Source organism: Quercus suber, unplaced genomic scaffold (genome assembly GCF_002906115.3).
Source record: "Quercus suber isolate HL8 unplaced genomic scaffold, Cork oak 2.0 scaffold_121, whole genome shotgun sequence".
NCBI classification, from domain to species: Eukaryota; Viridiplantae; Streptophyta; class Magnoliopsida; order Fagales; family Fagaceae; genus Quercus; species Quercus suber.
Genome location: NW_027069586.1, coordinates 797,059 through 866,924, shown reverse-complemented (window position 1 = coordinate 866,924; position 69,866 = coordinate 797,059). Strand labels below are relative to the sequence as shown.

At 37.4% G+C, this 69,866-nt stretch overlaps 10 protein-coding genes and 1 pseudogene across 10 annotated transcripts; 4 read left to right on the top strand and 7 right to left on the bottom strand.

Annotated features, from left to right (window-relative positions):
• Positions 1-6,911: 6,911 nt before the first annotated feature.
• LOC112014338 (embryogenesis-like protein) lies at positions 6,912-7,430 on the bottom strand. Its single transcript, XM_024046746.2, has one exon. The coding sequence runs from the start codon at positions 7,428-7,430 to the stop codon at positions 6,912-6,914; it is 519 nt and encodes a 172-aa protein (XP_023902514.1).
• Positions 7,431-14,478: 7,048 nt separating this feature from the next.
• On the bottom strand, positions 14,479-25,529 carry LOC112014682 (DEAD-box ATP-dependent RNA helicase 39). Its single transcript, XM_024047077.2, has 9 exons — positions 24,895-25,529; positions 24,087-24,182; positions 23,813-24,001; positions 23,486-23,626; positions 22,490-22,630; positions 20,553-20,695; positions 16,531-16,660; positions 16,380-16,428; positions 14,479-15,112 (listed from the first exon to the last, which is right to left on the bottom strand). Exons 1-9 carry the CDS (start codon positions 25,435-25,437, stop codon positions 14,622-14,624), a joined length of 1,923 nt encoding a protein of 640 aa, XP_023902845.2. The 5' UTR covers positions 25,438-25,529; the 3' UTR covers positions 14,479-14,621.
• An 861-nt stretch (positions 25,530-26,390) lies between these two features.
• Positions 26,391-29,066, bottom strand: LOC136068552 (uncharacterized). The gene is made up of 4 exons (XM_065775873.1): positions 28,924-29,066; positions 28,411-28,758; positions 27,641-28,263; positions 26,391-26,794 (listed from the first exon to the last, which is right to left on the bottom strand). The coding sequence occupies exons 1-4, from the start codon at positions 29,064-29,066 to the stop codon at positions 26,391-26,393; spliced, it is 1,518 nt and encodes a 505-aa protein (XP_065631945.1).
• Positions 29,067-33,502: 4,436 nt separating this feature from the next.
• On the bottom strand, positions 33,503-36,308 carry LOC112014668 (DEAD-box ATP-dependent RNA helicase 39). The gene is made up of 5 exons (XM_024047063.2): positions 35,746-36,308; positions 35,005-35,079; positions 34,693-34,878; positions 34,400-34,540; positions 33,503-34,245 (listed from the first exon to the last, which is right to left on the bottom strand). The coding sequence occupies exons 1-5, from the start codon at positions 36,223-36,225 to the stop codon at positions 34,060-34,062; spliced, it is 1,068 nt and encodes a 355-aa protein (XP_023902831.1). The 5' UTR covers positions 36,226-36,308; the 3' UTR covers positions 33,503-34,059.
• A 7,675-nt stretch (positions 36,309-43,983) lies between these two features.
• On the bottom strand, positions 43,984-46,507 carry LOC112014734 (uncharacterized). Its single transcript, XM_024047128.2, has 3 exons — positions 46,071-46,507; positions 45,176-45,340; positions 43,984-44,180 (listed from the first exon to the last, which is right to left on the bottom strand). The coding sequence occupies exons 1-3, from the start codon at positions 46,392-46,394 to the stop codon at positions 44,082-44,084; spliced, it is 588 nt and encodes a 195-aa protein (XP_023902896.1). The 5' UTR covers positions 46,395-46,507; the 3' UTR covers positions 43,984-44,081.
• A 5,145-nt stretch (positions 46,508-51,652) lies between these two features.
• On the top strand, positions 51,653-53,191 carry LOC112014376 (uncharacterized). Its single transcript, XM_065775890.1, has 2 exons — positions 51,653-52,396; positions 52,748-53,191. Exons 1-2 carry the CDS (start codon positions 52,006-52,008, stop codon positions 53,056-53,058), a joined length of 702 nt encoding a protein of 233 aa, XP_065631962.1. The 5' UTR covers positions 51,653-52,005; the 3' UTR covers positions 53,059-53,191.
• A 767-nt stretch (positions 53,192-53,958) lies between these two features.
• LOC136068561 (uncharacterized) lies at positions 53,959-55,262 on the top strand. Its single transcript, XM_065775889.1, has 2 exons — positions 53,959-54,466; positions 54,819-55,262. The coding sequence occupies exons 1-2, from the start codon at positions 54,076-54,078 to the stop codon at positions 55,127-55,129; spliced, it is 702 nt and encodes a 233-aa protein (XP_065631961.1). The 5' UTR covers positions 53,959-54,075; the 3' UTR covers positions 55,130-55,262.
• Positions 55,263-55,814: 552 nt separating this feature from the next.
• LOC136068551 (polyadenylate-binding protein 3-like) lies at positions 55,815-58,083 on the bottom strand (annotated as a pseudogene).
• Positions 58,084-58,175: 92 nt separating this feature from the next.
• Positions 58,176-63,443, bottom strand: LOC112014519 (polyadenylate-binding protein 3). Its single transcript, XM_024046906.2, is given in 10 exon segments — positions 58,176-58,469; positions 58,614-58,700; positions 58,703-58,837; positions 59,394-59,560; positions 59,563-59,686; positions 60,578-60,612; positions 60,615-60,666; positions 60,769-60,846; positions 60,991-61,769; positions 62,945-63,443. Coding segments are annotated over 10 exon segments (1,947 nt in total). The 5' UTR covers positions 63,204-63,443; the 3' UTR covers positions 58,176-58,238.
• A 2,480-nt stretch (positions 63,444-65,923) lies between these two features.
• Positions 65,924-67,003, top strand: LOC112014398 (uncharacterized). The gene has a single exon (XM_024046787.2). The coding sequence runs from the start codon at positions 65,924-65,926 to the stop codon at positions 67,001-67,003; it is 1,080 nt and encodes a 359-aa protein (XP_023902555.2).
• A 162-nt stretch (positions 67,004-67,165) lies between these two features.
• On the top strand, positions 67,166-68,179 carry LOC136068550 (uncharacterized). The gene is made up of 2 exons (XM_065775871.1): positions 67,166-67,636; positions 67,772-68,179. The coding sequence occupies exons 1-2, from the start codon at positions 67,166-67,168 to the stop codon at positions 68,177-68,179; spliced, it is 879 nt and encodes a 292-aa protein (XP_065631943.1).
• Positions 68,180-69,866: the final 1,687 nt, after the last annotated feature.

The window sequence follows — 69,866 nt, the reverse complement described above, 5'->3', positions numbered from 1 at the left end:
AAATTTCTGCGCTCTCTGTGAGATTCTGACTACCAACGAAAGGCTATAATAAATAGACAAAACTTAGGATCAAATATCTGCATATACTATTGTCACCACTACTTACAACATTTTTTTCTGGTTTAAATCTTTTGTTTCATTGTGTCTCTAATATGTAATTCACAGTAGGTGCTTCCAAACTGGGATTAAGTGGAAGAGTGAAGACCGTACAGAAGAGAATCATAACACTGAGAATTTAGTCAAAGTATACTGAGATATTTATGAAAACAATATTAAATTGCAAAAGCTTAAAAAAATTCATTTAATGAATCTAAAGATTTCACTTCACAGTTTTCGAGTGAATAAATTTCAGTCATGAGTCTCCTTGCTAATTGTTAGCATAGTTAAATTTTAAATTTCTCTAATAGTTTAAACTTTTACTATAAGTGGGGAATTTATCATAATATTGTGTTCAAACCCTGCTCATCGCAATTCCCAACTTTAAAAGTACTCAGTTCCCACTAACATGAATTGAAATTTCAATAGTCATGATATGATTTAGGGTCTTGGACAAGTGTGACAAGAAAAGGAAGAGACGCAAAACAACCACAAGAAACCCTATCACGGTATAAGCTGGTGAAAAAATGCGACCAAATAATGCATCAGGAAACCCTTTCAATATCATGTATTTGGTTTGAAGACTCACACCTGAAGTGATTGTCTGGTTGCACTCAAGCAACCAGGTGATTAGCAAGATAGATTAGGTCCTTTTAAACAGGAAAGGGGAACATATGTTTTTCCAAATGATGTTGTATTCTTAAAGTAGATAGAATGTATTGTAACTTGCAAGAGAGATGTGGTCCTATTATAGGTAAAATCATAATCTGCCTTTTGCCATCATTATGAGTTCTGTTGTCTTAATTTTCTAATTGTGGCACTAATTTATCCTATCAAAATAAAATAAAAAACCTTATTTCTTCTTCAATGTGTTAGAATCAACAAGTACCTCATTGGATCATTAGGGGGGTTTTATTTTGTTTGGTTGGTTCTGGAGTTTATTCCTTCCATAGGAATGTCTGTAAACTGATGCAAGGGTTAGGTACTAATACCCTATGTTGAATTGTTAGTGGTTCAGCTTGGACCCTATGTTCTGAGATGTGCAAGTGTTTCAATCAATGAATCTAAAAACAAAAAGGAAACCCATAGAGATGTAAGGTACTTTTGTATTGTATTGATATCACTCTAACAATTGCAACACTTATAACATGATTGAGATACTAGATCTTCAACCTCAAGAAACAAGAAACTCCAACCATTACATTAGTTTCAAGTAGTTAAAGTTAATGTGAAAATCACAACAAACTTAAATAGTTCAAATAAAAATGCAAGAATTATGAAATAATAAACAAAAGTATTAGTAAATTCCATAAGCCATTGAATGCACTACCAATTAAAAGTACATCAATTTCACCATTAGCAACATCCATCTATTTTGGATAACACAATGACATTTCCTTAATTCAAAATTGTCGCCACAATCATGAACTCTATCACCTTCAAAAATTTTCTCCACACACACAAAGCCAAAAAGAAAAATAGAACAATAAAATGGAGTAAAACCCAAATTGATCCACCTTATTACTCATCCAACTGGTGAAGCTCAGCCCTCAACAGCTCAATCTTTAGCCCCATTGATCTCTGCCACTCCGCCCTTTGGCTCTCTGGCAACTTGACCAATAGCCCTTCAAACATGTCAGTATGTCACACTTCCTTCACAGCAGCCTGAGTGCACTCCGCTTTCTCATCAAAATACAGTCTCTTGGGACTCCATAGCTTCTCTATCTCCTCTCTGGCTTCAGCGAACTTGTGAATGATCATGACCACCTCTTTGTGGCAGTCCAACTCCTCCACCGACTCCTTAGACTCAAAACTATATTTCCTCAGGAGTTTAGGGTGAGCTCCTATGAAGTGAGTGGGTGGTTTTGAGCGAGTTAGATGAGGTAAAAGATGGAGATTTGAGGTGGGTGTAGGTGTAATGGGGAACTTATAATTGGGTTTGGGAAAAGGAATCCAGTCTAGAATGAGTGGAAACGGAAGCATTGCGAGTGAGTCAAGAGAAGACGTAGAATTCGGTCATAGAGATGGTTGAAAAGGGTGTCTGAGTCTGAGAAACAATTTGGATCCAAAGAAGTGCACACATTGTAGGCATAACAACCAAACTTTTGATTACTAGTGGGATCTCCATGGCAAACCCCCTAGGTCTGCCAATCAGGCATTCACCCAGGACAAGCCCACTCCAGCATCAAAGCCCTCCTCTACTGTCTCAGACACAGTTGGTCTCCATTACCAAAGACAAGTATGCTCAATTAGTTGTTCATCAAAAGCATGTGGCATCTTCCTCCACAACCACCCTAGCTCACTCAGGTACTGCATCCCATTGTCTTTCCTCATCTACTTCCAATACTTGGATCCTTGATTTGGGTGCCACTAAGCATATGACTAATGCATCCACTCATCTTACTAATTATCATCTTGCTATATCATCACACAGTATCGCCTTAGCCAATGGTTGGCAAAATCCATGGCTATGGCTCTACACAACTTAGTCCTGAGCAGATACATATTACTTGTTGTTTATGCAGATGACATAGTCATTATTAGAGATGATTTTGATGGAATTATCAAATTGAAACCATTCTTGAAACAACACTTTCACACTAAAGATCTTGGAAAACTTTGCTACTTCATGGGCATTGAGGTGGTGAGATCTAAGCAAGGCATCAGTTTATCTCAGAGGAAATATGTAGCTCCCGCCCTGTTGACACTCCTATGGATCCAAATCAGAATCTCTTAAGAGAAAATAGAGAAATATTTTCAGATCATAGCAGATATTGTCACCTTGTTGGGAAACTCAATCATCTTATCATCACAAGGCTGAACATTTCATTTGCAGTTAGCGTCATAGGCCAGTTCCTAGAAGCCCCAAGAGTCCTCACATTGGGATGCTGCTATTCGGATAGTTCAGTATCTGAAGGAAGTCTCCTATCAGGGCATGCAGATTGGGCAGGATTACCTTTAGATAGAAGATCTACCATTGCACCTTTTTAGGAGGAAATCTTATGACATGGAAAAGTAAGAAGCAAATATTAAGTTGTTTGATCAAGTGCAGAAGCAGAATACAGAGCGATGACACATACCACTTGTGAGCTGACATGGTTAAAACATTTCCTTCAAAAGTTATTCTTCACAATACCTACTTCTATTCCACTATCTTGTGATAATTAAGCCACTATACACATTGCTTCCAATCATGTGTTCCACGAGAGGACCAAGCACATTGAAGTAGATTGCCACTTTGTCCAAGACAAGATTCTAAGTGGAAATGTTACTACACTGCTTATGAAGTTTGAAGACCAACTTGCTGATATTTTTATCAAACCTTATACAGGGGTTATTTAGAGTCTATATGTTCCAAGTTGGGCTTATACGACATATAGAACTTTAAGGGGAGAATTAGAGAAATAGAAAGAGGATATTATGGGTTGTACACTTGTGTTGTATGGGTGGTGCCCTTCTAGAAAGGGTGAGGAGGGTTCTAGGAAGTTTCTAAGAGTTGTCCCCACCAGCTGTCCCATTCAAGAATTTCCTCATCCTGTTGTAATCATGCCTTCCCTATATAAGAAATGAATAGTAATAGGGCAGGAATCAAAATCAAGAAATTCCAGCACCTCCTTTCAGCAGATATCACTTAGAGCTGCCTTCTTTTCTTTTCTTTCTTTCTTTTTTTTTCCTTTTTTATTTATATAAGGAACTAGTGTCCCAGCTTTTGGCCAAACTATTCTACTTCCTACCCATGAGGCACCTCGGAAACCCCATGGACCGATAGTGTGGTGGATGGAACTTGGGAACTTCGGATTTACAGCACACCCTTCAAGTCCATTGAGCCCACCACCCGAGTGTCCCCAAAGGGACTTCGCACTTCTTTCTTTGTCAACAAGCTATAAGTGATAATTTATAATAATATCGTGTCCAAACCCAGCTCATCAGAATTCCAAACTTCAAAAGTTCACATGTTGGCCCTCACTCTTTTTTTTTCCCCCCTGGAAGGGGGTGGGGTGTGTGTGGCCTTGGACCCATATGTTGCACCATCCAAAAGTTAAACTTTTGGGAGGAGTAGTAATTTATTACAAGTTTTATTCAATTTATTTTGCGTTTCAACAGCAGGAAGAAATTCATTTTAAGGTGAGCTCTGAAACATTATTTAATTTATCCAAAAAGTGATTCAGATTCTGAGAAATAACGGTTTAGTTTCATTTTTTTTTTTCTGTAGCTATCTTGTCATTGAACGTTCAGGGAGTACTTGTACCATATAAACAATGGCAGGCAGCCTGCCCCATTATATTTTCTATCATATCAGTTGATCATTTAAGTTGCAAATTACTCTTCTTTTCTTATTAGAAATAAAATTTTATTAAGAGAAGATTACTTCATGTTCACGAAGATGAACACAAAGTATCTTAAAAAAAATTACAACAAATCGAACAGAAAAACAAAGTGAGTTTTGGAACTCAAAAATAGAATTACAAAGTGTAAAACCCCACGCACAAGACCAATCAAACAACGTGTGAATTAACAAGGATTTCAACTGATCCAGAGGTCTCTCCCCATCCTCAAAAGTGCAGCTATTACGTTGCAAATTACTCTTCAAACAACAGTGAATCTGTTGAGGGAACTTTCATGAGCCTAGTAGCAAGAATTAAACCTGGTCCTGATAAGGTCCAACAACAATTGATGAGATGTAAATTATGAAGTATTTTATGAAGTGAACAGTATTTTTCTTTTAGGATTCTACCCTTAGTGGCTTTTAAGATACTAGCTTAAAAACCAGCGAAAGGGAGATGTAATTAGCCTTTTGGAAGCATGTGTGGTGTGGGGATTGTGCCCTCCGCATGGCTTTTCCAAAACTTTATTGTATTAGTAGGGAAAGGGATTCTTCAATGGCAGAGGTTATGTGTTGGTCTGCTAGGAGGATTCATTGGAATGTTCAATTTCATCGTCCACCGCAAGAATGGGAACAAGAATCTTTTGATCTGTTTACGGATATGGTCTACTCTTCGACAGTGCAGGGGTTTAGTCCTGATAAGGTTTGTTGGAAGTTAGCAAGGAGTAGAGATTTTGAGATTAGAGGATTCTATCTTTCTTTCTACCCTCCTACTCTTTTATCCTTCCCTTGAAGAATGATATGGCAATCGAAGGTTCTTCCAAGGGTAGCTTTCTTTTCATGGTCTGCTTCCTTAGGTAAGATTTTAACAATAGACAACCTTCGCAAAAGACGTGTGCTAGTTCTTGATTGGTGTTATACGTTCAATAGTTGTGGGAAGTCAGTGGGCTTCATTGCCCCATAGCTTGTGAGTTGTGGTCGTTGGTGTTCTATTTGTTTGGAATTCACTGGGTTATGCCTCATAAGGTTATTGAGTTATTTGAGTCTTGGCAAGGTAAGTTTGAGCGAAATCACAATATAGATTTTTGGAGACTAGTGCCTCATTGCTTGATATGGTGTATTTGGCATGAAAGGAATGCTAGAAGTTTTGAGGGATGTGAACATTCTACGCTAGAGATTAAGTCCTTTTTCTTGCAAACTCTCCTTGAATGGAGTGTGACTTTGTCTCATTCTTCTTGTTTTTCCCTTCTTGTTTTACTTGATCGTTGAAATTTTGGTTCCTGATTGTGTCCCCATAATACATCCTCAATGTACTCAGGTTGGCTTTTTTATTAATAATATTTTACATTACCTATCAAAAAAATAAAGATGTAATTAGACTTTTAAGCTGAAAGGAATTTGTGGATAGTGGTATTCCCCAGATAGCTGTTTCCTACTTTTTCTATAGCAATCATGGTTTAATACAAGTCACAGGTTAGCAGCAGAGAAAACTATTTTCCTTTATTTGTGAAAAAAGTAATCTGTTCCCACTAACAGGATTTGGAATTTCAATAGTCGTGATATGATTTAGGGTCTTGGACAAGTGTAACAAGGACTAGAAGAGAAGTGAAAAATTGAGAACATAATTTGAGACAACCGCTGCACCACATGAAACCCTCTCAGGGTATAAGCTGGTGAACAAATGCCACCAAAGAATGCATCAGGAAACCCTATCAATATATTATAGTTGATTTAAAGAGTCAGAGCTGAAGTGATGGTCTGGTTGCAATCAAGCAACCAACTTGGGTTTTTCAATTGATAGTGACATTGGTTAGATCCTTTGCACAGGAAAGGGGAACATATGGTTTTTAAATCATCTTGTAGTCCAAAAAGTAGAATGTATCATAACTTTCAAGATAGACAAGTGATGTGGCCCTATTATGGGTTAAAATCATAATCTGCCTTTTGCCATCATTATGGGTTTTCTTTATTTTCTATTAGTGGCATTAATTCCTTCTCAAAAAACTTATTTCTTCTAGACGTTTTCAGAATCAATAAGTACCTCATTAGATCATTAGGGAGGTTTTGTTTTGGTTGGTTAGTTCTGGTTTTTATTCCTTTCTGTTGGAATGTCTGTTAACTGTTGTAAGGGTTAGGTAATACCCTGTCTTGATCATTTATCCTTTAAAAATCCCATAGAGCTGTAAGGTACTCTTGTATTAATATCACTCTAAACTTAACTAGTTGAAATGAAAATGCAAGAACTATGGAACAATAAACAAAAGTAAAAACATAAATTTCCATAAGCCATTGAATGCAGCACCAATTCGTAAGTACGTAAATTTCACATTAGCAACGTTCATCTATTATGAATAAACTAATGCCAATTCATTATTCAAAATTCATCTCTATTCTTAGCCACCGCAAATGCAATAACCAACTCTATCATCTTCCAAATTGTTTTCCACAAAATGAAACAAAATTGAGAAAAAACCCAAATAGACCCACCTCATTACTCATCCAACTGTTGAAGCTCAGCCTTCAACTGCTCAATTTTAAGCCCCATAGACCTCTGCAACGCAGATCTCTGACTCTCTGGCAACTTGGCCAATAGCCCTTCAAACCTGTCTAGGACTTCCTTGACAGCAGCCCGAGCACACTCTGCTTCCTCATTGAAATACACAGTCTCTTTGGACTCCATAGCCATCTCTATCTCCTCCCTGGCTTCAGCGAACTTGAGGTTGATAGTGTCCACCTCTTTGTTGTGGTCCACCGACTCAGAACAGTACTTCCTGAAGAGGTTCAGGTGAGTTCCAGTGAAGTGGGTTTGTGAGATTGAGCGAGTTCGATGAAGCAAAAGATTGGAATTTGAGGTGGGTGAGTCTGAAACGAGTGAGTGGAAGGAAGAGGAAGATGAAGATGAAGATGAAGATGAAGAAGTGGGTATTAGAGATCGATGAAAAGGGTGTCTGAGTCTAAAAAACGATTTCAATTTAGACAGCGAAAGATGTGATGAAGATGGTCGATACATTTTTGTTTGTTTTGGTCTTTTGATTTCCCAAATAATCTCTGCACTTTGCACAACAACTGAAATACGACAGCAGATTGCAGAGGCTGTGGCTTGTGCTCAGTTTTAGACCTCGGTAGCGGTCGGGTCGGAGTTAAGTGGTTCGGGTATTGGGTTCGGATCCAATTTTGCTAGGTTCTTTCACCTGTGAGTTGTGACAAAGCGGGCTTCATGTCACTTTAAACTGATAAAATTGGATCTATAGAAGGAGAAAAAGAAGGAGAGCAGAGTAGAGTAAAATAGAATCGGTTAAAAATAAGCTAATTTTGTGCTAATTTAACTCTCAATGTATTTTTCTTACAGGAATGCTACATACATAAAAACAAATTGACAACATTTTGACATCAATTGAGTTGGCAAGCTTGTACTCTAGGCCCACTTAAAGCATCAACTCCAGAGGTTGTAAAACTTTAGATAAGCTAAACTTCAACATCAAACTACTAAAATGATGCATTACTTGGTGTTGTAATTGTAAAAAAATTTACAATTGTGCTACAATACCATCCTAAATTTATGATAGTACTATAACTCAATTGCAAAAATAAAATATTCTTTTTTATTCATTCTCCTCAAAACATCATCTCATTTTTTTCTCTCTCCCTGACTCACTTCTCTCTCTCTCTCTCTCTCTCTCTCTCTCTGCGTGGATCAATTGACCAAAGTGGGTTTTGGGTTGGTGGGTGGCAGCGGCGTAGTGGGTTGTGGGTCTGGGGCTGAGTTTCAGTGGTGGCTCTGGTGTTTGGTGTGGTGGGTCATGGGTCGTGGTGGGTCATGTTTGGTCGAGGTGGGTCATCGTGAGGTTATCTGTTCTTGGTCATGTTTGATTGTGGTGCATGCTCTCTGTGCTTGACAATGGTGGGTGGTGTGACTAGGAAAGTCGGTGATGGTGGTGGTGGTGGGTGGGTGGGTGAGAAAGAGTAAGAGAAAAAGAGATTAGAGAGAGAAGTGAGATATATTTTTATATAATTTTTTAGGGTAATTGCAGTAAACCTACATATGGTTTAGCTAGTTTTAACAAAACCTATCCATGGTTTAAAAGTTATCACTTAACCTACATGAGGTGCCCTCCGTTAGATAGTCGTAACCCATCTCACCCTTTTCACCATTAAAAAGAGAGGTAAATGTGTCTTTTTTTATTATATTTTATGTCTCTCACCTCTTTTCTCTTCTTAACTCCTATTTTTCCTCTTTTTTCTCTAATACAATCTCCCTCGTCTTACTCTAATCTTTATATATCTACTTAGTTGTATTTACAATTGTAAAAAAGAAAAAAAAAATTCTCTATCTAATTTCTCTCTCTTTTATTTTGCTAAATTTTCCATCTACTCTCTAAATCTCGCACTTTCTCCCTTTTCTTCGTTGATGACTCCAAGCATCATTTCTCCACTTTCTACTGCCATGGCCAGTGGTGACCCTAGGCTTCCAACACCGCGTCCTTTGCTTTTGGCGGAAGTGAGAAGAGAGTTATGGTTGGCTCATCCAACAAAATTTCTAGTGAAGTTTGCATTTGGGGGGTGGGGGGGGGGGTGGGGGTTGTAAGGTCTTGACAGAGAACTTGAAGTTTGCATTTGGGGGGTGGGGGGGGGGGTGGGGGTTGTAAGGTCTTGACAGAGAACAACCTAACCCATTTGTTGTGAAATTGAAACTAGGGTTAAGAGGTTTGAATCTAAATGTGTAAGAAGGATTAATTGTGGTTGGGAGGGCATTTGAGCATGTGGGTTTTTGGTTTTGAACGGAATACTTGGGAGATCAAGGTGGTTTTGGTTTTGGATGAAGGAAAAAGAGAAGAAGATGAGCATGTTTTTTCTCAAGCCTTGACAGACCTAGGTGTTTAGTATTTTGTGAAATTTTTTGTTTAAAGCATTGATCTTTAACAGAGGTTTTGGCCTTAACCTTGAGTCTTAGAAAATTTTTGTTTTAACTTGGGTTCTAGATCCAGTTTTGGGTTGATTTGGGTTTTACTTTTAGTGTTCTTGAGTGAAAGTATAAAAACTCTTACAATTCTTAAAAATATCACTTTTAGATCTTGATTTTTTTTTTTTTTTTTGGGTTATATTTTTTTTTGTTTTTAACGATGAAATGAGAGAGATGGGTTACAGCTGTCTAACGGAGGGAACCTCAAGTAGGTTAAGTGATAACTTTTAAACCACGGGTAGACTTTGTTAAAACCGGCTAAACCACAGGTGAGTTTAATACAATTACCCCTAAACAGAAATATTACATATTGTCAAATACATGGAATACACTTCCCAACAATCTTCAGGGATTTCAATACAACACATTGCCAAAAGTGATAGTACCCACTATTATACAAGAATTACAACAACTTGCCTTCAAGGTAGACACAATAGCTTTGTTCCAAATTCTCCCATCCTACAAGAAAACACAAAAAAAAAAAAAAGAGCAAAAAAAACCCATGACACAACAAGTGCAATCTTGTAGTTGTGTAACTTTTCTTAAGCTATCATTTCTCTCACCCTAGCTTTTTCTTCCCTTCGCTTGGCTACTTTTTCCCTCCCCTTGATTCTTCTTCCATTGCATGAGCCACAATTTTCCTCTCAATAGCTACTTTTTCCCTCTTAGTAGCTTCATTTCCCTTCTCCTTTGCAACTCTTGCCTCATTCTTGAACTTACAAATTCTTGCAAAGACAATGGTTGCAAGTTCAGATCCACGCTTACATGTTTTGTTGTCTAACCACCTAAAGTATTTACAAGTAGATTCATCACCCTACAAACAAAATCCAATTAGGGTTTATTCATAAAGCCAACAAACTAGAAAACGAAAAAACCATAAAACCCAAAAACCAGAAAACCAACATACCAAAAAACCAACAAACTAGAAAACCAATTGTTACTCACCACATCATAATAGCAACACCCATAAAACCTTCTCCTAAAATTGTTCGAGGTCAAAGCCGTTTGTAGCTGACAACACTTAGTAGAACATGAATGGTTATTAGAACTCGAGTAATAACTTAATGAAGACATGTTGAGATTTCAAACACCTTGAAACCCTAAGTACGAACATCAATTGTTACACATTAAAAAAGAACAAAAACAGCAAGAACAAAAACTACTCAAGTAAACCCTAGAAAATCTTTTCATACTTGATAGAGAGGAAAACCCCAACTTCAGTACACCTCCTTGCTCACAATTAGTAAAGGACATCAAAATTCTTTGGCAATCGAAGAAAAGAAAGAAAGGGATAACGGGTTTGGGGATTTTAGGGATTTTGAGTTTGTAACGAAGACGAAGAGGGTAGAGTGAGAGAGATTGCTTGTTCTTCTTTCTTGGGGTTCTAATTTTGGCTTATATAGTAAAGGGGATTTTGTAACAGAAATGGAAGAGGTAGGTAACGAATGTCTAACGGAAGGCACCTTAGGTGGGTTAAGTGATAAGTTTTAAACTACGGGTAGGCTTTGTTAAAACCAGTCAAACCACAGGGTGCAATCTCCCCTCGTTTTTATTTTATTGTTTATATTATTTTAATGTGTTGTATGGTAAAATAAAAGTTAGAATATTAGGTGTATTATAAAATGATATGGTATAATAGATAAAGTAACTTTTGATAGTAAAATAAGATATATTTTAAAAACCAGATATTAATGCTCTAACATCACTTTTTCCTTACCATTAACGATCTACCAATTAAGTGTAAAATTTTTTGTGTATAATTTTTTTCTTTTTTTAATAATACAGCAAGTACTTGAGTAGACTTTTTTCTTTTTGACTTGAGTAGACTAGGTGGTCAGGTCTAGGAAATACACCTTGTTACGGGTGTATGTTTCTCTCCTCTCACAACTAGTGGGTCCCACTAGCTTGTGAGAGGGAGGAAACATACACCTGTAACAAGGTATACTTCCTCCAGGTCTAGGACTAATGCATCTTGTGGGCCTACATCATGGTAGGCCCAAATCTGTAGACTCATAAATGTCACCTAATCCACAAGCCATGAAGGAATTGGAATGAGGCTTCCAAATTAAAATGTCAAATTGGTCCCGTTAATGTATGCGTTTAGAGCACATATTAATCATCCATTTTAAGAAATTTTTTATGGTAAATTAAAAAATTTGTTTAAACATTTTTTCACTTTTCCATTAAAAATTTCCTAATATAGTTTACTAACATGTGCCCTAAGATTATACGTTAGTAAAATCCATTTCAAATTTGCCTAACTAAAGCAAACTAAGTTTTAAGAACGTGGATTCTAATTTGCATAACTTGTGAAGTTTCTTATTATTTAATAAGAAATCTGAGCTTAATTTCTGTTTATACCAAAAACTAATTAATGTTTTGATATGATGATAAAAAAAAAAAATCACCATTCATCAAGAGCAAATGTCTTAGCTATTAAAACTCTCTCAAGAAAAAACATTTAAGGAATCTGATTCTCAAAAAAAATAAAAAAAATAAGTTTTGAGGAATCTAATAATTTAAAATGAATGTTACACCATGTACTTTCAATTTGGTTTTGATATAACATTGATATTACACACAATTTACTTTGAACTTGTTCTTTTATTTTTACTAATTATTTTAGTGTTCAATTTTAAATTATATTATTAAAATATTTACTTTAATTTACATATATTTTTTTTTTATGGGAACATATATGTTCTAGTAAAAATTGCATTATCTAGAGAGATTCAAAATGAAAATCAAGGAAAAGTGTGAACCAAAAAAATAATAATAATAATAAAGATAATATATATATATATATATATATCAGTAATGTTCTAGTAAAAATTGCATTATCTAGAGAGATTCAAAATGAAAATCAAGGAAAAGTGTGAACCAAAAAAATAATAATAATAATAAAGATAATATATATATATATATATATATCAGTAAAAGTTACGTGAAAGTCAAAGTCAAAGATCACCAAGACCACATTGTTAACAAGAATCACCTAAACCACACTACTACACTAGCTAGCAAGTCAAAAGTTTCAAGCTAAACTACTCTTTAACGAACCTTTCCTAATCCAACAACCCCATTTGGTCAACATGAAAGGTTACATAAACCCTCTCAATGTCTCAGGCATAAGCATAACCCACCATATCAGATAATTTTCCCATGGCTCGCCAGCTTCATCAATTGATGCAAACTCTCCCAATCACATCTCAACTCAGCCTAGTAGTGATAACTCTCCTTTTGTGTGCCATTGCATTGCTCATGTGTGCTTCTCATCCCCGTAAATGGCATCATCGTTGGATTGCATGCTATGGTTTTGCCAATGAAGATCCTGTAATAAATCTCGACATTAATGAACCAACAATCCTAACTACTACTGGGAATGGTGGTCATGAAAGCATGATGATTAGCGGTGAGCTCTCAGTGTGGAAGAAGAACATAATCATGGGAGGCAAATGTCAGCTACCTGATTTTTCTGGTGTCATAATTTACGATGCAAATGGGAATATAGTTACCCCTGCCACTGCCAGAACTCCACGCCCTTTACTCACTTGAAAGTAATTTGAGCTGCATCTTATGCTCAATGTTGTCACAAATCTTCACTGCAAACTAGGTTTGTAACATGTTTCCGGATTGACATCTTTCAAAACAAGTTTGTATTTTCGAATATGGCCTTTCATGGCTCAGATAGAATCTGTTATACATGCTCGTTTGGGAGGAATAATTTTCCAACTTATTCCGCTTATTATATAAATTTATGTACAAGATTTTGAAGTTTTACTTTAATTGGTGTAAAATGCGTACTAATATTTAAATTTTGTTAAATAGAGGTTTAGTTATTAATTGAGTAAATTACGTAATTGTCCTTAACTTTTACATTGTATGTCAATTTAATCTCTAACGTTTCAAATGGATGGAAAATATTGACATGACTAACCTTTTAAATAAAATATTAATGTTTTTCCCTGGTTTTGTTGCCAAGAAAATGCAAGGAAAATGAAGTTCAATTTTTCAATTAGGGGTTTATAATCCTGTTTGTTTCCCAAGAAAGAAAAGCAAAAGAAAATGAAAGGGAAAAAAAAGGGACAAGTGCCACTAGCTTTTTTTTTTCTTTTTTTTTTTTAACCGTTTATACTGACATGGCAATATATATGGCAGTCTATGTGGTAAAAAAATAATAAGTTTATTTTGACCGTTAGCCATGTCAATATTTTCCGTCCATCACTTAACGGTCGTGACCATTTTGACATCATACTAAAATGTTAGAAATCATATTGACACATTTAAAAAGTTAGGAATTAAATTGAGATACAGTATAAAGGTTAAGAACCAATTATTTAGTTTACCTGTTATGTTCATTCTCAAAAAAAAAAAAATTATGTAGTTTTACCTTATTTAATTTTAAGCTAACACAACTTGAACCAATCCATTTGACCCAATTGATAAATGGATGTGTTTGGTATGGATTATGGTTTTTCAAATGAGTAAGTCTACTACTACAATAACTTTCAAAACTTTGGTCACAACTCGCTTACATGTCGAGTTGTAAATAGTGGAAAAAAAAATTTATGGATCCATGCAAATCCACAATTTCACCTCTCACAAGTTACCAAGTGAACAAATTCTGACAAAATTATGAAAATAGTTGTAATACCGAACTTACTTTTTTCGAATATATGTGGTAGATTTGGATAGAATTCCTAAAATTTAATAAGGTTTGGTGAAGGTTGTATACGTAAGAAAGACAGTCAGAATCGTAGCATTCTTTTTAAGAGAAATGCAACAAATACAATTGTCGGGTTAATTGTTTGTTTGTTTATTTTATTTTATTCTTTGAGTGGGTTATAATATAGTATATCTGAAAAAAAAAAAAAAAAAAAGGAGAGAATTAAAAAAATTATTATACATAATTAAAATAAATTAAAAGCTAACGAAAAAGACCTAGGACAAACGAACTCATCTGTAAAAATAAAAAGTATCCATGTATCCCTCTTTGTATTGATATTAAACACCGTAAATAATCGATATGTCTTTATTTTATTTATAAAGAGAACTAGATATTAAATCCCCTGAATTGTAAGACTTTTAAGAATAAAAATAATAAACAGCGAGAGATATGCACATAGATAGAAGTTGGAACCAGGAAAGGCAAAAACTTATAGAATTAGCCATTCCAAAAATTAGACGAATGTGCAAAAACTCAAACATTACAATGTTAATACAAAATTGAAGTAGATTCATTCAACTGGACCTCAATGATTCTTTCTTATTTGACCAAGAAGCACGCCCCCTAAACCCAACAACGCTAAGTTTGGAAGCTGCAGACTTGACAGACCTAGACTTTTTGATGGCTGTTTGCTTCTTCCCACTTGAAGTTGAAGGTGCTTTTCTTGAGGTATTTGCACTGGATGATGACTTTACTGACTTTGATACCTGAACTGCTCGCTTGGAAGATTTTGCCGGAGTAGATGCCTCTTTACCTTTCCTTGTAACCTTATTTTTCAAATTTGGAGCAGATTCCTCTTTAGCTTTCCTTGTAATCTTATTTTTCTGATTTGAAATCTTAACCGATTTAACAATAGTCCGCTTCTGCTCAGTTATTCGGGACCTTGCAATGTCCCTCCGAACATTATCTACAGTAAGCGACTCCAAGCTCTCATTCTTCCTCAAGGCCTCCTCTATTCGGGTGGCCAATACGAGGTCCCTTTTAGCAACCAAACTTGTCACTTTCCCTGTAAAACAAAGATAAGTCGTCATTTGAAAACCTGATCAGGCACTTTTGGCCTCCACCATCAAAACTGATTAATCATCACGTTTTAAGAATTTCTTTACTTAAAACAGCGGTTTTAATGTACATCTGAAGAGAGATTACAACACAGATATTCGGATTATAAAAAAAAACAGAACTTTACAAGCTGAAAATTGAGCAAAATTCATTTTGCTGAACAGACTATAAGTTAAGATGCATCCCTATTTGTCTCTTTTCTTTATTTATTTTCTCCCCTCTTCTTAGATTTGGAGAGAGCTCTACAACTCAATGCAATATCAATTAAACCTTCTACCATCAAAGCTATATCTAGCCTCATTTAAAATACAGAGCAAATTACACAAACTCTCTTGAAGTTTTACAAAATAACATTATCCCTCTTTAAGGTTTGTATAAAGGCAAAAAATAAATCCATGTTCTCTCACACTGACTTCTTCTGCTCAAATTAATTTCCTCTTTTGTAATTATGGTTACCTCTACCCTTTAACCAACTTTAAAAAAAATTTCCTCCACCTTAGCCTACTGAACAGAATCTCTCTCTCTCCCCTTTTCTGTTAGCTAAGAATGAAAAAGGTAGCGTAGTTCGTATAAGGGTTAGTGTTAACCATAGTTAAGAAATCTTTCAATAGGCTAAGGAAAAAGATAGTAAAGTTAGTATAAGGGTTGCACTTGGGACAAAAAGAGAATTTACCTACGTGTGCTTGTCATGGGTTTAGGGTGAGGAGAATATGTGAATCTATACTTTATAATTTTTTTTTTTTTTTAATAACATAGGAAAAACTTAGATTAGTTGCACATCGCAAAACATACTGTACAAAAATTCTCACTGTTAATCAAACTCCTACGGGCTAAGCACTACTGAAGTAAGGAATACAAGATTCTGTTGAGAATTAAAAAATGGTTTGATGAGTTATTTGATAGCTATTTGGTAGAAGAAAGTCCATAGGGTTTTGATAGGACTTGATTTGGGGTTGTAAGGAAGAAGGAAAAGAGAAGAGAAAGGAGTAAAAGACCACACAAAGGGCAATATGCCAATGCTTAAAACAATCAATATTTTTATTAATCAACTCTCTTTTCTTTGAGTTTATTGAGTATATATATATATATAAATGACTCTTGTTCAGCACATTCCACCATTGTTCTTTTTGCTGTAAGTTTATAAGAATGTGTGAAGTTTTTTACTTTAAATAGCAGAGAAACAAACATATTATGTGGAGAAAATTGTTGCACACCTTTAGCACCCATACGGGCAGTTCTTCCTGTGCGATGAAGGTAATCAATCTAAAAGACAATAAAAGTAGGGTTAAAGCACCAAATGCAGGATTGAAAAGAAACAATTAAAAGAGAAGAACACCTGAATGAGGCCATAGATATGATGCTTACAGAGTTTGAAGGAAAATCAAACATAATAACATGATCCACATCCAAGTCCAGTCCCCTGGCAGCCAAATCTGTGCACACCAGTGAGGGGCAATCTCCATCATCACTCTTAAACCTTTTAAGGTTTTCAACCCTGGGTTTTGGAGGAAAAACAATATATAGGGATATCTGTATCAGTACCATATTTTGATATGAATACACAAAGAAAATTAATTCAGGCTCAAAAATGCAACTGTAACATAAAATACATAAATATTAGCAATAAATGTCTAGAGTAAATTCAGTTAGTATTCAAACTTGCACATGTATAAGTGCTTTGTGCATACACATTGTGGCTTTTACCAGCAAGTGTTCAAAGTCTTCATACCCATAAATAGATAGATAGATATATTGTCATGGTGTCCTTGGCGGGAAAGGAATTCTAGAAGTTTTAAAGGACGTGAACAGTCTATTCTCGAGCTTAAATAGTTTTTCTTTCATTCTTTGTTTGATTGGACTCTAGCTTTGAAATCTTTTTCTTGTTCAAGTCTTTTAGATATGTTTTACCATTGTAACTTGATAGGTCAATTGTCTTGTAACCTTAGTATAACTCCTGCATACTTTGGTTTCTTTAATCTTTGAAAAAGTTCCATTATTTATCAATAGAAAAGTTAGCTCCTCATATTGAACCAAAAAAAAAAAAATTCTACAATAACCAGGGTGGCTGAATTGGAAATGGCAGTATGTGTGCTGTTCTTACCTGTACACATACTATTACTTTCGTTATCATACACAGCATGAGCTATTCAGCCTACAGTCAGTATTAACCACTCAGCTAAGCATAAATCCCAACTAAATTGGCATGGACCACGAATGCTCATCAACTAATCAGGATTAGACAATCGAAATTTTTTTTCCATCAGTCTATCCTATATCTATAATCATACATTTTGTTGCCTCAATATCAATGAATACCTTTTTTCACTCAATAATCTTGAATAAATCACTATTTTTTCACATTAATGTATTAATTAATCCCCAAAGCATCTTAATGGCATGTTTGGATGTTTAAAAAAGGAGGGGGAGTAGAGTAGAGGGAGGGAGAGTAATGCAATTACCTTGTTTGGAAGTTTTTTAAAGAATGAGGGGGAGAGGTTTTGAGGAGTTTTGAGGGGTTTGGACTCCCTCTAGCCCCCTAATTTTAATTCCCCCAAATTGGAGAGATTTGGAGGGGGAGTAGAGTACATAAACTATTAACCAAGTAAATTACCTAATTTACCCTTATTATATTAACAAAATTATACAAGGAGAAGGGCTAATTACTCCCTTCCCCCTTACTAATTTTAAAAACATCCAAATAAGGTGGAGGTGAATCATTCTCCTCTACTCTCCTCCCCACTACTCCCCTTCCCTCTACTCCTCTCTACTCTCCTCCCTCTCTAAACTTCCAAACAAGCCATAAATGACTCTCTGTCTGTCCCTCATCTTTTGCTCAATGGGAGCCACCTACCTTTGAATAGATGACCTCATTTCCAATTAGTATTCATAGTTATCCATCTTAATTTTCTCATTTCCACTACACTCACTTTATGAAAATGTTGCTTATTAAGAACTCAACATTCTATACTAGTCCTATATAGCATAGTTATCATATCGCAGTTTCCCCTTCAGGCATAGTGAGTATGAGACAATATTCTCAAAACATTTCACCACTTCATCAACTTATATACATGAGCCAAATCCTCCTTAATATCCTAAGACTGTTCAGCAACCCCAAGGACTCAACAAAATAGACCAGCCCAACATGGCCTGAACATGTGGCTGGTTCCAAAAATACTATCAGTCAATGGTTGGTCTTTCAGGCAAAAAAATCTACCCTTTTTTCTAAAATTTTTTTATCAGAGGCTAAAAATCTCCAATAGTTGGTTGGATATCAGGTTTCCTAAAAGTTAACCCGAAGAACCTGACTGCATCTTCCACTTCTCTTCATTCTCCATCAATTTTTTCCCTTAATGCAGTCACTTGTCTATCTCATTGCTGAAACCCAGATCTGACACTGGTCAGCAATCCCCATGTCCAACATTCAATCTCTCTTCTTCCTACTCTGCATCCACCTGTCAGTCAGCCTCAGCCAACATCTCTCTCCCCCTTGTGTAAATCTGACACTCGAAAGAATCATCCAGATCTGCTGTTCACTCCGGCCAACTCTTCATTCTTATCAGCATCAACTCAACATTCGATGAAACCAGCCAGCTCAACCACCAATCCAAAATCAGTGTTTAGTCAATAACGCCATGAATAACCTTGTACTCTTATGAAAATCTTAAAAAACAAATAATTGAAACATTTGAATCTTAAATAGCCAACCAAAATAAATATAAAAGAATAGCCTATTAAAGGGGGTGGGTGGGGGGGGTGTTGGGAGGGAGGGGTGGGGAAAGTTTCTTTTCAAAACTAGATAAATGTTGTGTTACTCGCACAATCCTAGACATAAAGCACCATCAAGATCCCCAAATCCTCATGATACAGCCAGCTACAAAAAACCAGACATGACAAGTCATTTCCATACATAAAAATCATTTACGCTTACTCAACTACACATACAAATTACCATTCAAATGTAACATGAATGAACAGTCTTTTTTTTTTCCCCTTTTTTTTTATTTACGAAAAAGAGAACCCAAGTACACAGGAAGTATTAATGGCAACGCAACCTCATTTTGTTGAATGAAAAGTTCCTCCTTACACATGATAACTTATGTTTTCAATATACACCATCTAGAATATTGAATATGTTCAGAGAGGGCTCTAAACCACATTGGAGGCTCAACAAGTTGGAAAGAGTTCAATCCTTGAATCTTGACAAATAAAATAAAAGAAGACTGAAGACTTTGTGTGGCAGAGCTTCTTCCATACATTTTCACCCAAATAAGATTGCTCACCAAATTATCCTATCTGAATTTAACAGGCATTTTGTATGCTTTGTGGCCAAAACTACTAGCTTGATTCATGGAAATTTAAGTACTAACCAAATTCACACAGTTTGTCCTGAATATCAAGCTCAAATAATATCATATAGTTCTATGCAAAAACACTACAATACCTTGACAATACTTGGTGAAAAATAAAACTTCCAATCAAATGAAACTTCAACTCAGAAAAAATTTAAAATTGTGATATGAGAATTTACAACATATAACAGAAAGAAACGGAGGCCCAAAAATAAGAGGAAAAGAAAACCCTAATTCTCACAATCTAAGCTAGTAGTTGGTGCAGACACAAGATAAGGACCCCCAATTACATAGACTACCTTTTTTTTTTTTGATAAGTAAACAGCCCAATTACATAGACTAATGATTGATAGTCATGCCATTTTTGGAAATTTTAGACGCCAAAAGAAGCCAACCAGTGGCCTTATGGATGGAGAGCTGCTATTAGTTGGGCCTAACTCCTAATGCCTCATCAATCAATGTCTAGGATTTGCTTTGATTTATCAAGGATAATTGTAGCTTGGTGTTCTCTGATATGATAATCATCAAGCTAAGTAGTGTCAATGATTTGTTTAATTTTATTTACTTTATGTATTTGGTTAAAGCTTTTCTTTTCCTAATTGTTTCCTTCAATAGATTAGTGCTGAAGACTCTGGCAAACCTAGGTGCAGGTTCCTAGGTTTTACTTCCTTGCTTGGTGCTGATTTCTAGACTATTTTTATTTTTCCTGTTCTTCAATTTTAGAGTTACATCAATTTTGGTTTTTTCCTGTGTCAAGAATACTCCTTAAACAGTCGTAAAATAGTATACATATTTTAACTAAAATCAGACTACAAAAATGTAATGACATATATTTTGAACATGACATGATTTCTGTCACTTGAACATCTAACATCAAGGTTCAGCAGCCTCCTAAATGAGAGCCATGTTTGCGGCAGTTGAAAATACAACTACTTGCCACAGAAATGTAGTCAGTAAATTGCAAATATAAAGAAATTTTGGGAGCCTACTGGAAGAGATAGGAGGATTATGAATAAATATGTTGTATCATATCACCTTTGTTCAGCAGGCACCTCGCCATGGTAATTCACCGTAGAAATCTGATTTTCACCCAGAAAGTGATCCACAGCACGGCTAGAATTTAATGTGTTACAGAATACCATCACCCTGTTTCCCTTCGATAAACTTGGCCCCAGAACCTGGCTTTTCATCACCACATAACCAACAAAAATTTTGCTTGGTGACTTAACTTTGCCAAGTAATTCAAGCATAGCTGTTCTACACCAAAAATTTGATTGTTGTATATAAAATGGTTAATGAGACCATGATTGGAAGAACCAGAGCTATAAGCTACATAGACTATTAAATTCATAGTGAAAAGGTTAAGGCTGTCACAAGCACCCAAGCCAGCAAACATGGACCAGAACAATAAAATCAAATGCAACAGAGGCAGGGAGCTTATGAACCCAACTTCAAGGAAGAATAAGTTTCTGACATGTTAGCCCAAGATTGTTTATACTGGTGCTTTGGGTAGCACTCTATGTTTACTTCAATTCTTGCAACCAAGCATGCAGTGTCAAGTTGGATAGGTGACATTACTTCGGCCATTGATGTTATATTTTGCATTTGCATGTGATTATTTCCCATCTTCATAGCCCTTTTCTTTTTTATGCGTAATTTTATTGATCATTTTCATGGCTTTTCATGTAAGCTAAAATGTCCAAAGGTGAAAATGTTGTGTGACATAGCCATAATTATTTTTGATAAATAGGTAATACTTCATTGATTAAAAAGGAAAGTAACACAAAAAAACCAAAGCACACAGGCAGTGTGCTAAGGACACAAAAAAAAATCTAAAGTTCTTGAAAATTACAAAAATCAATCAACTCAGCCAAAGAATCAAAAATAAAAAGACCCGAAGAATTGTCCACTCGAGAGTCTGGAGAAACAGCCACTTCAAGTCATGAATTGATCTCTCATCTCCATCAAAAGTACAAGCATTCCTTTCTCTCCAAATACCCCACATGAGGCAAAGAGGGATCATGGCCCAAATTGCTGCAGCTCCGTGCCTATTGAATTTATGTGACCAGCTAGCTAAAAGATCGGCAACCCCACTTGGCATCACCCACTGCACCCCGAATAAAGAAAACACCAAGTTCCACAACTCTCTAGCTATAAGGCAGTACATAAGTAAAAGATCAATGGTCTCCCCATATTTAATTATTATTATTCATTTTTTTGATAAGTGTTGAGTTATTTTCTGGTTACTAGTTCTATTAGCATATTAATAAGGGTATCTGTGTAATTATGTTATAAACCCTAATATAAATATAGCTGACAGATTAAAGCCTAAACCTTATTTTCTTCACTGTAGCTCTCTCCCTTTATTTTCCCCTTCTTAATTCTCTAACCTAAATTTCTATAGTTTACAATTTAACTATAAGTATGCCACAGCCATAATTATTAGGAGGGAAATGTTTCTACACAACAAGAGAACTTAGGTCTTCTATTTAGAGGCTAACAACGTTCTTCAAATAAGATAGAAAAATATAAAAGTAAAGAATCCAAATTCACAAATACCATCATTAAGCAACATATATAAGTAGCACATTGAAATATAACCAAAACATGCTTTTGATAAGATAATTTCACACAGCAGTACAAAGTTAATGCTACTATTACTAAATTTTTTGCTAAAAATACTAGTACTACGAATAAGTAGACCTGAAATAACATTAGAAGTACTAGTAAAGGACATGTTAATTAATAATATAAAGGGGAAGAATGATGGGGCTAAGCTTTCTTAATTAATTGTTCAGATAGGATAGAATGAAGGGGAAGAATACATGTTGCCAACCCTAATTAATCTATTGAGGATCCAGAGCTGACCTTAAGGTTTTGGGACTAAACTTTGTTAATTAATTGTTCATACATATAACCAGTACTGATTGTTGATAAACAGAAAAATAGGGCAAACTACTACAGAAGTCTACCTGTAATAATGCTTCCAGCTTGTTTTCAGAACCTGAGAGTTTGATGAAATCATGTCGAGCAGATGCAACTTTCTTATGCAATGTTGATGTACGCAAATGTACAATGCCTTGAAACTCCTCATCGACCAGCTTTTGCACTGCCTGCAATTGTCAAAAATCAAGGTTTTTTAAAGACAGAATCTGTGTAGAAGAAGGACCATTAGGACCATCTGCTAACCTCAACTATGATACAACAGTGTTATCCTTTAAAGCCAGGAATTGTACTGTAAGTCTCAAAGTTTTGTGCATTTCTAAAGATCTTCACATGAACAAAGCAATGGCAACGAGGCCTTCCAACATTAATTCAGACCTCTACATCCTCCAATTTTCAAATATCAGGTAGTGGATAGAGTAGCCAAATATTTTATATTAGAAACAATTGTCGAATTCCAGGAAAAAAAATCATATCTCCCAAAGAAAGCCTAAACAAGGAATGATCTCGTAATATCCCAAAACACCTCCCCCACCTCCACTCCTACTCCCATCCCCTAAATAAAAATAAATAAAACCAAAACAAATTCGCAAAATATAGCAACCCTTACCATGAAATCCCCTAATTATGTTACCAAACAATTATAAGAGGTGATGGCAGGTCAGATATCATGTATTAAGTAAATTATTACAGTGCAGGTTCATTCGGACACCACATGCATGTAAAATAATCAATCCCACTGCCATTCATATGAAAAATCCAAGTATTATGAAACATAATCATAGACAAGAACGGCAATAAAATATTAATTTGAAAGAAGGATTTTTTTTTTTTTTAAAAGATTATTTTCCTTTCTGTTCTAACCTTGCTAGTCTAGAATTAGCACTCAAGATGTACAGATTAACCCCATCACGATTTCTTTGAGAATTAAACTAGGTTTATTTTTACATGCTAGAAAAAATTGATATTTATGGAGTATATAAACAATTTCATTTTTAGTAAGATAATAACGCATATCACCATACCCTTGTCATTGTTGCAGTGACCAAAACAGTTTGAAACCCTTCACCACCAGGTTTTGATGCACGATTTTTTAATGGGCCAAGAAACTTCCGAATGTCAGGTCCAAAGCCACGATCAAACATGGTGTCAGCCTCATCCAACACCTACTAAAGGATTACCACCATCATTAAGTGAACCACCTTATTAAAATGAGAATACAATAGAGTTTGCAGTTTTCTTACACGTCTTAACATTGATAGAAACACACAATAAATAGTGCACATTCAAAAGGTAGGAAATTTCCTATAAACAAAACAAAACCGCAGAATTTTATTGAGTGTGATACTCACCACATATTTGATATCACCATAAACTATGTTGCCCTCCTCAATATGTTGAAGAACCCTGCCAGGGGTCCCAACTACCATATCAATTGGGCTATTTAAAGAATCCTCCTGGGGTCTTACCCTGCCACCACCGCTTACCATGGTAGAACGGAACCGTGCGTGATGACTGATAGACTTTGCAACACGAAATACCTATAAAACCAATCTAACTTTAACTGCACAGTGTAAGTCGATATGGCAAAGTTATCTTCAAATCCTAAAGAAAGAACAGAGGTACCTGCTCAGACAACTCCCTTGTGGGGCATAGCACTACAGCTCGAGGACGCCTCGGCCTCATTTGCATACCACACAATGCCTCATCCTGTCTCAGCAACTACAAAAACAAAAAATTTGATAGCATTTATCTTATTAATTCTGACAGAACATTGGTTATTGTTGCAGGGATTATATTGAGCGTTTTCAAACGTGGTGAACATATAAGTAAACAGAGAAGTGGATTGCCTAAAAAAGTTCATACTGGTTCCAGATTGGAAAATTTTTGATCCACCCAATATATATATTAGATTTTGTGAGGTGGACGTCAAAGAAACAGTTTCACATCACTCTGTAATGCACATTTTAGCAATCGAACAACTCAAATGTATCAAACATGTATCCACAAGTTCCATTTTAACAATGTCGATGCAAAATTACAACACATACAACAAACACCAGCCCCCAAAATTCCATCTACCATTCTACCCACACGAGAATAAACATTATTAATAATAATAGTTTAGACAAACAAAAAGCAACATTGTTGTTTGTCTCAAATTCCAAAAGGTACTATTATTTGTTTAACAAGAAATAGACTTTTATTCCAAACCAAGAAAACCCAAACTAAGCCAAATTAGGAACTTGAAACAATTTCTAACAATCTCCACCTTGACTCAAATTGTAGAAAGCAAGAGTCACAAATTGAGCGGAAGTCTACAACACAACATAATTGAAAGCAAGCCCAAAGCCAATTTTTAATTGACCCACAAGGCAAAAGGTAAATAAAGATAGAACTTGGTTAAAAAGAAAAATGAAGGAGGAGTAGGTACCTGAACAAGGGGAAGCATGTAAGCGAAAGTTTTACCAGAGCCAGTGTGAGAACCCAAAACCACACTTTTCCCTTCCAAGACAGCAGGGATACCAATACACTGAATCTCAGTAGGAACTTCAATACCCATCTCCTTCACAACCCCCATAACCTCCTCAGTAAGACCCAACTCCTCAAAATGCTCAACAACTTTCTTCTTCTTGTTCTTGTTTTTAAACCCATCTTCAGTTTCAGTCTGGACAGCATTCAGTGGCTTTGGAGTTGTTGTAGTTAGTGGGGGTTTGGAGGCAGAGTCTTTGAGGTGTCTAAACCTCAGACGCTCCAGAAGCATGGAGTGCTTGATTTGGTCAGGTTCGGTGGGGGTGGTGGTGGTGGTGGTGGTGCATAGAGGCCTAAACCCTAGTAAAACCCTAGTGGGTTTTGAGAGTTTGAGAAGTGGGAAGCGTTTGGCTGAGGAAGAAAGGCGAGAGAGAGTGAAGAGGTTTGGGCAAGATAGTGACAGAGTGAGAAGGCTTCTTCTTGCTGCTGTTCCACTTCCTCCCATTTTGTGTTTTCTTTCTCTTGCAGCAGCAGCACCCACGCTGCTTGTTTCTGTATCAACTATGAAATGGATGGATTGACGAACTGATTTTTTTTTTTTTTTTTTTTATATATATACTAACCCAGTTTTTGGTGTTTTTTTATTTACAATAACTTACCATTTTTTAATTATATACTTTATATAAAAATTTATTTAAAAAAAAAAAAAGTTTGCTCTAATTTTGTATTTTGTTCCTCAATTGACATATCTTGTTCCACATAAATAATAGGGTTCAAGTTCCTCTCATAAAAAAAAAAAAAAATAGGGTTCAAGTTCCCTTTTTTAATGGTTCTTAACCTGTTGCTTGGGTTTTTATTAGGTATTTCGGCTAAAGTTCATAGACCTTTACTTACCTTACATCTCATCTTCTTAAAGAACTCAATTCTTACAAATGCAACTTAAAATTTAGATATTAACCTTTCATCATTTGCACTTTAAATAAAAATAAAAAAAGGTTTGTTGAAGCCTTGGAGCTTAAACAAATATGCGCAATTTCTAATAATCATCATTTGTGCTTATTTTACTTACAATTATTTTATATTGTAAGTAATCATTTTAAATCTCAACCATTCTTGAAATATCCATCATAGATAAAGTATTGAAGACTCCAAATATAACACAAAACTTTCACGTTGAGTTTATGCACTATCACACTCCACCCAAAAAAAATAAAAATTTTGAGCAGAGCATCACAACCTTTAAAAAAAAAAAAAAAAAGCTTTTGCCTATGTTTGGTTCTATGTAAAATGTTTTTTTGAGCCAACAACAAAATCAAGACAACGCCTGTCAAAAAACAAACCATTACAATCAGCCTCAAAGGCTTCCAAAACGTCCTCAAGTGGACTATGAAACACAACATAATCTACTTGCTGGTCAGAGTCCATCCTTGCCATAACGTCAGCACATCGATTGGCTTGTCAACAACAGTGTCTAATCTGCACCTGTTGAAAGCAGCTCAACAATTTCCTGCAGTCATCCAGCAGAGGAGATACTACAATGTTAACATAGTCAGAGTTAAGCACAGCATCCACAATGACTCTAGCATCTACTTCAACTATTAAACATTGAATATTAAGGTTACTGCAAAGGACTAATCCGTCTCTAAGGCTCGACATTTCAGCTACAAAACTGCTTGCTGAACCGATATGCTTAGTGAACCCAAAAATCCACTTTCCATGCTTGTCTCTCACAACGCCACCACATCCAACCCATCCATTGCTGCCCAACTGAGACCCATCAGTATTAAGCTTCTTCCACCCAATTGGCAGCCTCTCCCACCGAATCTGCTTAATCACACGGCAAATAGAGTGTCTCAGTGAAACTGCACAGCACAGAAACTCAAAGGCTTGAGCACGAATGTGAGAAGCTAACCCCGGGTTTTGGCTTTTCCCATTGAAAACCCTCTGGTTTCTACTCTTCCAAATACTCCACACAGCAATAGGAAAAAGAATCCTCCATTGAAAGCCTCCTCGAATGCTACTGTCTTTCCCATTAAATCTCAGCCACTCCTGAGTATCACCCCTCCAGAAATCTTGGTTTTGAACCCCAATCCCCAACTAACCCTACACAACCTTAATCCTTATACAATCCCTGAGGGCATGCAAAATAGTCTCTGGCTCCTCTTGGCAAATAGGGCAGCAGTCATCTTCCCCTATACACCTTTTCACCAAGCACCCCTTCACCCCTATACTATTATGGGCACATTGCCATATGAAAGACTTAATTCTAGGGATAGCTTCAATTTTCCAAACCCACCCCAGCTTAATCTGAGGACTATTAACATCACCCATAGAAATAGTGTAAGCACTCTTTAGATCAAAAGAACCCCTTAGGTTACCTCTCCAAGCCAACTTATCACTTCCCCTACTCACCGTTGAGACCGGAGTTGCTTGAATCAAGGATTTCAAATCTGAAGGGAGATCAAATGGAATCTGACCCCATTACCACCCCGCATCTGTCAACACATCTTTCACCTTTAATTGAGTAACATCTCGAGTTAACGAGCCTTAGATTAGATGACGCAATGGACCTTGGGCCATCCAACTATCAAGCCAAAAAATTCAGAGTACTGTCTCTTCCAATCGTCCACATGACACCTTTGTTAAAAGTATCCATGCCCTTTTTCATAACTCTCCAAATCGAGGAACAAGGAAGCCTATCACATTACTTGCATTTACTCTTCTGTTGTTGCAATATTTCTGCCTTAAAACTTGTGACCACAAAGCATCTTTTCCCATGTGAAACTGCCAATTCAACTTGGCAAGAAGAGCATTGTTTCTACCCTTAGCTGCCTGCAAACCAAGACCCCCTTCCTCTTTAGGTTTAACCACTTTGTGCCAGCCAACCCAATGAACTTTCTTAGTAGCTTCTGACGAACTCCATAGAAAATTCCAGTTTACCCGGTCAATACCATCAAGAATTCTTACCAGCAATTGTGTACACTGCATAACATAAGTTAGGATAGCAGATGAGGAGGCTTGAATGAGAACCGTGCGACCAGCTAGTGAGAGCAAATAAGCTTTCCACCCCACTAGTTTGTTTTTCACTCTATCAAGAATATAATTGAAGTCTTGTGAGGAAGAACCAGTATGTCTAATTAGGAAATGTAGGTATTTTCCAAGAGAAGGAGTAGATCGGAATCCAAGGATGTCACAAAAGGACTCCCTACTATCCCTATCCACATTAGGCGAGAAAAACACTTTTGACTTAGCTTCACTCACAGTTTGCCCCAAAAGGTTACAAAATTCATCTATCACATCTCTTACCATGGAGAAATTGGTGGCATCTGCTCTAGCAAAGAGAACGAAGTCATCCGCAAAAAACATGTGGGAAAAGCCTAGACCACTTTGAGATACCTTCACCAGCTGCCAAAGCTTGGCACTGCATTTCTCTTGGATAAGCTAACCAAGGAACTCCATACATAAAATGAATAGGTACAGTGACAGCAGGTCACCTTGCCTTATTCCTCTTGATGAGTATATTGGATCCAAAGCTTCCCCATTGAACAAAATTTCCGTCGACACTGTAGAAACACAACTCATAATGATATCAACTAAATCCTCAGGGAGATTAGCTCTAATCATCATATCCCTTATGAAACTCCATTCAAGTTTATCATATGCCTTCTCCAAATCAATCTTCAAGGCCATATACCCCATTTTTCCTCTCTTTTTGCTAAGAGAATGGATGATTTCTTGAACTATAATTGCATTATCAACACTTTTCCTTCCCGGAACAAAGGCTGATTGGAGAGGGGAAATGAGCTTGTCCAAAAAGGGCCTCAACCTGGCAACAATTATCTTTGTTACAACTTTATAAACAGTGTTGCACAAGCTAATAGGACGATAATTACTCAACGTTTCAGGTCCTTACACCTTTGGGATGAGGGCAATGTGGGTTCTCTTCAAGTAGTCCGGCATTTTCCTCTCCGCAAAGATTTTCCCCACTTACTCCAAAACCGACTTGCCCACAACCAACCAAAATCTTTGGAAGAAACCAGCATGCAGCCCATCCGAACCAGGCGCTTTGAAGGGCTTAAGAGACCAAAGGGCTGATTTTATCTCCTCCTCCGAAGCAGCCCCACTGATACTCATCTTCTCCTCCTCAAACAAAAAGGCTTGCCATTGACAAACTAGAGGATTACACTGAGAGCTACTTAATAGAGACGAGGTATACACTTCCTCAAAACCTCTTCTAACGAAATCCTTGATTCCATTCTCCTCATGGATCCATTCCCTAATTAAATCTTTGATAGATAAAATCCGGTTTCTATTCCTTCGAACCAGCGTTGAAACATGATAAATAGCTGTATTTCGGTCCTTCTAAATCATCCAATTCACTCGAGACTTTAATGCCTATAATTCCTCCTCTTAACTAAGCACCAATTCAAGCTTTTGATGAAGTTCATTTTCCAGATTAAGAAGAAAATTTGAAGGCCTATCCAAAATAACCCTCTGGATACCATTTAACCTAGCGATAATGTTTTTCTTCTTTTCAAAAATATTCCCAAAATGCAATCGGTTCCAATTGGCTGCATCTTCAGTGAAAGTTTTAATTGCCTCCGCCAGCTCAAAGTTAAGGTGCCAAGCCTGAGAAACAACCTTAGGGAAAGAAGGATCAGATTACCAACAAGACTGGAATCTAAAAGGCCTTTTTCTCCCTGTGGAAGTTCTTGGCTGCATCTCAAGCAGAATGGGGCAATGATCTGAATGACATCTGGTAAGGTGGACAACTTTTGCATCAAGAAACAATAAACACCAGCGTGGATTCACAAAAAACCTATCAATCCGTTCTTGAATAAGAGCATGGGAAGGCCTTTTATTAGTCCAAGTAAACCGAGCCCCAGTGAAGCCAACATTAATCATGCTACATTTATCCAAACAATCTTTAAATAATAAAGAACTACTCACACTCACAGGCCGACCCCCAAACTTGTCTTCTCCCGTGAGCAGCTCATTAAAATCCCCCGCAAGAACCCAAGGCAAATCATGCAACTTAGCCACCTTTATTAAATTATTCCATAATATATGCCTTTCAACACTCCTAGGACTAGCATAAATGGCAGAAAACAACCAACTAGAGTCAAAATTTGGTACCTTAACAACAGCATGAATCTCCTATTCAGTGCTAGACAGAGGAGTGACATCCATCCTATCCAAGTTCCACAGCATCCATAGACCCCTAACAAGGCCAATGGTGTCTATATGAATAGCATTCTCAAAAGGAATTCTGTCAGTGATCCCCCTAGCTCTCTCCCCACCAATATGGGTCTCCATCACAACCAAGATTGCTGGATTATGGGTGCGGACCAGCTCTTTAACATAATTTTGGAAGTTGGGTTTCAGCGCCCCCCTACAATTCCATATTATTACATTCATAATGACATAATGATCAGGGTTGGAGCACTCCTTACTCAAACGGCACTTGCATCACCTCCACCGTCAAACTTTATCCGATCTGCTTCTACCATTCCCTCATCTGCCCTATTCCTAACCCCATCTCCATAAGACACAGATGACCCCACAACTTCATGCCCATTAGGAAAGGCTGTAAGAGCTTCATGACACACCTGCTGCCCATTACCGAGGTTGCAATTGGCTGCCATTCCGCTGTGAACAACTCCTTTTTCTTGCACACCGAGAGTCTCAGCCCAGATGATCTCCCTACCCATACAATCACTTCTGTCTGCAACACCGTCCACTTCCAATCCATCTTTAACTTCAGTTTAACCCACACCACACCCCACATTGAGATCAATCGGATCTTCACAAGAAGCATGTCTGGGCCGATTACCCATCACTGACCAAGGCTTAGCATTGAACTGGAATTTCAAAGCATCTTTCCGCTGTTGGTCACTATCAGCACTAGACATGGTAGTCCTTTCATTTGGCATAAACTCAAATAAGCTGACTGAGAGAGGTGGGTGTTGTGTGTTACTTCCTTCATCGGCACCTGGAGACCAAGCTTTATGTAACGTAGCCCGAGCAAAGTCCTTTTTACCCTTCATAGAGGCCTTACTAAAACCTTTTGGGCTCATACCTTCTTTTTCTTTTCGGTTACCTGGGTTCTCAAGCCCAACAGATATTGGACCATCTTCTAGTGTGTGTTGGGCTTGGTAATTGGACACCTTTCTCAAGCCTTGCAAAACACTTCCTAGTTGGGCCCCATTAATCATACCTGACGGTAAGTGCTTCCTTTTGACCTCCCTTAATATTTCAGTGCTATTATCTGATTTAGCTGGCCCATCAACATTCTTGGAATCAAGCATGTGCATCCAATGCACTTGTCGTGACTAAATAATTGCCTATGGGAGCAACGTTCCACTACTTCTGGTGCTTCTTGTCTTTTTGCGAGTGACCATGACCCACGGACAGTAAATCCCATCAGATGCCTCCTCATGCTCTGCATGCAGCACGCTCACTGTGGGCCTCTCCTTGTCCTTTGCCATGTCAGGAGCATACAAACTGCATGAGCCCAATACCACCCCACAATCTGCCTCTATCGCCGTCAATTTTGAAAAGGATTCTCGCCAGATGGTAAACAGACAGTTTTCCCTATCGTGTCCTACTCTTCCACAACCAAAGCAGAGCCTATGAATCCCTTCATATAAGACTAACTATTCAACCTTCCCAATCAAAATGCCTGTTACGAGTGGCTTAGTAACATCTATTTGTACGCACAGTCTCGTGAACCTACCACGAGTTTCAGACACAATGTGTGTATCAATTCGCAAAACAGTACCAATAGTCTTACCAATCTGCACAAGGGCCTCCTCATTGTAATATTCAATCGGTAACTCATTGAGCCTAATCCAAACAGCTACAGATGAAACATTAGCCGTCGCCAGACAAAAATCTGGTTCCCAAGGTCTAATGGATAGAAAATGCTCACCAATGAACCATGGCCCTTTCTTGAGTATGGAATCATAATCTTCTCTCAAAGAAAAGCGGGTAAGAAAGAAACCATGCCCCACTACACATTCCAGCCTTCTAGCTGGTTTCCAAAGCAACAACAACCTATTTATGAAGGAAGGTGAATCCTACAGAGCGACCAAAAACCTTAACTATGAGAGCTCTTTCCCATGGTCTCCGGATTTGCCGTTTAAAGTCCTTGGACAACTTTACTGCCGCAAGTCCTTCTCGCAAAGCATTTACCTCTCCTTCATCTGAATCAGACTCATCCTCCATTCGATTCACAAGATCAAAAGCTTGGGAAAAAGCACTAGGAATCTCCCCTATGAGTTTATCCTTAAAGAATGTTGCTCGATTCCAAGATCCATAACAAAGGCTGGGAGACGATGGCATTGAATCCTGCCCTTCGCAGAAGCCTGAGTGGTTAACGTCCTTTACCTTCTTATTACTACGTGCGAGTTCTTCTTGTTCTTCCCGAGAGAGAGCAAGAGAGCTTGCGAGAGAGTTCATTTTTTATTTCTCGTTCCTCTATGTAAAATGTTTATCAACCGTAAAATACTTTCAGGTGAAAAAATTTATTAGAAAATAAAATATTTTCAAGTGTTTGATTACATTATAAAAATGCTCTATAAAATGATTTTCAAGTGTTTAATTTGTATTCCTAAAAATACTCTAAAAAACACATTTAACTTTAACATATATGTATAATTTAATTTTTATTTGTGAGTATTTTGTTATTTGTTCTCTTATTTATGGTGAAAGGAAGATAAACGTTAATATAATAAAAAAAAAATCATGTGAAAAAGTATGGGTCAGCTCATAACTAGATTGATCCAACTCATTTTTAACTTGAACCGGATAAGTCAAACCCAAACCCAAACCCAATCGATCTAGCTGGTTTGCCCCGTTCTAAAAAACGTGTGTACTTATAATCTCTGGCTGCTGCAAAATTTATTGCTAAACAAGCTGCCATAGCTTTGCTCAATAGTTCACAATCATTTTGGCATCCTGATGCTGTTTCTGCTACTTCTACCAGGTCTGACGCCTCATCTTTTAGCCACATTAAAATTTATCTTGTGCCATCCTAGGATTAAGATTGCCAGCTGCTTTTTTTGGCTAATGTAGGCATGCCAAAATCCACTAATATGCTACATCAGTGATATTTCCTAACGAAGAAGCTGCATGAATAGTGAATACAATAAAAAAGAAAAAGAACACCCTGCAAAGCAGTCACTATTTTCTTTGCAATCAACCAACAGCTTGAAATTCTTTCCGTGTGCTTAATCCGAAATCTTAGACCGAGTCACATAGTGTCATGCATGAAAAAGTGTAACTGAGGGCTATGGTAGTTTTGTTCCAGTATTCACTCAAAAATCTTAGACCAAGCCACAGTGCCATTTATTCAAAAGTGCAATGGCAGCAGAAGGTAGTGTTTTTCAGGATTCACTCAAAAATTCATCAGAGAGACAAAATCTCACCATAATTTCACATTTGCCTTGGGTACTGAGAAGACCCAATTGCTACCCATTGTCCAGAATCAAACAAGAGGATAAAGCTAATGACAAATTTCAGACTACAATTAAGAACTAAGTAGAAAGAAAAACTGAGGTCTAATGAGATTCAACACCAAATCCAGAGACCTTTGCTAGTCATGAATAATGAAACAAAGTTAAAATGGCAAAATTTTAGTTTCACTTTGACTGTAAATCCCTAACAGTAAGAAGCCTACAAAATGTCAACAATCAAGTTGCCAGATACACCTCCAGAAGTGCAACAGGACCAACAAACTTACTACAAGATTTAGCTCCACTCTAAAGATGGTGACGCTCATAAAGCCCATCGAAAATGGGCACATAGCAACATATATACAGGAAGACCTATCAGATTAAAATCCTCTTCATATGTTGAAATGAAAAGGATCCATGTCATGATTCAGATTTAATTTTCACGTATAAAAGGATGTACATGGTGCCACGTCATTAAAAATTTAATTCAACCAGATAACATGGCACTATATACACCTATAGATTGGTTAACTACAAATTTTTTATCATGAAATGGATTCTCTCAATTCTCAATTTCAAATCAAATGTTGAGGACCCTTTTCCATATATCTACTAGTGAGAATTGGGCTAGCTCTATTATCCTGTAGTAGTGAAAAAGCAGAAAATTAATGTCATGACTCTGATGCTGTTATATTAAGCGAATCCATAGCCTCGGCCACTTTCTTCTTCAGAACATCCAGAGACTCAGTGAGATGAAATACTTCTGTTTTGTCCATCTCTAGCAACATTGCAGTAATTTGTCCTGCATGACTATGCTCCAGTCGCTCCACAAAGGGAGATAGCTGTTCGCCTAGTATCTGTCATTTTGAATAACAGAAGTTACACAATGTGAAAACAGCAGAAACAGGTTACAAAATTTTGAAGCTGAAACTTTTGTAAAGAATCCAAGACCCTATAAACAGACAATCTAAATATCAAAATCATTAAGACAAGACTGAGGTTACACCATACCTTCGCCACTGTTGAAGACACCAAAACAGTTTGAAATCCTTTGTCATTGGATTTTGACGCATGAATTTTTAATGGCCTTAGTATCTTTTGGATTTCAGGACCAAGGCCACAACCAAACATGGTGTCCACCTCATCTAACACCTACAAAGAGATATTCACCACCATTAAATGTTTCAAGGTGATCAATGCAAGGACACAGATACAAGCTTTACAAACCTGACAGGAATATCCATATCCAAGATAGCAGGACAACCAAAATCCATATGTGATAATTACTGTCTTAGGATACTAACCAAGTATTTGATTTCATCAGGAACCACATTTCCCTCGTCAATGTGTTGAAGAACCTCTCCAGGGGTTCCAACTATCATGCCAATTGGAGCATTTGACAAAATTTTCTGGTTCGAACTGTTAACCTTTTCAGACTTTAGCTGTGCTGCCTGTGCAGAATCGCTGATAAACTTTGCCACCTGAAACACCTGTGAAGTCCATACAAATTTAATACTATGGGTGAAAAATCCATGAGGTTTATTAGTGCTGCAAATTCTTATAACTATGCTTCAGGAAAAAAAAAGAAGAGAGAAGGAGAATAGATGGGTCCTGACCTCATCAGATAGCTCTTCTGTGGAGCATAGTACTACTGCTCGTGGATGCTTGGGCTTTGTCTCCCGACGTAGAAGCTATAAAAAAGAAAAAAAATTAATTAGTTTAATTGAGTTACTCATATTTCCACTTACCACAAACATAATAATATTGTCAATTTGTCATATCAACGTAATTATATAGCAACTTAACAGCTTCAATTTTACATGGTTGTTTTGGGAGGGGAGGTAGGTCTTGCATAGTATTAAAAATTTGACAGCCTAAACATTGCAGCAAAAACATAAGATGGCCTAAAATGCTAGCAATGAAACTCTTAACAATTGTCAGTAGGAATCTTATAAGAAAATTAGAAGCAAAGTAATGCAATTAAAAAAAAAAAAGGAAGTGAAAATAAATGAAATGTGGAGTAGCTTTGCATTTGTATTTCAAATGACAAAATTTCAATGTTAAATGCACACGCATATGGTGGTAAAAAAAATAAAATAAAAACAACACCTGAAAAAATTTTATTTTTAGTAGTCTTTATGAATCTAAGAGGTCAGGTCTTAGGGCAATGAAGTGAAAACCTTACGAACTTTTTAATCTTTATGAAACTAAACAAGCAATTAAAACAAAATCAAACATAAGATTCCAAAATCCTACTAAACCCACAAAGCAATCACTAATTAAAGTTAGATTTTGAAAAAATGAAGGTAAGGAAATAATAGAAAGAAAGAGGAAGAGGAAATGCATAGAAAAGTTACTTGAACAAGCGGCAACAAGTAGGCTAAAGTCCTGCCAGACTTAGGCTGAGCACTAAACACCACACTCTTCCCTTCCAAAACAGCAGGAATCCCAACACACTGAATCTCAGAAGGAACAAAAACACCCATATGCCCAGCAGCCTCAGTCAACTCCTCACTCAGACCCAACTCAGTAAAGCTGCTCACTTCCTTAGTGGGTCCATCCTCATTTGCAGAAGTCGATGATTCTGGTGATGCTATAGGTTTGGTTTTTGGGGTATCATTTGAAGAACCTTTGAGTCTTCTTTGCCTGAACTTCTCAAGAAGGATTGAGTCTCTGTTGTTGTTGTTGTTGTTGTTGGGTTGTTCTGAATTGGATGCTTTGGTGGAAAGAGAGTTAAAACCAAGAAGAGCCCAAGTGGTTGTGTGTGGTTGTGGTCTAAAGACCGGAGAGAAGAGAGAGTATGAGAGAGTGAGAAGGGCTTTGGTTTTTCCTCTCATGTTGTTTCGCTGTTTTCTTCTTACTTTCTGTTTGGGCTTCCGCCGCTACAAAGTCGGTGCGCCCTGGTTTTACTTTAAGTTCTAGTTTAGTTTGGAGAGAGTACTTTTCTTTTACTATTCCTTAATATTTTTAAAACTAATTAATTTTCTGCTTTATATGAGAAATGATCAAATACCCTAATTTAAGGGTGTCCAGACCCGACCATGAACCGCCGGACTGACCAACCCGCCCAATCTCCACTCAAGTTCAGCCCGAACCGACACTCCCATCTATCGGTTTTGGATTTCCGTGCCCAAGATCCGACGCTGGCGAGTCAAGTGGTGGGCTTTCTTCTCCAAAACTCGAGCCACCCGACCTAACGAAGGTTATATACAAATCCGGCGAAATCACGCTCAAATCCAAGGAGATCCAGCGAGTTCTCAACCATATTTGGTGAGATTTAGCCAGCTCCGGCTATTCCCAATAGATTTCAATGATTTTGGTGCAAATTTCAGCGATTTTGATGCAAATCTGGTAAGTTTTTACATTTTTCGGCGATGATTTGCAAATTTCGGCAATGATTTTACAGCTCCGGCGATGACCCAATCCCCACCCGAACAGACCCGATCTCCACCTGAACCCAAAACTAACCCGATCTATTGACGCCGGCGATCGATTTCAGGTCACTCTTTTGTCCACCAGACGCTGGCAGGTCAAGTTCGGGCTAGGTGGAAAACCGACCTGACCCGACCCGTGGACACCACTACCCTAATTTGTTAAATTCAAAATTTTGAGGATTGCATTATTGTTTTATTAAATTCCTTTTGTAATAATTGTGATTTCATTGGATTTAATTGAAAAAAAAAAATTGGGAGAATTTTCTTATTTTTTAAACATAAATAAAGAAATTGGTTGGTTTAAAAAATAAGAGGGGAAATTCAAAATTGTGAACTTCTCCAAATATAAAGGGAACAGTACTTTTTCTCCAAATAATAATCTATATCTACAAATTTTGCCACCTTCGAAGGCTTCATAGATTTCCATGTCATTATTATTTTATTTATTAACCTTTTACTCTAAATTAGAACATGCTACTATTGAGAATTTGAGTCTCTCTTTCCCCCTCTTTGTTTGCAATCTTTGTTGCTTCAATTCTCGCCCTCAAAAGCTTGGTACATTTTTCTTTTCATCTACATTTTCCTAATTCTTTTGTTATTTAATTTGGTTTTCGAGAAAATGCTTCTTGTTTCTCTCTTTCTCTCTCTAAAGCATGGTACTTTTTTTTTAATCTATGTTTTTCTAATTCTTTTGTTATTTCATTTTATTGCTACTCCTTCGGTGTATGAAAAATTTATTAACTTCATATTATTTTTTAATTTGATTTATCCTATTTTAAAAGGAAGTCTAACCTAAGGGAAAGAATGAAGAACCATAAAACAAGGTAAAATAAATCCTAATAACTCCTTAGCATATATTTAGATCCCTTAATCATATTTTACGGCTTAATCACCTTTTAAACTTACACAAGCAACTAGTCCAAATTTACACGATTAGCCAAATTTCACATTGCATGCATATTCATAACATAACTAAAGCAAATAGAGAGCAATATGAAAATGCGAAAGAGAACTAAAAACACATAAAAATAGCAAGACATGTTTTTGAATAGGAAAGCCTAAGTACTCATAACTAGCTTCCCAGAGTCATTACCGTTAAGCTACCAACAGATATCCACCAAACTTGTAGAGCTCCAATGGTTCACATGCCTTCAATTAATTCACAACACTGTTTTTGGTGATGGAGATGAATGTTACAATTTTCTCTCAAAGGTGTATGCAATGGTGAGAGAAATGAAGAAGGAGAGTTTAAGATTTTCTCTAAGGCTCTATCTTGCTTTCTCTACTAAGGGATGAGATGAAAGAATTAAGTAAAACCAATGATAGATTAAAAAAAAAAAAAAACTAAAAAAGGGGGGAAATGTTGTACAATGTGTACGATCTTTATTAATATGAAAACTAGTAATGATATTAAACTTAGTTTCTATTTCACAACTCTTTTAGCACAAATCTAAATGTGTCAAGGATCAGATGTAAACGCGAAATTTCAGTGAATTCAATATATATTTTTTAGTACTTTGAATACGTATAGGTAACATTGAGTTCAATAGAATCTTTTGGGCCAAAATGAGTAAATACCCTTTTCATGCAAAAAAAGTTGCATTTTGCCCTCTTTCCCAAACTAATTAGGAAAATGCCATTATTTTATAACTCGATTTTCTAAAAATCGAGTTTAAAAAAAAAAAAAAAATTCTTGAGCCCTATAGTAGCGTTTTAAGGAGCTTATAGTGACATTTTAAGGATCTATAGTGGCGTTTTGGAATTTGAGCTCCATGATCTCGAGTTATAGGCAATTATTTATTTATTTTATTATTATTATTATTATTTTTACCTATAACTCGAGTTCATGGAGCTCAAGTTTCAAAACGCCACTATAGGTCCTTAAAACGTCACTATAGGCTCCTTAAAAACGCCACTATAGGGCTTAACTCTATTGTGAGAAAATCGAGTTTCAAAATAGAGGCATTTCCCTAATTAGTTTGGGAAATGGGGCAAAATACTGGATTGTTTGCGTGAAAAGGGCATTTGCCCATTTTGGCCGAATCTTTTAAGTCAAAAAAAAATTCTGATGCTATCTACCTACCACTAGGTAGATATACAAGAATATGCAAAAATTCATACTTGGAAGTTAAATTTACATGCCACTTTAGTAGTAATATCAAAATTGTGATGCTCATGATAATTGTAATGGGCAACATCAGAGCTTCACCAATGAATCCCCTGGGTTGCTTTGAAGGCAGACTGGAGGCAATATGGAAGAATCTATTCCCGATAACACCATCAAGTGTAAGGACAGGAAGCTTGGAGCTAAACCATCTAGTGTGGGGAATGACATCAACCCTTGGTGGAAATTTTTGACAGACACGCCCCTGATCATAGAGGTGGAAGCAAGAGAGCTAAACTGCCTAAGGAGGCTCTTAGTAACACCACACTTGGACAAATCTAGATGGCTAGTCCAAGAAAGGAAAGTGATAAACTTTAGGGGAACTGTAACAGCTCGCATGGGGAACTTTCCGATGATGAAGTTGTACCAAATACTTAACCCAGTCATGAAATGCGACCTCCTAGTGTGTTGCAAGGAGGAAATACAAAGAATTCTAAAATACATGGTATTATGGAAGTCGAATTGGGTGGCATCCACAAACCTTCTGAGTCTGGGATGGAGCATGATGGAGAATGCAATGATGGGATCTAATCATATTGAAATCGCCAATGATTTTTTTACTCAGATGAACATCTTGCTATGGAATTGCAGGGGCGCCTTAAAAATGGATTTTAAAAGGAGAATTTACGAAATGGCAGTAAACTACTTTCCCTTAATATGGCTGTTACTGAAATAAGGGCAGTTGGAGAGAGAGCTGCCAGGATAATTGAAGATCTACCTTTTGATGGTTTCTTTACCACAGAAACTATTAGATATGCTAGGGGTTTATGGCTTCTCTGGAAAAAGGAGGTGGAAGTTGATGTGCTGTCCTCAACAGAGCAAGAAATCCATGCCACCATCAAGGTATGCAACTCTAATTTTTCTTGGCTTTTTTTCTTCCATTTAAGCCAATCCTCGTATATCTGAAAGAAAATTTTTATGGGCAAATTTAACCCAAGTAGCATAGCTTCATACGCTCCCCTGGCATATGATGGGGGATTTTAATGAAATTCTTAGTGGGGAAGACAAGCTTAAGGACAGACAGATTAATCTCAATAGAGCCTTAGAATTTAAAGAATGCATTGATACTTGTAATTTTCTTGATTTGGGGTTCTCTGGACCTAAGTATACATTGTCGAACCTAAGACAAATCTCTGACCTCATCCTTGAGCGGATTGATAGATGCTTCGCCAACCCTTCTTGGAAAGTTCTTTTTCCTGAAGCAACAATCACTCATTTGCCGAGGGTCTTCTCTAGCCATTGCCTTGTCTTACTGGAGCTCTCTAACCCCCCCTCCCAGCCAATCCTAAGAAGCCCTTCAAATTTCAGACTATATGGATGTATCACCTAGAGTTCCATGAAGTAGTTAAAAAGGCTTGGGATAGGGAACCGCCCCTCCCTACTACAATAGGCATATTCAATAGCAAGGCTAAGCAATGGAACTGTGAAGTTTTTAGGAACCTTTTTGCTAGAATGAAGAGAGTGCTAGCTAGGCTGTATGGGGCATAAAAAGCCTTGTCAAATAATCCCAGCCACTCTCTAATTCAACTTGAAAAGAGCCTTACAGAGGAGTATGCAGCGATTAGGTAACAAGAAGAGGAGTTCTGGGCTCTTAAATCTCACTTAAGTTGGGCTGAACATGGAGATCACATTACGGTTTTTTTCCATACCACCACCTTAGTTAGAAGGCATGGGAATAAGATCAAAAGTATTAAAAATTCTATGGGTGAGTGGATCACGAATGAGGAGCGAGTTAAAAGGCATATACTTCTAGGCTTTCAAAACTTATTCTAGACTGGGATCCAACTCTCCACTCTTCATTTTGAGATTGAGTCCTTCTCCTGTAGTTTCCTATCTGAAGAGGAACAAGAAATTTTAAGTGCCCCAGTAATTGAAGAGGAAATCAAACAAGGATTGTGGGGACTTAAGCCCTTTAAAGCTCTTGGGGCTGATGGCATACATGTTGGATTTTTTCAATACTATTGGGTTGATGTGTAGCCACTTTTTTGTAAGGAAGTCTTTCAAATTTTTGAAGCTAGAAAACTGCCAGAGTATCTTAATGAAACTCTGATTACACTCATTCCAAAATGTTCAAGCCCTAAAAGTTTTAATAGCTATAGACCTATAAACCTTTGTAACACTATTTATAAGGTGGTGACCAAAATCATAGTGGGTAGGCTTAGACCATTCCTAGATAAGCTTATATCACCTATACAGACTGTTTTCGTCCCAGGAAGAAGAGGCTTAGACAATGTGGTAATAGCTTAGGAGTTTATCCACTCTTTGGATAACAAAAAAGTAAAAAAAGGCTTCATGGCAATTAAGGTGGACTTGGCAAAGGCTTATGATCGCCTAGACTGAAACTTCATCCATAAAGTCCTCAAAGCCTTCCACCTTCCTAGCAATCTGATTGAACTTATTTTGAGCTGCATATCCTCATCCAGCATTTCCATTCTTTTCAATAGAGGTGAGCTGGACACCTTCAAACCAACAAGAGGCATCTGCCAAGGGGACCCTCCCTCCCCATATATTTTCTTATTCTGCAGGGATTATCTTGGCTCACTCATAGAAAAGGAATGCATGGAGAAAAACTGGACCCCCATGAAGGCATCTCAGTCCAATGTGGAGATAAGTAACCTCTTCTTCGCAGATGACCTTATGCTCTTTGCTAAGGTAAAGAAGAAAGGTGATGAATCAGTCAAAAGGGTCTTAGATCAGTTTTGTAAGGAATCGGGGCAAGTCATTAATGTTGAGAAATCTCGCATTTATTTTTCCCCAAATGTCTCAAATAATCTGAAGGGTAGCATATGTGATGCCTTAGGCATTCAAGAAACTTCATGCCTTGGAAAGTATTTGAGTTTTCCTTTAAAGTACAAAGGAGTAGGCCAGAATCCATTTAACTTTGTGGTGGAAAGAATCATAGCAAAACTATCGGGTTGGAAAACAAAGTTCCTATCTTTTGTAGGAAGGGAAATCCTAGTCAAATCGACGATGGAAGCAATCCCTAGCAATGTTATGCAAGGGGCTGCCACCCTTGTACATATTTATGAAAAAATAGATAAGATTAATAGAGGCTTCTTACGGGGATCCACCACGGATAAAAGAAAGCTACATCTTGTGGGATGGAATAAAATTATCAAGCCGAAGGAAGAAGGAGGCCTAGGCCTTCAAGCAGTAAGGGCCAAGAATATTGCCCTTCTGGCAAAACTAAATTGGAGGCTTTATCAAGAAAAAGACGCCTTGTGGGCCAAAGTTATACTCAACAAATATTGCTCCCAAAGTCGTAGATGGGCAAAAGACCCTGATAAGCTCCCTTGCTCCCCTACTTGGGCTACTATCAAGATGGGATTCCCAGTATTCAAATAGGGAATAGGGTGGAATATAGGGAGCAGCTCAAGCCTCACCTTTTGGAATGACAATTGGGTGAAAGGCCAATCGATTAGGGAGCTCATTGAAGGATCTTTCACCCAAGAGGAACTTAAGCTCTTTGTTGTTGATATGAATCACCAAGGCTTGTGGGAGTGGGGAAAACTCTCCTTTGATTTTCCTAAGGATGTTAAAGATATGATTATGGCAATTCCTATACAAATTTATGGCGAAAATGAGGATAGTTTAATTTGGAAGGGCTCCCAGGATGGAGAATTTCAAGTGGCTTCAGCCTACAAGCTAGTAAGACCTGACCCCTTTGATGCCCAGCCTTTCCAGGGTAATTGGATTTGGAATATAGACACAATGCCAAGGATAAAGCACTTCCTCTGGCTATGCTCCCACAATAGTGTCCTAGTCAATCAAATTCTTGGCTCGAGGGGTATTGTTCCTGACACCAAATGCCCTTTATGCAAAAGCCACGAAGAAACAATCCCACACACCTTATGGGATTACCCCTATTGCAGTTAATTTTTGGAGGAAGATTCATACACCTCAAGCAATCAGCAACTTTATGGCTCTAGACCTATCAGATTGGTTAAAAACCAACTGCCTGGTTAATTTGCAAATTCATGTGAAGGGCATTCCATGGTCTTCTATCTTTCCTTTTGCGGTTTGGAGCCTGTGGAAACATAGAAATAATGTTGTCTTCCAAAACTCAACCATCAACCTAAACCTACACTCCATCTGCCTTAAACTTGCCAATGAATTTCACTACTGTGTGGGGAAGGCCAAATTAGCAGAAGGCATTATGTCATACCAGTTTCTGGGACAAGCCACATGTAGGGTGATTCAAATTATCCAAGACTCTCATGGCAGATGGGTAAAGGGTTATATACAATACATTGGAGTAACTAGTAGTATCATTGCTGAATTTTGGGCTCTTAGATATGGTCTCAGGCTTGCCTCACAGATGGGAATCACACACTTGGCCGTGGAGTTGGATGCCAAAGTGATTGTAGATCTTGTTTTATCAGGGAAAACCCCTAACAGCTCGTACACTTACTCTTAAATGATTGCAGGTACCTACTCAATCAATTTCAGCGGACCAAGATTAGACACGTATTTAGGGAGGCCAACAAAGGAGCTGACTGCCTTGCCAAGAAAGCTTGATCCTTGGTTAATGATGTTGTTAATGATTTTGTTGTTTTGAATGCTCTCCCTTCCCCTGATCTTAATGTAATTTTGAACTCTGATGTTCACGGTCTGTACTCTTTAAGGCTCACAGCCAATACGTTGCCTTTTGTGACTAGTTAATCTAATATAATTCAGCATCTTAACCAAAAAAAAAAAGAGCAGCATCACGTCTAGGTCCTAGAGGTTCACAATCATAACAGCAATGGTTTTGATTATCCCCCTATTTTTTACTTTTGAAAGTTTAGAATGTACAACCCAAAGCCTAATGCTGGGTACAGACGTACCCGGAGCTAGTGAGCAGCCCTGGAAGGAGAGGGGGTTAATTTCACAGGGGACCATACCAATAAAGTTTATGTGCAAAAGTTTGGAATTACAAAGTGAATATAACTGTGTAAGCAGAAAGCACAGTATCCAGTGCATCAATGAATATTTTCAAGGAAATATAGAAAAAAAAATATCATCAAAATGACTCCAATTGTATTTGAATACCATCATCTCACAAATGTAAAATCATTATTGATACATCTTATAGAATAAGATCAGAAGTGTAAAATCACTTGTAATATTCAGGCTTCAAGACACCAACGTAAGGCAAGTTCCTATATAATTCCGCAAAGTCCATTCCATAACCCACAACAAAATAGTCTGGACACTGCAAAAAGAAAATAGAAAATGATAACGACATATTTATATTTATGACAGTTCATACCAAACAAAAGTCAACATAGTGCAGCAAAAATCAAATATTTTTCAAGAGCCTACAATTTACTTTATTGGTATGTTACATATACACCTAGAGGGTTTGAACCAACAATCTCACCCTTTAATTATCTTGTAAGAGAAGAAATTATCAATTTGAGTAAATTATCGTCAGCTTCAAGAGTACATCTAAATACAAAAGTTCATTGTTTGATTACTGAAGTTCCACTAGGAAAATTATCATGTATGCGGGTTAATGCAAGAAGTGCACACCACACGTTACATTTCATATAAAGCATAGATCATGTGGCGCCATTATAGATAAAATGCCAGTTTGTACTGAACTTGTAGTATCACTCAATATTCATACAGCATCATTCTTAAGAAAATTACAACATCTAAAATGCAACAAATAGCATGGGAGAACAACAGGTATTACAAAAGACATGTTTTTGTCTTTGATTTGAAGAAGATTTTGAACCCCACTCACAATGTTTCCCTTTCTTTTTTCTCCTAGTGTGTCCAAGACATCCACGATTCAAATCTCCTATCCCCGTTGTAACTATTGAATTATAAAAAAAAAGTCTTCAATTGTATATTTCTTTGTTATTATTTTTCCTTAATTTTCAAGTAAGAAAACAAATGAAAATAAATAAACTTTTACCTTGTTTAATTTTGTTATGTAGAGAGAGCATCAAATGCAATGTTACTCTTATGTTTTGGAATTCAATTATATCTCACCCGCAGAGTTAGTAGTCCTGGGGTTGGTGAGTGAGTTCACTGAGTTGTAACACGTAACCTTTAGGTGAGTGAATTTCTAAAGCAAAACCAAGAAGTACTTAAAAAGAGTCCTGGCAGTGAACCTTTATTGTGTCAAAAGAAATATATTGTTGATTTCAAGTGGCAGACACACAGACGGGGAAGTAAATAATAGGATAGAGATGTTACCTCAAACCCCTTGTAAAACTTTCCTTGACCCAGTGGCTGAAAATGAACCTTTCTTCTTGTAGGTTTATCAAGGAAGGCACAAACTGATACAGAGGATGCTCCTTTTGATTCCAAATGAGCAATCAGAGACGATAGAGTGCTTCCCGTATCAACAATGTCCTCAACCTGACACAACAAACATGTCCATCCAATTATATACCCTACACCATTACATACACCAGCTTCCATTCATTTGTCATCTTGATTTTGAACATGATTTAACACGATTTAAAATAAAAATAAAATAAAATAAAATAAAAACCTAGATTCCCAAATAATTAAAAAAAACACTATCAATTTAAACAATTATTGTTAAAATAATATTATTTTCCAAATTTTGCCCAATGTAAAGATGCTATATTTTTCATAAATAGTTTTTTTTTTTTTTTAATGCCGCATTATTAAGATTACTAGACTAAAGTAAATTTTGTATCTTTAACGTTTGGAGTAGTTTTCATTTAGTCCCTTAATATTTCATAATTTCAATTCTGATCATTCATGTTGGATTCCTTTTTGAGCCATGTTTATTTAGTTCATGAAATACTAAATCTAAAATGCGTGAAATGTACACAAAGTTTATTGATGTAAGTAGAAAAACATGTCACAAATACTCAGTTTTAATGGATACAGACAGACGGCATAATTAATATAAAAATCAAACATGATGGACCAAAATAAAAATTAAAACCAATATAAAAACATCCAATAACTTTTAAGAACCAAAACAATAGTAGTACGGTACAGACAAGAGAACAAAACATTGAAACTATAAAAAGTAAAAACCTTTGTTTGGTATGTTACTGAAAAAGTCAGACAACCAATGTGAGAGAGAGAGAGAGAGAGAGAGAGAGAGTACCAATATAACGTGCTTTCCCTTGACATCAACCTTCAAGTCAAGTGAGAGCTTGGGGGCCTCAGCGGAGATGGTACCGGAGCCGTAGGAATCGGCGCGAACGAAATCAACGGAGATGGGAAGGTCGATGTTTCTTACGAGGTCAGCCAAGAAGAGAAAAGCTCCGGTGGCCACGCCAACGAGGACAGGTGGTGGGGGTGGTGAGTCTGAATTGGCGGCGCCACCGAAATCGGCGGAGATTTGAGAGGCCAGCTCGCTGACACGGCGAGAGATTTGGTGTTGGTCCCATAGGACTCTCTCAATGTGAGACTGTAACTTCAAGGCCATTTTGCATATGATGTGTTATCGTATTGGGTTTTCGCTTCTTCAAAGGGTTCACTTTAATCTAATATAGGAATAATCTAATAAGAGCTATGAATTTTTTTTTTAAGGAATAATCTAATATAAATTCCAGACACACACAATTGGTTTTCTTTTTTCAGTGCGCTTTTAAATAGATAAATAAAGTCGTTTTCACATTAATGCTAGGGAATCCATCAAAGTCTTCTTCTTTTTTTCTTTTTTCTTTTTTTTTTCTTTAAATTCTCATAACGTTTTCATTGTAAATTTGTTTCCTATATTATGATGGTTTGGCTTTCGATGTAATTTTTTTTTTTTTTTTTTGGCTTAGGAAAAACTAAACTCTTCAACTTATTGGAAAAATTATTGTAATATGAACTTTTTTTAATTTGAATAAAATCAAGTTTGGGAATGTCAAAGACTCTTGTAACTTGTTAATATCTTTCGATATTATTGAATGTCCTGTCTTACGCTCAATTATCAAAAAATATATATCAAATTTGACAATTAGAATATGTTGTGTAGTTAATAATATATGCTTTTCATGACGAATGTTGTTTTTGTTTTTTTGAGAATGATATGACATATATTGTTAATAAAATACATCTATAATATATTTTTGAGTTAGGCTAATAAATAGCTTAAGAGCATTGGTTAACAATCAATTTCAGGAAAGTTTTAATATTATTTTTATAAAAAATAAAAAAAATTGTCAAAACATTAATTGTTTTCTTTTTCACATAAAAACTTTATTTAAATAGATTATTAACCAATGTCCTAAGAATATTCGTTAGTGTTTCTCTATATTTTTTTAATATATTTTTAAAGGATATCGTTTGTATCAAATGCTTTTTTACACCAGACATGTTACGATGTAGTCACGTGTCCAAATCATATTATGTCCAATACAAAAAGATACTGGATACAAGTTTCATCCATTTTTAACTCTTATTTATCATTTCTAAAATAAAAATAACCCTTGTTCATCAAATAAAATTTACAAAATTTAAACAAATTCCTTAAGATATATATTTATTTTAATAATTTTTACTACGAAGAGAGATTTAAACCCTAAATGCCTTAAAAACACCATGAAGTACCAACTAATTAAGTTACAAGGCTCTTGATAAATCATTAAAAAATATTGAGTATAACTTATTAAGAAAATGTATAATCAAAAGATACAATTATGAAAGAAAAATTAGGGGATTAATAGTGTGTTTCAATAATTTAGGGGATAAAATGTAATTAGGCTAATAGTTTAGGGTGAAAAAAATGATATTTTTGGGGTCTTCCTCTGTTGGGAGCTGTTAGACCAATGGGTTGAGCTGTCCGTCTAGAGTTCAAATCATTTCTCCTTAACCGTAACAATTGAATTTATCAAAATAGTTTTTTAGTTTTTATGTGCAATGGTTATGGTTTGAAGCTCCCAATCGTGGAGTGCACTTTGGAGATCCTCTTTGTAATCAATAGGACAGTGCAACACTTGATTCACTTGAGTGTTTTCTACAGTGATGACCAATGGTTTAAAAGGCATTATGGGTATAAGAAGATGAATCCCTGACAACAATAATTGGAATGGAATCTGACCCATTTTCTCATTGAGTTAAATGTACAAAATAAATAAGATTTCCTTTTTGGATCAGATAGTACCCATCATTTAAACTCCATTGCATTTTACTAGTAAATGTATCTAACAGGAATTATGCTTTCACATGGAATTGAGATATTTACATATTGATTCCTCTAGGCAATGAGGAGGGGAAGGAATCGGGAAGGAATCTAACAAACTCATAAGCTCAAATATTCCAGGTGGTTTGCTGATGATGAGAGATTGAATACTGCCTTCATTCTACTTGTTTAATTAGCTAACTGAATCCTGGCTATTAGAAATTTATAACAAAGAAAAGAAAAAGAAAATGGGAATACTGGCTGGGGGGTCATGCATCCAATTGGTCTTTCCTTTTCCCCACTTCTCAGAATGAAGTTTGGTGCAAGTTGGACCATAACCAAGGCCATAGTCTCTAGCTTCTTTCCCTGATTGATTAAGGTGGACTCCTTGAAGTTGCTGCAAAAAATATTTCAACTTTCAAGGCTATCTTCCTGTATATAATTGAAGATTGCGATGGAATTCAATTTTGGCATTACAAAATGGTAAAATGGCTGTAGTCATGAATTATATAGTTAGGAAAGATAAATTCAATTGTGTTTGATTATTCCATGAGATCCTCCAAGAGGACAGGGCAGACTGAACTATGTTTTAATTTGCTCTGCTTTATCATACTCATTCATGGGGCCTAAGGATGAGGTGCCTTTCCCGTTCTCCTTTGTATTACCTCTTTTGTGTATTTTTGATTAAAAATTTTTTACCCCATAACTGAATCAATACATGTTGTTATGCCTTCTATTTATCTGATAATTATTGTTTTGATGTTTCCTAATAATGAGAGAGAGAGAGAGAGAGAGAGAGGGAGAGAGAGCCTAACTACTAACTTGTTCGTTTGCAAGTCATGTTGTTTATGAAGATTTGAACTTCCTGTCTTTGAATTGTATAGTGAGACTTGTAACCCTTTGTTAACATGAAAGTCATGCATTTCATTTCGTGTAGACTGCATGAACTTCTTTACTCTTGTAAATTGCATGTTGCTCATTGCTCAACCACTGGGACAGTATAAATACCAGCTTGTACAGTCGATAAAGCAAATAAATCAATTCTTACTAGCTATCTGGTACATCTGCTCTACTAGTTTCCTTTCATCTCTTAGAAGGAGTAAACAATTGTTAGTGTCAGTGTTGTATGTGAGAATTGGAGGTAACTAAATGGATTGGCATTTTTCATTGCATTCCATTTGGTTTCCTCCAATATCTCATGTCCAACGTTACATTAGTATGTATCAATTTCTCAAGTCATTAAAGGAATGAATATGCATATTGATAATGTCAAAGTCGAATGTGAGGATTGGAGAAAACTAAATAGATTGGCATCATTTGGGGCATTTTGTTTAGTTTCTTCCAATATCTTATATACGTCATTACTTCCATGTGTCGCTTATAAAATCTCAACAAATTAGCAAATTAAGATTATATTTTTGAGGGTTTGTATATTTGATATTTACAAAAACGGGAGAGGGGATTAGAATCCTAGTTCTCCTCATAAAGTAGAGTAGACATGCAATGCCACCTGGCTATGTGTCTCTTGGCAATGTTGGACTTCAAGTATTAAACATTTTATTTCAGTAATTAATTTGTCTAGAAAACTAAAAATTCTGAATTTAAATTTGTCTCCTTTATTTTCTTTTTAATATTGATTTTTTTTGGTCATATATAAGTCCTTAATTTTAGGAGCATTTAAAGCATAAGTTTATAAAAATATATAAGTAAATCTCTTTAGCAAAAGATTTTTGTTATTTTCCAAAAATAAAGTCATTTGAATTTATATTGAGAGAGTTAAAGATAATGGAATATAATGATACATTTGACTTGGCCTCCCTTGAGAAATTTTTTTGGCTTTGCTATTGACTATATAATAAATAAAGCAATCTCATGTATTAACGATTAAGATTAGATAGGTATGGTACATTAAAAAAAAAATTTATACCATAAAATTCTCCTTTTGATATATGGTAAACATAAAGAGCTCAATAGTTTTTTTTTATTTAATTTTTTTTAATTTTTAATGATCATTATAAAAAAAAATGTAATTATTAAATCCTTAATTTGTAGTATAAAAATATATAGAGTCAATTTTCAAACAAATGTTGCCTAAAAAAATTCAAACAAAATATCTAGATGATGAATCATTAAAAAAAAATATATATATATAAATATAGCTTATTAAGGAAATATATAATTAAAAGATACAATAATGAATTAAAAATTAGATATATATGAAAATTAATTAAAAAATTTGAATTTTTTTTATAATATTCTTCATAATAACTTTATATAATTTAAGAGATATAATTAATAATAATTGTAAAGTAGAAATCATGGAAGACATTATATTCATTTATTTATTTTCTTAATATAATAGTCTTTTTAATGAATCATAGGAGATTGTGATATACCACTTTACGTTGATTGAATTGGATAAGTGTTTTGTGTATGAACACGTATGTTTGTTGGATCGAAATAAACTGTAATTTTTTTTTTCTTTGAGAAGATCTTAAATTTGTAATTTGATCAATACAGTGCAAATGTGATTCATACTTTGCATGAATAGTGCTATTTATTTATTTATTTATTTATTTTTGTTTGAGAGTGATGTATAGTGCTATTTAAGTTTTACATATCTGTAGGTTATATATTTTCCAACTTTTATTTCCTATTAATATAATATTCTAATTTTATATAGAAAGTTTCTGTGGTTATCAGCGGATTCAAATCCAGCAAGGCAGTAAGTTCTTTTACCCATGTGAGACGTGGCAAACAGGACAAGATAGGAAAAAACATAGAATAATATCGCCTAAAATAAATTTTTTTTTATATTGAAATATATTAATTTAAAATGTTTATTGTGTGGAATTTATGTAAAATCACATTTCAAAACCAATATGCATGCATGGATAATTCACATTTCATGCTGATAAATTCAATTCAGTGAAATGATAAATATCGATATTAAAAGAATAAAAAATAAAACAGCACAAAGGTAACATAACCCTTTTAATGTCTTTTTGAGTATTTATAGGAGCACATCTTTTGTGCCACAATTTTGATGTGGTTAATTATAAGTAGTTGTCTATCACTTCCAACATTTTTTCTCCACCGTTCATATATTTTTATTTTTTATTTTGAAACTTCTACTATTCAAAGTTGACCATATCAGAATTGTAACATAAAAGTTTTGATCATAAACTATCTCAAATTCTTTTGAAAGTAATATAAATCCATTTGTGGTGGTTCAACTTAGCTTAAAAAAGAAAAAAAGAAAAAAACTAATTGATATTGTAGCTTGATGATAAAGAATAATTACTATAAAGCTAACACCATAAATTCAACCTCTAACGTTCAAATTCTGCCTATACCAAAAAGTCAAAAACTAATTGATATTTTGATATAATGATAAATAGCATTTATCAGAAGTTAAAATTTTATATAATAAATAAAATAAAATTTTATAAGTCCATTTATTTTCCGAGTCCCAGTGTAAAACAATAGGAATAGAGGAAGAGCATATGATAGGCCCAGCTAAATGCAGCTACAAGCCCACAACAATTATAGGCCCAAACTCAAAAGCCTCAAATATCCAAAAATTTGGCGCCAAAGTCTCAGAATCAAAATTTCCCCCCAAAATGTAAAACCTCCAAAATAAAAGAAAAAAGAAACAGAGAAAGAGAGAGAGAGAAATGTCGTCGTCGACTATGTTCATCGCGGTTCAATGCTGCCAATGCTCCACAATGCAGGCAAAATTTTACTATCGATTCAATTGTCTATTATCTTTATCTATACATAAATAAATTACTGGTAAATGAAATGATAATATAATATGTGTGTGATTGTGATTGATGGAAGTTGAGAGATTTTGTCTCAGGTGAAGCAGCAGCAACAGAAGAAGAAGAAGAAAATCAGCAAGTGGAGGTGCGTGGTGTGCAACCAAATGCAGTCTGTTTGCAAAGTGTTCGCGCAGGGATTCGTCGCCAAGGACCTCCGCGCCTTCGTCCAGTCCTTCAACATGTCCCGAGCCATCACCGAACCATCCCCACTTCCACAATTCCAAGAAGAAGAAGAAGAAGATGATGACATTGTCCACGACGATCGCGTTCATAATAACAAGAGACGAAGCAGCGACTGGAGTCAATTCCTTGATCCTGTGGAAGTGGAAGAGCAGCAGGTTGAGGAAGAAAGTGATTTTGAGCCTAAGATTGTGACGGAGTTGCCAGAGGATTTGTTCAAGAAACAAAAACTCAATGCCAATGCCAATGCAGACCTTCTTTACAAGCCGGTTTTCTCCAACAGAAATTCCACCGCCAAAAATGTCATCTCCCCGAGTAATTCTCTCTCTCTCTTTTTCTTTTTCTTTTTGGTTTTGGTCATGTGATTCATTTATATGCACAGTACAACCAAAAAAATATTGAAGAAAAGATTCATTTCTCTTTTAATTTAATTTTTTTTTTTTCTGAAAAATATATACATAAGCCTGAATCTGATGGATGTGCATCATTTCTTGTGTTACCTGAATAGGGGTGTTCATCCACATCCAACCTCGCCTAACAAACCCTAACACAACACCTCCAGTGGTTTTACATGTGTTGATGGGTTGAATTTAATCTTATTCTATTTCATTGAAGCTTGGGTTGGATTTGGCTTTGGTATTGGCTCATGAATGTTTTGCATTGCAGACAAGGACCCAAGGAGGTATCAGCCTTTCGCCAAGGGCTCTTCAACATTTTGTAATGACCGCATGAAACAAGATGATGAAGGCCAGGAGCCAAGAAGGAAACCTCAGCTTCCAACTGCAACTGCCAAAGCCAAAGCCAAAGCCAAAGGGGTTTCCAAATGGAACGACTACATTGCGCAAGATGATAACGATAACTCGCAACTGGGAAGTGGCAGGAATTTTGAACACCGGTTGCATTACCATACCTTGGAGTTGGAGACCATAAACAATGATCAAAGGGTTGAGGATGATGTCCACCCTGATTTCTTGTGAAGCTTGTTCCACATTGCGCTTTGCATCCTCCCTTCTCTCATACACACACTAGGATGTGAATTGCGTCCATGTAAACACGCTGTGTTTGGAAGTTTAGATGGAAAGAAGTGAAAATACTTCTCTTTTTTGTTTAGATGTTTTGAAAATTGGAAGAGAAGAGAGGAATAGATACCTTAGCCTTTGATATACTTCGACATTTTGTAATGTATAAAAAAAAGGGGGACATATAACATTCTTTCCAAAATGATTCCTCTTCTTAAAAATAAATTTAAAAAATCAAGCAAGGGGAATTAAATTTAAATCACAGCCCTCTTCTCTCTAAACATGAATGCAAATGAGTATCTTTCTTAAATTAAAGATGAGTGAGGGAGAGCGAGAGAGACCCCCAAATAAAATTAAATTAAAAAAAAGACAGAGAAGCGGAGGGGTAATAACTACAGGAAGCAGTTATTTTTTGATAGTTTACAGGAGGCAGTTTTATTCTTCCCAATATTTTTGTACAAAGAGAACAAAAGCATAGACCTTATTGGTGTTACACATCAAGCATGGGGTGGCGAGATAAACTTCCCACTCCAGCCACAACTCTCATGGATTCAACATAAAAGAAGAATCATGCTTCATGTTAGAATTCCTAAAAAAATTAAGATTAAAAATAAATAAATAAAAACCAGAGAGAGAGAGAGAGTTTAAAAAATTCTACAAAAATCCCAACTTAATTCCTAAGATATCCATGATAGTCTAAAGGAGAAAGAAACTGAAAAAAAATCCCTAATAATCTCAGGTCTTTGAATACCCTCCTCCATACCAAATTTGAAGCCCAAAAATGTCAGCAATCAAATTGCCACATAGAACCCCAAAAAAGAAAAAGAAAAAAAAAAAAAAAAAAAAAAATAATGATAATATAATATGTGTGTGATTGTGATTGATGGAAGTTGAGAGATTTTGTCTCAGGTGAAGCAGCAGCAACAGAAGAAGAAGAAGAAAATCAGCAAGTGGAGGTGCGTGGTGTGCAACCAAATGCAGTCTGTTTGCAAAGTGTTCGCGCAGGGATTCGTCGCCAAGGACCTCCGCGCCTTCGTCCAGTCCTTCAACATGTCCCGAGCCATCACCGAACCATCCCCACTTCCACAATTCCAAGAAGAAGAAGAAGAAGATGATGACATTGTCCACGACGATCGCGTTCATAATAACAAGAGACGAAGCAGCGACTGGAGTCAATTCCTTGATCCTGTGGAAGTGGAAGAGCAGCAGGTTGAGGAAGAAAGTGATTTTGAGCCTAAGATTGTGACGGAGTTGCCAGAGGATTTGTTCAAGAAACAAAAACTCAATGCCAATGCCAATGCAGACCTTCTTTACAAGCCGGTTTTCTCCAACAGAAATTCCACCGCCAAAAATGTCATCTCCCCGAGTAATTCTCTCTCTCTTTTTCTTTTTCTTTTTCTTTTTGGTTTTGGTGATGTGATTCATTTATATGCACAGTACAACCAAAAAAATATTGAAGAAAAGATTCATTTCTCTTTTAATTTAATTTTTTTTTCTGAAAAATATATACATAAGCCTGAATCTGGTGGACGTGCATCATTTCTTGTGTTACCTGAATAGGGGTGTTCATCCACATCCAACCTCGCCTAACAAACCCTAACACAACACCTCCAGTGGTTTTACATGTGTTGATGGGTTGAATTTAATCTTATTCTATTTCATTGAAGCTTGGGTTGGATTTGGCTTTGGTATTGGCTCATGAATGTTTTGCATTGCAGACAAGGACCCAAGGAGGTATCAGCCTTTCGCCAAGGGCTCTTCAACATTTTGTAATGACCGCATGAAACAAGATGATGAAGGCCAGGAGCCAAGAAGGAAACCTCAGCTTCCAACTGCAACTGCCAAAGCCAAAGCCAAAGCCAAAGGGGTTTCCAAATGGAACGACTACATTGCGCAAGATGATAACGATAACTCGCAACTGGGAAGTGGCAGGAATTTTGAACACCGGTTGCATTACCATACCTTGGAGTTGGAGACCATAAACAATGATCAAAGGGTTGAGGATGATGTCCACCCTGATTTCTTGTGAAGCTTGTTCCACATTGCGCTTTGCATCCTCCCTTCTCTCATACACACACTAGGATGTGAATTGCGTCCATGTAAACACGCTGTGTTTGGAAGTTTAGATGGAAAGAAGTGAAAATACTTCTCTTTTTTGTTTAGATGTTTTGAAAATTGGAAGAGAAGAGAGGAATAGATACCTTAGCCTTTGATATACTTCGACATTTTGTAATGTATAAAAAAAAGGGGGACATATAACATTCTTTCCAAAATGATTCCTCTTCTTAAAAATAAATTTAAAAAATCAAGCAAGGGGAATTAAATTTAAATCACAGCCCTCTTCTCTCTAAACATGAATGCAAATGAGTATCTTTCTTAAATTAAAGATGAGTGAGGGAGAGCGAGAGAGACCCCCAAATAAAATTAAATTAAAAAAAAGACAGAGAAGCGGAGGGGTAATAACTACAGGAAGCAGTTATTTTTTGATAGTTTACAGGAGGCAGTTTTATTCTTCCCAATATTTTTGTACAAAGAGAACAAAAGCATAGACCTTATTGGTGTTACACATCAAGCATGGGGTGGCGAGATAAACTTCCCACTCCAGCCACAACTCTCATGGATTCAACATAAAAGAAGAATCATGCTTCATGTTAGAATTCCTAAAAAAATTAAGATTAAAAATAAATAAATAAAAACCAGAGAGAGAGAGAGAGTTTAAAAAATTCTACAAAAATCCCAACTTAATTCCTAAGATATCCATGATAGTCTAAAGGAGAAAGAAACTGAAAAAAAATCCCTAATAATCTCAGGTCTTTGAATACCCTCCTCCATACCAAATTTGAAGCCCAAAAATGTCAGCAATCAAATTGCCACATAGAACCCCAAAAAAGAAAAAGAAAAAAAAAAAAAAAAAAAAAACAGTGATTTTAGTGAAAACCTCAGAAACAATGTCAGCTCATCAAGCCCTGTAAAAAATGGGCTCCCAAATAAATTAAATGTATTTACCCTCAAAAACCCACTTCAATCATTCAGTGCCAAGTGCCAGCGAGCCAAGCTGATCACTAACACCAGATTCTGTTGCAGCAGCTTTCCGTAGCACTTCCATTGCCTCGCCCACCTTCTGCTTCAGGGCATCTGGAGACTCAAGGAGATGGATTACCTCTGATTGATCCATCTCCAGCAACATCCCAGTCACCTTTGATGCATTGTGGGGTTCAAGATTCTCCACATGGGGATATAGGTGTTCACCCAGCATCTGTAATTTTATGAAACAAGTACAACAATTACTTTCCAAAGACTATGTTTATCATATTCTCTACAGGTCATTTCAGTCAAACAATGTTTCTCAAAAAATCATATACCACAATCAATATATAAAAAGGCAAGAAGTATAGCATACCACACGCTGATTCTCTGGGCTAGCAGAAGCTAAAGCTGATGAAAGTGTTGAGATATGCACTGGCCCAGGTCTCTGGATATCAACAGGAGCTGCTGGATCGCTGAACCATCAAAAGGCAATGGCATCACTGGACCTACCACACCTTGAGGAACCCCAGATGCATCAACGCCATTTCGAGAATTTCCCATATATCTAAAGCCTTGGTTGGAGTTATGATGCAGTAACTAAATTTGAGGAGTGGATAAAACAATATTAGAGGTAAACAAAATATCTATTATCTTGGACTACAAAGTCAACATGATATGATTAGCAAGTTATAAAACTATAATTCAAAAAATAGGAAACAGAAAAATTGGGCAATGAAAAATATAAAAAGTAAACAAATAAAAAAAGGCCAAATGAGCTTCTGGAATAAATCAGTAAGTAATTAAAATAACTCGATAGTTACAATGGGGTGGTGGGGGGATTTGAACCTTGGACGTCTCCATTGGAAACATCAGGAGGTGCAAAATAACATTCAAAAGAGACTTGAATCTATCAAGTTTTAGGTCGGTGTCCATCACATGACTATAAAGTATAGAGGAAACATTAAAAATGGAGATATCATCAAGTGCCCCATTGAATGAAGATTCATCATTTAGTTACATTTTATTCTACTAAGCAGGTTCCTAGTAGTATACAGCCTCATCAAGTATTAAGGAAGTCATGCAATCCTAAAGCCCAATGTTATGAACCTAGATAATGAGGGAAGAATGAGAAGAAAGAAGGTTTGGTTACATCACCTGCTGCTGCTGTGGCAACTGTTGAAAGTTTCCTCCTCGCCGCACACCCATTCGATGCCCTGACTGTCCTTGCCTCTGAAGATGGTATGGCATGATATAGTTTGGAGCAACACCTGGGCGCATGCCAGGCAAGAGTTGCTGCTGGAAGCCGTAACCCGCAGGCTGAGGGGCATCAGGCCAGGAGTACCTTGACCAAAATACAACTGTTGCGAGGCAAATCTCGGTGCCCCAGGATGATATCCCGAAGGCAAAGGTGCCATCCCACCAGGTGTTCGTATTTGAGCAAAACGTGCCTAGAAGGAAGAAAGTTTAGGTAATTGTCCATCAAGTTTGATACATTTGACAGAGAATACAAGTAATGACGCCAACTTCCAACCATCATGAAAAAAAATTGAGAGGCATTTTGTTTAATTACACGTGCACGGTGCACCCATTAACTTTTAAACCTGTGATCTCACCCTCTACCCCTTAAGAATGGGAAGAGGGGATAAAGTGCTATTTCAGAAAAAAATTCCCTAGCCGAATTTAAGATTTAAAGAATATCACCAATTTTGTAGCATTAACTTTTCAACATGAAGCTCAAGAGAGAAATTCATAAAGTGAAAAAATTTATATTCAGGTATAAACTTGTAGAAATGGATGGAAAATATTTGCTAGTTGGATAGTTTGACAGCAACGCCACATACAATGTTGATTTGAATATAAAATTCTTTAATTTTACAAGTATCTGTCATTGACCCAAAAAAAATGCAACAACATTTGTTCACGTCCGAGATATCTCCTGCACTAACAGCTTGGCATTTTCCAGTTACAGAGAAAGACACACATTTGGACATAACAAGACCATCTAAATTACAGTCTTGCCATTGTTCATTTCCTNTGTCAGCTCATCAAGCCCTGTAAAAAAAATGCTCCCAAATAAATTAAATGTATTTACCCTCAAAAACCCACTTCAATCATTCAGTGCCAAGTGCCAGCGAGCCAAGCTGATCACTAACACCAGATTCTGTTGCAGCAGCTTTCCGTAGCACTTCCATTGCCTCGCCCACCTTCTGCTTCAGGGCATCTGGAGACTCAAGGAGATGGATTACCTCTGATTGATCCATCTCCAGCAACATCCCAGTCACCTTTGATGCATTGTGGGGTTCAAGATTCTCCACATGGGGATATAGGTGTTCACCCAGCATCTGTAATTTTATGAAACAAGTACAACAATTACTTTCCAAAGACTATGTTTATCATATTCTCTACAGGTCATTTCAGTCAAACAATGTTTCTCAAAAAATCATATACCACAATCAATATATAAAAAGGCAAGAAGTATAGCATACCACACGCTGATTCTCTGGGCTAGCAGAAGCTAAAGCTGATGAAAGTGTTGAGATATGCACTGGCCCAGGTCTCTGGATATCAACAGGAGCTGCTGCATCGCTGAACCATCAAAAGGCAATGGCATCACTGGACCTACCACACCTTGAGGAACCCCAGATGCATCAACGCCATTTCGAGAATTTCCCATATATCTAAAGCCTTGGTTGGAGTTATGATGCAGTAACTAAATTTGAGGAGTGGATAAAACAATATTAGAGGTAAACAAAATATCTATTATCTTGGACTACAAAGTCAACATGATATGATTAGCAAGTTATAAAACTATAATTCAAAAAATAGGAAACAGAAAAATTGGGCAATGAAAAATATAAAAAGTAAAAAAAAAAAAAGGCCAAATGAGCTTCTGGAATAAATCAGTAAGTAATTAAAATAACTCGATAGTTACAATGGGGTGGTGGGGGGATTTGAACCTTGGACGTCTCCATTGGAAACATCAGGAGGTGCAAAATAACATTCAAAAGAGACTTGAATCTATCAAGTTTTAGGTCGGTGTCCATCACATGACTATAAAGTATAGAGGAAACATTAAAAATGGAGATATCATCAAGTGCCCCATTGAATGAAGATTCATCATTTAGTTACATTTTATTCTACTAAGCAGGTTCCTAGTAGTATACAGCCTCATCAAGTATTAAGGAAGTCATGCAATCCTAAAGCCCAATGTTATGAACCTAGATAATGAGGGAAGAATGAGAAGAAAGAAGGTTTGGTTACATCACCTGCTGCTGCTGTGGCAACTGTTGAAAGTTTCCTCCTCGCCGCACACCCATTCGATGCCCTGACTGTCCTTGCCTCTGAAGATGGTATGGCATGATATAGTTTGGAGCAACACCTGGGCGCATGCCAGGCAAGAGTTGCTGCTGGAAGCCGTAACCCGCAGGCTGAGGGGCATCAGGCCAGGAGTACCTTGACCAAAATACAACTGTTGCGAGGCAAATCTCGGTGCCCCAGGATGATATCCCGAAGGCAAAGGTGCCATCCCACCAGGTGTTCGTATTTGAGCAAAACGTGCCTAGAAGGAAGAAAGTTTAGGTAATTGTCCATCAAGTTTGATACATTTGACAGAGAATACAAGTAATGACGCCAACTTCCAACCATCATGAAAAAAAATTGAGAGGCATTTTGTTTTAATTACACGTGCACGGTGCACCCATTAACTTTTAAACCTGTGATCTCACCCTCTACCCTTAAGAAGGAAAGAGGGGATAAAGTGCTATTTCAGAAAAAAATTCCCTAGCCGAATTTAAGATTTAAAGAATATCACCAATTTTGTAGCATTAACTTTTCAACATGAAGCTCAAGAGAGAAATTCATAAAGTGAAAAAATTTATATTCAGGTATAAACTTGTAGAAATGGATGGAAAATATTTGCTAGTTGGATAGTTTGACAGCAACGCCACATACAATGTTGATTTGAATATAAAATTCTTTAATTTTACAAGTATCTGTCATTGACCCAAAAAAAATGCAACAACATTTGTTCACGTCCGAGATATCTCCTGCACTAACAGCTTGGCATTTTCCAGTTACAGAGAAAGACACACATTTGGACATAACAAGACCATCTAAATTACAGTCTTGCCATTGTTCATTTTCTTGTTTCTTTCTCTTTTTCACAAGGAAATGCTCTAGAGATTCAAAATCAAATTTCCACACAAGTGCTCAGATATTCCAGTATGTCCAGCATTTGTGTGATAATGAAAAATGAAAGGCTGCAAGACATTGACTGCATATTCAAAAAGTAGGCACTTGTTTTATCAACTAATAACTAGGATTACATCAGTAAAGACCTTCCTTATGACATCTGTATCAAATGCCCACAAAATTAAGCAAGCCCCAACTGCACATAAAGGGGAACTATGTTTCCTATATAATCATTCAAATATGTACGAAGAAAAATCACCTGAAGCTGAGCCTTCCTATCTTCTTTGCGCTGGCCACAGCAACAAAAAGAGGTTTCCGTCCAATCATCTTTCCACTCATCTCATTCAACTGAGCAGAAATAAGAAAGAAAATTCATACGTTCATGAGGGAAAGCAATGGTGGAAAAATAGGGTCTGTCAAGTGGTCCTAGAAAATGAATTAGTAACTTACAGCTTTAGTAGCTTCCTCTGGAGTAGAAAAGGCCACAAAACCAGATCCCTTGCTGTGACCTTGTGGATCAAGCATTACCTAATTATATTTAATAAAAATGTGCCAAACAAAAAGTTACTACTAGAAAACAATTATTATAATTGACTCACAGATAAAACCACAAAGGACCAATTGGGATTCAGGAGAGAAGGGAAAAAATCACTTCACTTAAAAACAATATACCTTGCATGAAGTTATTGTTCCAAACTCAGAGAATAACTCCTTCAGCTTATCATCATTAATGTTGTCATCAAGATTTTTTAGATATAAATTAGCACCTTGCAATTTTTCATATCTGCTAATTCTTTCCTGCTGAAATTTGGCCTTCAACTCGGCCTCCCTTTCTGCTTTCCTTTGAGCCCTCCCCACATATAAAACCTTGTCATCACTGGTAGAGGACCCATTCAACTTCTCAACTGCAACAGCAGCATCATCTGGGCTCTGGAAGTTTACAAAACCAAAACATCTGGACTTCCCATTTGCATCTCTCATAACTACTGCACTTGTGATTGTACCATAGGTGCCAAAAAGTTTCTTAAGGTCTTCATCAGTAGTTGCTTCAGCCAAATTTTTCACATAAACATTAGTAAACTTTGGTGAGCCATTTTGTTGATTCCTTTCTTGACGTCGAACAAAAAGTCCAACATAGACCTTTTTATCATTTATCAGCATACCATTCAATCGCGTAATTGCATTTTGTGCTGATTCCTCATTTTCAAACTGTACAAACCCATAGCCTCTAGACTGACCATTGCTATCGACGGCCACCTTGCAAGAAAGTACATTCCCAAAGGCAGCAAAAGTTTCATTCAATGCCTTGTTATCTATTGATGTGTCAAGGTTCTTAATAAAAACATTAGCATATCCGCTTTTCCGAATACTAGGATCTCGATGAGAATACATAATCCTGATAGGTTTCCCATTGATAGGAGTGAAATTCAAGATCCCCATAGCATGAGCAGCTGCAATTAAGAAAACAGATCAGGGTCAATGCTAAGCTTGGCAGCAAAACAAACATTAATTTGGAAACCAATAAAGAGAAACAAAACAAGTAAATACTCACTAATTTGTTGTTTCCAAGAGCATAATTGGAATATTATTTTTGAAAAAAAAGGGGGGGGGGGAATCCTATGAATTTGATTGGAAAAAAAAAAATGCACAGTTGAATTGAAACTACCAAAAATCTTGGTAACTAAGGGCAACTCTACAATTATTTTCTGTATAATGGCAAGCATATAATATAAAAATATATATGTAGGTATTATATGTTGAAAACAAAATAATTTTCTATCATTTAATAATAATAAAAAAAAAAAAATTTTTACTAGTTTAAGAAAAATATATTGTTGGTAAAAACTAAAATTCAGAAAGAAATTAATTACAAACAGTGAAAATTCATATCAAACAAACCGCCAATCCCCAAAAAGAGTTCAGAATATTCCCCAAAAGAAAAGGAACATATTTTTATAAGCCTAAAATGACATTCTCCAAATAAATAAATAAAAATGAAAACAAAAACATATAATCTACCTTAAAAATGAAACCTTTCATTCCAAAAAGGTCCAAAACTATGAAGCCAAATAATACATTGTTCTCAATTCCAAAAATAGTACCCTCAGAATTCACTAAAAAGTAGTATTTTTTTAATAATAAAAAAATTCTAACCAAGAAAAAAAAAAAAAAAAAGGCAAACAAATTCTATAGGTAATTGAACAATATACGATAGAATCAACCCAATATATGTAACCATAAACCGAGAATGTACGTACACAGATACAGAGTATGAGTACGGCACCAGACAAAATTGATCAAACCCAAAGCTCAATATCCAGATAATTACAATAAAAATACCCAAAACAGAAAAATTAAAATAAAATAAAGCAATACAACAATTCACTGACAACCAAAAATCATTATTCTTTTTTTTTTAATTACCGAATTAACAATCGCAGCTTTTCTCACAGAAACAGAGACACACAGAAATATCAAATATCCACGTGCACATATTATACACATACATATATACGTATATATAACAATGTGATCGTGTCTCACATATAATCAAATATATATATATATGATGATGATGATGAAGAAGAAAAGAAGAGAAAAGAGAATTGGTATGAATATAACGGACCTTCCTGAGCGTTGGCGTAATTGACATAAGCGTAGCCAAGAGAGGACCTGCGGTTCTGATCCCTGCAAACCCTGATGGAGACCACCTGAGACACCTGGCTAAACAGCTCGTACAGTTGTGTCTCGTCCACCGTCGCATCCAGATCCCCCACGTACAGCGATGGGTTCCCAATCATGTTCGGGCTCAACTGGGCCCCACTCCCCACCGCCGCCGCCTCCGCACTCCCTCCAGCCGTCGCCCCCGCCGCCGCCGCCGCCATTGCCGTCACGCAACAACAACAACAACAAAAACAATATGCAAAATTCTGAAAATACAAAGTTTTTATAGATTTTTTTTCCAGAGTCCGTAATTAGATATATTAATTTATTTATTTATTTATATAGGGCAACGAAAAGCTAGGGTTTTGTTCTCCTAAACTAATATGGTAATCAATTTTTTTTTTTTTTGGGTTTTTAATTTTAATTTTTTTTTTTTTTTTGGTTTTTATTTTAGCTCTGATAAAGAGAGAGTAGAAGAGAGGAAAGAGAGAATAAAACAGAAGAGAGGCTTCCTAATATATATCTATATAACTTTCGAAGCGTTTCAGGAAGCGCACGTGTGGGTTATGACGTGGCATTCGTCTACTGTACCTTTATTTATTTATTATTTTTTTGAGAAATGATATGTCCCTCCCCCCCGTGTTCTCGCGCTGTTTTATTATGTTTCGTTGTCTGGTTTTTCCACCTCGGACGGGACCTCTCTCCTTTTTTTTTAATAAATAAATAAAAATCACTATTTTTTATTTATTAAGCAAAGGCTTCGTGTTTAAGGAAACAAAAACAACCATGTTCTGGTCAATCTTTGCTCATCTTCTGCGTTTTTTCCTTTCAACTGCAACAACTAGACTGGGCAAACAGATAATGCACAAGTAGATACTAATAATTTTAGGGACACATTCAATCGCTCCATCAATTTCACTATTTACTAAATTCTTAACTATAAGTGGTCAATCTACCATTTTTTATTGTCCACTCATAATTATAAAAGCTAGCAAATCATAAATTTTGCTGTGAAATAGATGTATTTGTAGATGGATTGAGTAGGTACTTAGGTACAAGTTTTACCCAAATTTTGAGGTTTTGGATCAATCTAGCATGATCCGTACTTTTTGAAATTTTTGGCAAATTAATACTATTTTATTATTAATTATTATAAAACACTACATTGTTTGGAAAACTATTTGTGGGAATAACTTTTTTGTAAAATTGTGTTTTTGAAATATGATTTTTAGTGGTGAAAAAAAAACTTGCTTGCTTGTTAAGAGTTGATGTGGCATAATGTACACCTGGATATCATGTTTTAGAAACACAATTTTTAGTTATATCACATTGTGCATAAAATGAGTTCAATGTAAACCCAATTTTTGTATACAAATTTTCTAATTTGTGAAGATAAATTTTCCAAGGCCAAATGCATAATCATATTATTAAGGAATCCTATATGAGTTACTCATTTAGATAGAGGGTAGGTGAATTTATTTGTACAAATTAACAAAGTTTACATTGAAGTTGTGTTGAAATGATGTATTTCAACACGATTTCAATGCAAAATGTAATATAATTGAAACTATGTTTTTAAAACACGATTTTTAGGTATTTATTATGCCTCATCAGCTCATGCCAGATCAATAGAATTTATGTGAAAATATTTTTTTTCACATGATTTCAAACTTAAAATCATGCTTTAAAATACGATTTTTAAAGAAGAACTATTCTCCTAAATTATTTCAAAACAGTGCGATTTTTAATAATAATAATAACTCTTCTTCTTCTTCTTCCTAAACCATAGTTTTTCATATTAAACAAATAAATAAGATCTTGAGTATTTTTTTATTATGTTTGTGGGGCCAGAAAATCAAGCAGCCTCGGCCCACCTCAAACCAGGCCCAGAGGCCCGTGCTGAGGATGCATGTGGGGTCTAAGGATGAAAGTACGATGTCCAGCCCCCAAGGAACATATCTGAGGACGACCCTGTCCTCGGACATCCGAGACCTCAAAAGTACACGAGCACCACTCCACCAAAGAGGAGTCTTCTTGAATATCCGAGGAGGAAAGGGCGAGCGCCACGCGTCGGCGACGGGAGCACGGTGAAGGAGCAAGTCTAAGGAGAGCTGTCACCTCCACATTAAATACCCTCAACTAACGTCCTGGCCGCATTAATGAGGATAGGACTCCTGAATAATGCTGTCTTGGATGCTGCAACCCACAGGAGGAATGAGGATGCGGCTGATGGGACATGGCTCTCAAGTGGTGGCCTGGCTGATCAACGAATGTAGGGTTAGGATCAGTTTAGAGAGGTGTATATAATGTAAGGAGTCTCTCTTGAAAGACAGATGGAAAATCTGCATTAAGAAGTACTATAGCGACTTGTATTCTCTCAACCTTTGTAATCAATCTTAAAAGAAATAATAAGAACTCAAAGCTCCGGAAGACAAGTCCGAGGAACATCCTTGTGCACCCCAATTCATGTTTAGGTTGTTAAGCCCACATGCAACCATGCAAGGTAGTTGCATCCCTTACTAGGGCCTAGTTCTTGAGCCCACTCTCTATAAATTCATTGAAGGGCAAGCTGGGCTTGGGTCCACTCTCTCAACCCGAAGAAGTGCCCAAATCTGGTCCCTACAATTGGCGCCGTCTGTGGGGAGAACTCGTGCATCAGTAAGGACAACAGCCAGGCATGGTAGGATCAGACCCTCATCAAATGAGTTCCCATTGGCACGAACCAGCTAGACCCCAACGTCCGAATGACTATGGCAACACGGGGCACGGCCAGAACGAGGAGAACGGACGATTCCGAGAAGGAAGCGTGCACACCTCACAAACTAGCGAAAGCCACACGCATAGAAGTGGCCACGTGCCCCAGGGAGGCGATAACGACCCAGCCACGCGACCGCGAAAGGATAAAAGTCACGCCTCCCAGAGGTAGGATGATAAGGCGGCCATGCAGCGAGAGATAGATGATCTGAAGAGAAAGTTGCACCATGCACAGCGAAAGCGATCCGAGCCCAGCCTTGACTTACCCTTTGACGACGAAAGTGATGACGACTACAGGCAAAGGTCGACGACACCCCCGAGTGAAGCTTTCTCCCACGAGGATGAGCGCTATCAGAGGCGTAGGCATGGCAGCCCCACCCCTAAGGGCTTAGGAAGTGACGCCATGAGCAGGGCGCTGGACCGGCTCTTCAGGTCGCCCTTTACACATCGCATAGATGAGGCGGTGCTCCCTCGGAGGTTCCAGCCGCCAACCTTCACCGTTTACAATGGCAAAACGGACCTCATGGAGCACGTGAGCCAGTTCAATCAGAGGATGGCCGTTCACTCTAAGAACGAGGCGCTAATGTGCAAAGTCATCTCGTCTAGCTTTGGGCCTAGGGCAATGAGGTGGTTTAACGGCTTGAGGACGAATTCTGTAGACTCGTATAGACAGCTGACCCAAGCCTTTGGTTCCCGTTTTATCACGAACAGCAGACCTCCTCTGCCCATGAGCGCGTTGCTGTCCCTGACCATGCACGATGATGAGACCCTCAAGGCTTACTCGGACAAGTATTGGGAGATTTACAACGAGTTGGACGGCAAGTACGATGATGTCGCCATCAACACGTTTAAGAACGGGCTCCCGATGGGGCACGGCCTGAGAAAGTCCTTAACTGGTAAGCCCGCCACCAGCGTGCGGCAGCTAATGAACCAGATCGACAAATACAAACGGGTGGAGGAAGACTTGCTACAAGGCAAGGGGAAGGAGAAAGCTATCCCTCAAGAGAGGAGGGATTCCCGGTCGGACCGATATAACAACGCCCGTCCGAGAAGAGATTTCATAGGGCAATCTGGGGCGACAAATGCCCAGGCTGTCGGCGCTGTGTTCCGAGAACCAGTGCACAGGGTGCTGGAAAAGATAAAGAACGAACCGTATTTCAAGTGGCCGAATAAGATGTCGGGGGATCCTGAGAAGCGTAATCAGGACCGCTACTGCCAATATCACCAGGACCACGGGCAAGCTACGGAGGACTGCAAGAATCTCTAGAACTATCTGGACCAGTTAGTCCGGGAGGGGAGGCTGAAGCATCTCCTGCACCATTCCAGCAACCAGCAGGGCCAGACCTACCAGGAGCCATGGAGGGACACCGCCATGAGGTAGCCCGCTGGAACGATTAACGTGATCTTGGCTGCGCCAGGAAGAACAGGCATGCGCCCCTCGCGAGTGCTGTCCGTGGCCCAGGTGGCCGCCGGGGAGTCCCAGTCAAAGCCAAAGAGGGCCAGAAGAGGCTGTCACCTAACCCTGACTTTTTTCGAGGAGGACAAGGACGGGACCACCCAACCCAACGACGACGCTTTGGTGATCACCCTCAGGATTGGGGACTATGACGTCAAAAGGGTAATGGTGGATGGTGGCAACGCGGCGGAAGTCATGTACCCCGACCTCTATAAGGGGTTGAGGCTAAAGCCGGAGGACTTGTCGCCCTATAACTCCCCCTTGATGAGCTTCAATAGGAAGCTAGTCATCCCAGAGGGCGTGATCAGGCTGCCCATCCAGACCGGCACGAAAGTAGTGAAGGTGGACTTTATAGTGGTGAACACGTACTCCCCCTACACTGCCATTGTAGGAAGGCCTTGGCTCCACACCTTGGGAGGCGTCGCCTCTTCCTTGTACCAGAAGGTGAAATTTCCGTCCGGAGGTCGGATCCTCGAGATCCGAGGATGCCAGTCAACGGCAAGGCGGTGTATGGTCGCAGCCACCTCGCGACCGCAAGATACAGAACCCTCGGCCACCGCAGCCGAAAACTTATAGCAGCCAACCACCTCGGTGGCACCAGCTGATAGGACCACCGAGGAAGCAAGGCTCGAAGGCCTAGAAAAAGTGGTCATCGACGACGACCAAGAGAGGTTCTTTCAGGTTGGAACCCAACTGCCCCCCCGAGAGAAGGAGGAGTTGCTTGAGTTTCTCAAGAGGAACCTTAACGTGTTCGCATGGGATCCCTGCTATGCCCCAGGGATTGACCCATCCTTCATCTGTCATTGCCTTAACGTCAACCCTTTGGTGATCTCCAAGAAGCAGCCACCCCGACGCCCATCAAAGGAGCACGCTGAGGCAATTAAGGAAGAGGTCAATAAACTTAAGCACACGGGGGCTATTAAAGAGGTATTCTACCCCGAGTGGTTAGCCAACACTGTGGTGGTCAAGAAGAAAAGTGGGAAATGAAGGGTTTGCGTGGACTTCACGGATTTGAATAAAGCATGCCCAAAGGACCCCTTCCCAATGCCACGGATAGACCAGCTGGTGGATGCAATTGCAGGCCATCCTCGGATGAGCTTCCTAGATGCCTTTCAGGGCTATCACCAGATCCCATTAGCCTTGGAGGATCAGGAGAAGACGGCCTTCGTGACGCCTATCGGGAACTACCATTACAAGGTGATGTCATTCGGCCTGAAGAACGCTAGATCTACTTATCAGAGGATGATGACGAGAATGTTTAAGCCACTGTTAGGCAAAAACATTGAGATCTATGTTGACGATATGGTGGTGAAGAGCAAATTGGTGTTCGAGCATCTGTGGGACCTCGGCTGTATATTCGACATCCTCAGAAAGCACAGGCTACGACTAAATGCTTCCAAGTGCTCGTTTGGCGTAGGATCTGGCAAGTTCCTAGGCTACATCATCACCCACCGAGGGATCAAGGCTGACCCCGACCAAATCAAAGCTATCCAAAACCTAAGGCCTCCGCGGAACGCCAAAGAGATCCAGAAGCTTGCTGGAATGATTGCGGCTCTGAATCGATTCATTTTCAGGTTGGCCGACCGATGCAGACCGTTCTATCTCCTGATCAACAAGTGGAAGGGATTTGAGTGGTCCGAAGAATGTGCCTTGGCCTTCCAACAACTCAAGGATTACCTGGCCCGACCACCCATCATGTCTAAACCAGAGGCCGACGAGGTCCTATACGCATACATTGCTGTGGCACACCATGCTGTGAGCCTGGTGCTGATACGAGATGACGGTGGCATCCAAAAACTGGTCTACTACGTTAGCAAGTCATTGTACGAAGCCGAGGTCAAGTACTTACCCTTGGAGAAAGCCATACTTGCCGTGGTCCATGCTACGCGAAAGCTGCCTCATTACTTCCAGGCTCACACGGTGGTCGTCTTAACCCAACTACCCTTGAAGTCCGTACTTTGGGCCACCGACTACACGGGAAGAATTGCAAAGTGGAATACCATCCTAGGTGCCTTCGACGTTAAATACATGCCTCGGACTGCCATAAAGGGCCAGGTTCTGGCAAACTTGACGGCGGAGTTTACTGAACTAACTATAGAAGTGGGAACCGAGGGAAGGATTGCTGATGAGAGGCCAGTTGGAGCGGTCTCTATCCCGAGGTCACCATACTGGAAAGTATATGTTGATGGCGCGGCAAACCAAAGAGGGTTAGGAGTAGGACTAGTCTTAGTATCCCCTGAAGATCATGTCATAAAGAAATCCCTGAGGCTAGGATTCTCGACCACAAACAACGAGGCTGAGTACGAGGAATTATTGCAAGGAATGGTCATGGTATAGAAGATGGGAGGAAAGTCGGTGGAGATGTTTTCAGACTCAAGACTGGTGGTAGGACAGGTAAAGGGAGAGATAGAGGCCCGAGATCCGAGAATGCAAGAATACCTGAGCCAGGTCAAGCGCTTGCAATCGGACTTCGACCCTTTCAATTTGTCTCATATTCCCAGGAGTAGGAACAGCCATGCCGATTCATTAGCCACACTCGCAACTTCCTCGGCAGACAGTCTACCTCGGATCATACTTGTGGAGCATCTGGAGAGGGCGAGTGAGGTAGTGAAGGAAGCGATCCCCATCCTTAGGGTCGTGGTGGGTCCCAACTGGATGGACCCCATTATGAGAT

Excerpts from the sequence above, each read along its gene's own strand:
- LOC136068552 (XM_065775873.1), bottom strand. The coding sequence starts at position 29,066 with ATGAGTATCAGTGGGGCTGCTTCGGAGGAGGAGATAAAATCAGCCCTT. Across the intron at positions 28,759-28,923 it reads GTGGGCAAGTCGGTTTTGGA|GTTGAGGCCCTTTTTGGACA; the intron begins GTAAGTGGGGAA and ends AATTGTTGCCAG. Across the intron at positions 28,264-28,410 it reads CAAGGTGACCTGCTGTCACT|AGCAGATGCCACCAATTTCT; the intron begins GTACCTATTCAT and ends TCTCTTTGCTAG.
- LOC136068561 (XM_065775889.1), top strand. The coding sequence starts at position 54,076 with ATGCAGTCTGTTTGCAAAGTGTTCGCGCAGGGATTCGTCGCCAAGGAC. Across the intron at positions 54,467-54,818 it reads CAAAAATGTCATCTCCCCGA|ACAAGGACCCAAGGAGGTAT; the intron begins GTAATTCTCTCT and ends TTTGCATTGCAG.
- LOC112014668 (XM_024047063.2), bottom strand. The coding sequence starts at position 36,225 with ATGAGAGGAAAAACCAAAGCCCTTCTCACTCTCTCATACTCTCTCTTC. Across the intron at positions 34,879-35,004 it reads CAGAAGAGCTATCTGATGAG|GTGTTTCAGGTGGCAAAGTT; the intron begins GTCAGGACCCAT and ends TGGACTTCACAG. Across the intron at positions 34,246-34,399 it reads TGTCTTCAACAGTGGCGAAG|ATACTAGGCGAACAGCTATC; the intron begins GTATGGTGTAAC and ends TCAAAATGACAG.
- LOC112014734 (XM_024047128.2), bottom strand. The coding sequence starts at position 46,394 with ATGGCCTTGAAGTTACAGTCTCACATTGAGAGAGTCCTATGGGACCAA. Across the intron at positions 45,341-46,070 it reads AGGGAAAGCACGTTATATTG|GTTGAGGACATTGTTGATAC; the intron begins GTACTCTCTCTC and ends TTGTTGTGTCAG. Across the intron at positions 44,181-45,175 it reads AGTTTTACAAGGGGTTTGAG|TGTCCAGACTATTTTGTTGT; the intron begins GTAACATCTCTA and ends TTCTTTTTGCAG.
- LOC112014682 (XM_024047077.2), bottom strand. The coding sequence starts at position 25,437 with ATGGGAGGAAGTGGAACAGCAGCAAGAAGAAGCCTTCTCACTCTGTCA. Across the intron at positions 24,183-24,894 it reads ACATGCTTCCCCTTGTTCAG|TTGCTGAGACAGGATGAGGC; the intron begins GTACCTACTCCT and ends TTGTTTTTGTAG. Across the intron at positions 23,627-23,812 it reads ATGGTGATATCAAATATGTG|GTGTTGGATGAGGCTGACAC; the intron begins GTGAGTATCACA and ends ATCCTTTAGTAG.
- LOC112014398 (XM_024046787.2), top strand. The coding sequence starts at position 65,924 with ATGCAGCGAGAGATAGATGATCTGAAGAGAAAGTTGCACCATGCACAG.
- LOC112014376 (XM_065775890.1), top strand. The coding sequence starts at position 52,006 with ATGCAGTCTGTTTGCAAAGTGTTCGCGCAGGGATTCGTCGCCAAGGAC. Across the intron at positions 52,397-52,747 it reads CAAAAATGTCATCTCCCCGA|ACAAGGACCCAAGGAGGTAT; the intron begins GTAATTCTCTCT and ends TTTGCATTGCAG.
- LOC112014338 (XM_024046746.2), bottom strand. The coding sequence starts at position 7,430 with ATGTATCGACCATCTTCATCACATCTTTCGCTGTCTAAATTGAAATCG.
- LOC136068550 (XM_065775871.1), top strand. The coding sequence starts at position 67,166 with ATGCGCCCCTCGCGAGTGCTGTCCGTGGCCCAGGTGGCCGCCGGGGAG. Across the intron at positions 67,637-67,771 it reads CCTCTTCCTTGTACCAGAAG|CCAACCACCTCGGTGGCACC; the intron begins GTGAAATTTCCG and ends AACTTATAGCAG.